At 38.4% G+C, this 72,089-nt stretch overlaps 2 protein-coding genes and 2 non-coding genes across 9 annotated transcripts; 3 read left to right on the top strand and 1 right to left on the bottom strand.

Annotated features, from left to right (window-relative positions):
* Window positions 1–15,797: 15,797 nt before the first annotated feature.
* Window positions 15,798–39,687, bottom strand: pabir3.S (PABIR family member 3 S homelog). 6 transcript variants are annotated; one of them, XM_018233127.2, is made up of 10 exons: window positions 39,302–39,685; window positions 33,515–33,593; window positions 30,103–30,159; window positions 27,381–27,427; window positions 27,249–27,303; window positions 26,535–26,627; window positions 25,381–25,469; window positions 20,906–20,967; window positions 18,154–18,250; window positions 15,798–16,456 (listed from the first exon to the last, which is right to left on the bottom strand). In XM_018233127.2, exons 1-10 carry the CDS (start codon window positions 39,400–39,402, stop codon window positions 16,321–16,323), a joined length of 816 nt encoding a protein of 271 aa, XP_018088616.1. In that variant the 5' UTR covers window positions 39,403–39,685; the 3' UTR covers window positions 15,798–16,320. The 6 variants fall into 6 exon arrangements, with proteins under 6 accessions (XP_018088616.1, XP_018088615.1, XP_041431061.1 ...); XM_018233126.2 differs by having other exon boundaries at window positions 20,906–20,970; window positions 39,302–39,684; XM_041575127.1 differs by lacking the exon at window positions 26,535–26,627 and having other exon boundaries at window positions 39,302–39,686.
* A 9,111-nt stretch (window positions 39,688–48,798) lies between these two features.
* Window positions 48,799–62,188, top strand: pabir2,L (PABIR family member 2 S homeolog). The gene is made up of 10 exons (XM_018233125.2): window positions 48,799–49,178; window positions 50,568–50,646; window positions 52,717–52,773; window positions 53,909–53,952; window positions 54,141–54,195; window positions 55,887–55,988; window positions 57,904–57,992; window positions 58,428–58,492; window positions 59,757–59,856; window positions 61,341–62,188. The coding sequence occupies exons 1-10, from the start codon at window positions 49,078–49,080 to the stop codon at window positions 61,483–61,485; spliced, it is 837 nt and encodes a 278-aa protein (XP_018088614.2). The 5' UTR covers window positions 48,799–49,077; the 3' UTR covers window positions 61,486–62,188.
* LOC121397817 lies at window positions 56,192–56,332 on the top strand. The gene has a single exon (XR_005963943.1). It is a non-coding gene; the product is annotated as a small nucleolar RNA U109 (small nucleolar RNA).
* LOC121397818 lies at window positions 61,142–61,272 on the top strand. The gene has a single exon (XR_005963944.1). It is a non-coding gene; the product is annotated as a small nucleolar RNA U109 (small nucleolar RNA).
* Window positions 62,189–72,089: the final 9,901 nt, after the last annotated feature.

Genomic DNA, 72,089 nt, shown 5'->3' with positions numbered 1-72,089 from the left:
TGTGGAAAACTTTATGTATATGGTATAAGGGATAAGAAAACTTTAGGTTTGGAAAATGCGGAGGGGATATGGAAATTTAAGAAATGGAAGTCATGGTTATAATGATTTATCATGTATTATTATGAAAGTTAAATGAAATGGTTTTGATTATGATTATTATATTGATGTAATTGTTATGTTTATTGATGTAATAAATTTTCCTTAATTAAAAAAAAAAAAAAAAAAAAAAAGTCTTGTGCTGTTTCCGCTGACCAGCGTTTTGGCTGCAGGTAGTGGTTTAGCCATGTGCTCTACTCCTGACTGGCAGTTAGCGACCATGCAGCCATCTCCTTTGCTTGCCGTTTGGTTGTTGGGAGTGATTTAACATTGCACTGTTACATAGCTTGGGAGCATTTTTTGTCCCAGGTCTTGCATGCCTGTATTGCCTTGCGATAGTGGCTTTGCGGGCACTGTATCAGGCTTGCGCTATTTCCACTGACTAGCTTTTATGGCTGTCAGAAGTGATTTTGCTTTGTGCTTTTTCCACGGACGGGCCCTTTAGCTGTCGGGAGTGATTGAGCCTTGCACTGCTTCGTAGTCTGGTAGCATCTTGTGCCCCAGGCCTAGCACGCCTGTTCTGCCTTAAAGGAAAACTAAAGTGTAAAATAGACGTTTAAAATAGAATATTCTAATATGCTGTATTTTGTATACTAAACATCATTTTGAAGCAATGTTTACCCTTGTTGTGTTTTCATTGGCTGATTCTCTTGGATCTGTCAATGAGCTTTTGGTCACTTGAATTCTCGTAGATTTCCATGTGTAATAACTGCTTTCTTTCTTTAAGAACTCTAGTGATGGAAGTGAATTAACAGATCTACCTTGATATTTTTAGTGATTCAAGGGGTTTGACAGATCTACATAGCAGCTCTAGTGAATGAAGAGATTTTCTCTCCCTATGTTGTATAATGGACATTTTAAATGCCCTCGTTTGGTCACTCATTTGGCATACATTGTGAAAGCTGTGCTCTCATTGGTCAATTATTTTGCATATATTATGTAAGCTGTGCTGTCATTGGTCAATTTTTTTTTTTTTGCATACTTCTCCTCTCCCTATGTTGTATAATGCAAATTTTAAAGCCCCAGCGATGGAAAGTGTGTGCATTGGGCCCTCGTTTGGTCAATCATTTTGCATGCATTGTGAAAGCTGTGCTCTCATTGGTCAGTTATTTTGCATACATTATGTAAGCTGTGCTGTCATTCTTTTCTTTGCATACTTCTTCTCTCCCTATGTTGTATAATGGAAATTTAAAAGCCCCAGCGATTGAAAGTATGTACATAGGCTTCCTTACGACCATGGCATTATGGGGCAATATAGCAGTGTTTGGCTGTTGCATAGCATGGGAGCTCATTGCATTGCCTTGCTATTGTGGCAGTGAGGGCACTGTATCCGTCTTGCTATGCTGCATAGCTTATGAATGCTAACTCATGATTGGTCCATTATTTTGCATAAATTATAAAAGCTGAGCTCTGATTGGTCCATTTTTTTGCATAAATTATAAAAGCTGAGCTCTGATTGGTCCATTATTTCACATAAATTATAAAAGCTGAGCTCTGATTGGTCCATTTTTTCGCATAAATTATAAAAGCTGAGCTCTGATTGGTCCATTATTTCGCATACATTATAAAAGCTGAGCTCTGATTGGTCCATTTTTTTGCATAAATTATAAAAGCTGAGCTCTGATTGGTCCATTATTTCGCACAAATTATAAAAGCTGAGCTCTGATTGGTCCATTATTTCGCACAAATTATAAAAGCTGAGCTCTGATTGGTCCATTTTTCGCATAAATTATAAAAGCTGAGCTCTGATTGGTCCATTATTTCACATAAATTATAAAAGCTGAGCTCTGATTGGTCCATTTTTTCGCATAAATTATAAAAGCTGAGCTCTGATTGGTCCATTATTTCGCATACATTATAAAAGCTGAGCTCTGATTGGTCCATTTTTTTGCATAAATTATAAAAGCTGAGCTCTGATTGGTCCATTATTTCGCACAAATTATAAAAGCTGAGCTCTGATTGGTCCATTATTTCGCACAAATTATAAAAGCTGAGCTCTGATTGGTCCATTTTTCGCATAAATTATAAAAGCTGAGCTCTGATTGGTCCATTTTTTCGCATAAATTATAAAAGCTGAGCTCTGATTGGTCCATTATTTCGCATAAATTATAAAAGATGAGCTCTGATTGGTCAATTTTTTCGCATAAATTATAAAAGCTGAGCTCTGATTGGTATATTTTTTCAAATAAATTATAAAAGCTGAGCTCTGATTGGTCCATTTTTTCGCATAAATTATAAAAGCTGAGCTCTGATTGGTCCATTATTTCGCATAAATTATAAAAGATGAGCTCTGATTGGTCAATTTTTTCGCATAAATTATAAAAGCTGAGCTCTGATTGGTATATTTTTTCAAATAAATTATAAAAGCTGAGCTCTGATTGGTCCATTTTTTCGCATAAATTATAAAAGCTGAGCTCTGATTGGTCCATTATTTCGCATAAATTATAAAAGCTGAGCTCTGATTGGTCCATTATTTTTTTTTTTTGCATACTTCTCCTCTCCCTATGTTGTATAATGCAAATTTTAAAGCCCCAGCGATGGAAAGTGTGTGCATTGGGCCCTCGTTTGGTCAATCATTTTGCATGCATTGTGAAAGCTGTGCTCTCATTGGTCAGTTATTTTGCATACATTATGTAAGCTGTGCTGTCATTCTTTTCTTTGCATACTTCTTCTCTCCCTATGTTGTATAATGGAAATTTAAAAGCCCCAGCGATTGAAAGTATGTACATAGGCTTCCTTACGACCATGGCATTATGGGGCAATATAGCAGTGTTTGGCTGTTGCATAGCATGGGAGCTCATTGCATTGCCTTGCTATTGTGGCAGTGAGGGCACTGTATCCGTCTTGCTATGCTGCATAGCTTATGAATGCTAACTCATGATTGGTCCATTATTTTGCATAAATTATAAAAGCTGAGCTCTGATTGGTCCATTATTTTGCATAAATTATAAAAGCTGAGCTCTGATTGGTCCATTTTTTCGCATAAATTATAAAAGCTGAGCTCTGATTGGTATATTTTTTTCAAATAAATTATAAAAGCTGAGCTCTGATTGGTCCATTTTTTCGCATAAATTATAAAAGCTGAGCTCTGATTGGTCCATTATTTTGCATAAATTATAAAAGCTGAGCTCTGATTGGTCCATTTTTCGCATAAATTATAAAAGTTGAGCTCTGATTGGTCCATTATTTCGCATAAATTATAAAAGCTGAGCTCTGATTGGTCCATTATTTTGCATAAATTATAAAAGCTGAGCTCTGATTGGTCCATTATTTTGCATAAATTATAAAAGCTGAGCTCTGATTGGTCCATTTTTTCGCATAAATTATAAAAGCTGAGCTCTGATTGGTCCATTTTTTCACATAAATTATAAAAGCTGAGCTCTGATTGGTCCATTATTTCGCATAAATTATAAAAGATGAGCTCTGATTGGTCAATTTTTTCGCATAAATTATAAAAGCTGAGCTCTGATTGGTATATTTTTTCAAATAAATTATAAAAGCTGAGCTCTGATTGGTCCATTTTTTCGCATAAATTATAAAAGCTGAGCTCTGATTGGTCCATTATTTCGCATAAATTATAAAAGATGAGCTCTGATTGGTCAATTTTTTCGCATAAATTATAAAAGCTGAGCTCTGATTGGTCCATTATTTTTATTTTTGCATACCCCCACCTGCCCTCTCCCTATGTTGTATAATGGAAATGTTAAAGCCGTATGGAAAGTGTGTGCATTGGTTCTCTTATGACTGTGGTGTTAAGGGCCTTATAGCAGTCTTGTGCTATTTCTGCTGACCAGCCTTTTGGCTGCCGTTAGTGATTGAGCCATGTGCTCTACTCCTGACTGGCAGTTAGGCTTGTTGTTGTCGTCCATGCGAACCGTGCATGCTGTTCCCAGATTGGTCATTTTTTTTTTTGCATGAATTATAAAAGCTGTGCTCTCATTGGTCAATTTTCTTGCATAAATTATGAAAGTGGTTCTCTCATTGGTCAATGTTTTTGCATACATTATTTAAGCTGTGTTGTCATTCGTCTTTTATTTTTGCATACCCCCCACCAGCCCTCTCCCTATTTTATATAATGGAAGTGTTTCTACCACAAGACAGGCTGCTGCCTCAGAGCAAGGCTTTGTATAATTTAAAACTAGTGCAATGCTGTGTTCCTTTGGTTTCCAGCATCCCAGGCACTAATTATATAGTTTCCTGTGTGCATATATGGTGTACCATATCAGGCCTTGAATGTTGTAAGATATTGGGCATGTATAAGGAGATTTGGAAAGGAGACATACTGTATATACACATCACCCTAGTGTTGCGCTGTTATATGAAGTTTTATGCACACTCCTCTAAATTAGTCTGCAAACTATGCTTGGTAAGCTGCCTGGTAGGCTGGGAATAAGATTGTGGATAGCAGCTCTTGGCTCTCTCTATTTAGCTATTTTATAAATGGTTTTGCGTCATGCTCAACAATACTGTACACTGGAAATAAAAGATTCTGGTAATAGGATATCGTATTGTTGTGTATAGCAGGAAAAAGGACACAGAAACAGATAGGTACCAATGACAAAGTTAGAGGAGAGGGGAAGTTCTCAATAATACCGCCAGGTAAATGATTACTTATTTTCCACTTGCCATTTTTGTCTTATGTTATATGGTATATACCAATGATGTCAGGGTGCACACATTATGTTCTTCCTTTCAGAATCAGTAATTGGTTAAATTAATGTTCCTTTAACAAACCAAGCTTTCTGCAATGACACCATCATTCCCAGGAGCCATCACTCTCACAACAAAACAGTTAAAATTGGGACTACTTTCTAGTCACAGGCTGAAATGTTAGAAATCCTTACCTGTTATAGCATAGTGCTTCATTCCATGATTCAGTAGGTAATATAACAAAAGAACATTTTCCTCTCCAGTGGGATGCTGTCTATCACCATTCCAAATTACGTAGTGAATCATGCTGAATACACCAGGAAGGGATTAAAAGTCCCCATAGACGCAATTATCGTGCAGTTAGTAGGATTCGAACGATTGTACATCTTACGTTTTTTTGTCCGACATCTGTCAAGAAATTGATCGACCAGGTTAAAAAATCTGCTTTGCAGGGCAAAGCAGGCAACTACCCTTCAGTTTTGCTGACAATATGGCCTGAAATTGTCTTTTTAGTTGATGGACACATCGTAGATTTAAACGATCATTTTGAGATAATCGTGGTCTCGCGATAACGATTGGATCTTTTAAAAATCTTTACATCTATGGCCAGCTTAAGACCCATGCGACTGCCAAACTGAACCATTGTAGGACTAAGGTATATAATCCGTGTTTATATTGATGTTATTTTTGGCTGAATTGTGAAATAGATGACTGTGCTGAAATAATCTCCATCCTAATTGCTCAATTACTGGGGTTATGGTTTTCAATTAATACTGCCCCCTTATGTTTCCCATAATGCAGTACAAAAATAGCTGCTAACTGAAGGTTTGGAACAACTGTTTTGTTGTCAGAGTGATGGCTCCTGGGAATGATGGTGTCAGTGCAGAAAGCTTGGTTTGTTACATTCATTTCACCAATTACTGATTCTGAAAGGAAGAACAAGTACAATATGTCAAGTAAACACAGGTGTTCCCTAATATGTGAGCTGTTTGGTTAGAAATGTATTGTCTGTAAATGCAGGTGAAGGAAACTGGGGGGAAGCAGAAAACAAGAGGTGTGGGACTAAAAGTCACATAATTTATACTGTAACTCCATAGTAGTATACAAGTCATGACAACAAGTTTTTAACTACTCATTATACAGCCAAATTCAGTGAACTGAGTTCTAATACTTATTCAAAGTATAACATTGTGTAGGCTCGAGCCTATAATACCAAGTTAAAGTCTACGGGGTTCTGCTAGTAGATAACCTTATTGTTTTACTGTTGCCTTTTGAGTATTTAAGCCAAGGTTCCCATATAATTCAATATTCTTTACTTCTGTTATATATTTGTGCAATAGTACCATAGGGCAGGCAGTAAGTACAGGGCCCCTACAGCCTGTGTCTTAGCCACTTCCTAACTTGTGCATCATTCAGACAGGAGGGGGCAAGAGTTGGGATGGAAATGGAGTGCTGAGACCTGAAATATTTCTGAAAGATCAGAAGGCAAAAAAAAAGTGCAAAAGGGCAATTTTTGTTATGCAAATGTCCCCTATTGTAAAGTCCTGCAGTGGTTCGGGGACCTGTGAGTTACCTGCAAAAAAAAGCAGGTACCCTGCTGGTTTTGAGTTTTCTAATGAGTCTGTGAGTGGATTCTTTCTGCTCCTGCCTACTTCTGGTGATGACGTTATTTGTAGTTTGCAACAACATCGCTTCCTGTTTAGTGATGGCCAGCTGGTTACGAATAAGGCAGTTGCAGGTTGAGTCATTTATCCAAGTGGGTGAAAATGCAGGTCTGAGTTGCGGGTAACAGGTCCAGGTCAGGTTTCAGAAATGATTTCCGTGCAGAACTCTCTGCTAATATCTCTCTGGTAGGTTGGCCACAAACTACCTGTCATTTCTATAGGTAGGCCTTGTGTTACTATAAGGAAAAAAAAAGTTCAGTGTGGTGGCAGTGGGTTTATATAACAGCCCTCAGTCTGGAGAGGAACACCTGGGAAAAGTAAGAAACATAGTGTCATGGTGCTTTGTTTCTTTTACTATGAATTACTTGGGAGGTTCCTAACATATTGGTACTCCCAGTAAATTAGGCTTTGCTTGTGCCTTTAACATATTTCAGTAATTAGTTTTTTTTTTTTTTTTTAGAATCAATATTACTTGAAAATGTCAGCTATATAAATACTACTTTAATTGCTGGTCTGGGCCTGCATGTACCCAGCCCACCACCTGTATTTTTAACTGCTTGAATCCATTCCAACACACAGCAGCTTTTTCAGCAACTTGACCTGCTATCTGGTGGCCACTTTAAACTAGATGTGACATGATCATAGACAAGAAGTGACCGCATCTAATGTGGATATCTCAACCTGCTGACACATCAGCAAATCACACCCACAAAAAAAAAAATACTATTTTTACATGTAATCTGTGGGTAATTGGAAACACCACAGGAGTAGCCATTCCCATGTATGCCTTTCAACTCAAAGGCAAAAGAAAAAAATCCTCCTCCGCTATTTCATTCTTCACAAGTACATATAATATATTGTTTTCTTTGTGAATCCGAATTTTTACAATTGCATGTAGAAAGGCTAATTGTCTAAAAGGCTGATAGCATAACAACTCAGGATCCTTTTTATTGATAAGACTACAGAATATGATGGTTTCTCCATGAAGGCAGAGTCAGTACCAAAAAAAATAATTTTTATAGGTGTTTTTGCACTAATGCAGTTATGCACAGTGATTCGGCCTCAGAATTATTTGAATCATATCCTTCATTTAGAGGGGTTAGAACTGTGACTTGTATAACCACATCTTTCTAGTAAGAAAAACATTTGTTTAGATTTTTTTTAACCTTGTGAATGAGGCAAAATAATTACACGAAAAGAACTTTCATTTGAAGCAACGTAGGGGGTTCTTCACAGTCAGGACAGTGAGGTTGTGGAATGCACTGCCGGGTGATGTTGTGATGCTGATTCAGTTAATGCCTTTAAGAATGGCTTGGATGATTTTTTGGACAGACATAATATCAAAGGCTATTGTGATACTAAGCACTATAGTTAGTATAGGTATGGGTATATAGAATTTATGTGAAAGTAGGGAGGGGTGTGTGTATTGATGCTGGGTTTTCATTTGGAGGGGTTGAACTTGTTTTTTTTTCAACCAAATTTAACTATGTAACTATGCAACGATACAAGAGGGAAGTAACATATAAACTGAAACAGTATGTCCTACGTGATTCAGTGCTTACTTTGACTATGCAGTGCTGCAGTTTTAGGTGCCAGGCTAGAATTCTCATGGCTTATTATACTTCTCATTATTACACCATGTCTTGGCTGCTGGATATTAGGGAGGTCTCCTAAATTGGGATCAGCCCAGAGATCATCTCAGGTCATGGATTGAAAGATTTTGGTACTGTTATTGGATTACTTCTCCCAGCATTCCCCAACTTCCTTAAGTGGCAGAGGGATCCTGGGAGTTTAAATATGACCATCTTGTTAGTATTCATTGTATAGCTGTGCACTAAAAGGTTTGGCTTCCCACACTTATAATGGCAGTACTCTTTACTCATTGCCAGATTTCCTCAACAATGTTCTTATCTCGTCGATGTTGCCTGGGGCTCAAGGGGATAGAGAGCGTGCTAATGCATGCAGACACGTGACCCAGCATTGTCAGTGTTTTGTACTTGTCCAACCATTGTAGTTGTAGGATTCCCTTTGTACAGAGAAGCATTCTCTTTCTCCTGCAGATCTGCCAAGATGCACTAGATGTCTTCCTAGTATCACAGAGAGCTGTTGTGAGAGTTCAACAGGCAAAAGGAGTTGCAGAGGGAGAAACACAGATTCTATGCCAATGCAGCAGCAAAAACGGCAGCCAGAGCTAGTGGAAGGAAACCTTCCAGTTTTTCGTCTTTCCAACAGAGCTTATATTTTATGCCGATGATCAGTCTACGCACAAGCAGGTGTTAACCTTGTACAACCCTTATGAGTTTGCCTTAAAATTTAAAGGTAAGTTTTCCTCCTGCTCACGGCTTAATGGCTGGAATGTGATTGGCTCTGTCTTGCCAGTCAAAGCTATTTTGGAAAGATTTTTAGCTCCTGCACATGAGCAGTACATGCTCTCAGTTGACTTGTCATCAGTGATTAATGCAGAATAATCTACAGTATATAATAATGGAAGCTAAAGCACAGCTTTTGCCACTGTACTCACTTTTCATAGGCATATTCAGTTTATTTTTTGCTTTATGCCGTTGACTAATTAGTAAAGCATTAGTTACCTTTCCTGTCTCTGTCTTTGTCCGTCCTGCTGTATCTATTTTAGAGAAAAACAGTTTAGCTGGAGACCAATTAGACTTGGGACAGGCTGATGCTAGCTGAGGCAGCTGAACAAACCAGATCATTTATCCATTTATAAGAAACTCGAAATTTTATGGATGACTTGACATTGTTAAAGTCTTGGCGCAAGAGGTAACGTTCAGTAAAATTCGCATCTTAGTGAATTAGCGTAGTTACGTCCATTCGCCAGAGCGAAAATTCGGCAGGTGTTAGGGAGCGAAGTACCGCTAGAGTCTATCTCCTTCGTTAGCGTAGTTACACCAACGTCCGTTAGAAAATCAGCCAAGTACCGAAATGACGGCACGCTGGCAAATTTTCACCAGCGTTAGTCACTTCGCCCTTTAGTAAATTTGCTCCTTAGACTCTATGGGGGGAATTCACAAAAGTTGTTATATTAAGACAAAATAAAAGATGGAGATAAACATGACGGATTTCCCACCAAATTCACAAACCTCTATCTCCACTTTTGTGAATTCCCCCCTATGGGTATGTCATTGACATTTACAGTATAAAACATGAATGTGCCACATACTTTTGCAGCAAAGACAGTCGTTTTTTGCAGCTAAATAACATAATATTGATATAGTAACCATACTTACTACACAATGGAAGTAAAACAATGACAGGTTGCTACCTGCTACCACAAACACAAAAAGTCACACTTTCTGGCTATCAGTTCTTTAAACTGAAAATAAACGGTCCCACAAGGCTGTTAGCTTGCTCGTGTAAACACCCATAAAAAATAATGAGATGTGTTACTTGCTATTTTTATCTGGGACTAAATCTCTCTGGTGCTGCTAACAGCCCTACAATGTCTGGGCACCTTGGCAACGTTAATGTTTAGAAGGGAAGTGTAATAAATTGAGAAAGAATTTTGTATATATTTTAAAAGGAAATAGCAGTAGACCTTGCAACAGACCTCTGAGCAAACAAATGCAATATTTCTTTGAAGTTGTGTGAACCAGTGACAATCTGCATTGGACATGCACATAACATACAAATATCCACAAATGCAGGACAGAAAGACGGCTTCATCAGTTAGGCCAGTAAGATGCATACTGGGTGGCATACAGGCAATAATGCTAGCTTTTTACTAAACTAGTGAGTTTGTTCTCTCTGCATGCAGCAGTTGGGTGTCAGATAATCATTGACAGTTAGATCCAATATATCTTATAGGGGGGCTCTTTTTGCCTAGAAGATGTATTAGAACTCACTCTATTAAAATCACCAGACATCATGTCTCTCTACATGCAGGATTTGTGCAAAAGGCAGTTATTTTGTTACATTTTGTTTGTACTGGAATCAGTTAATTGAGTGAGCTCTAATACATCTGCTAGGAAAGCAGTCCCCCCCCCATAAGATATATTGGATCTAACGGTGAATGAATATCTGACACCCAACTGCTGCATGAAGAGAGAATGAAGAGAAACAGATGCTGAGAGAGGAATTGTAAATATAACTTGATCATTTCAGAAACAATACAGAATTTTTAATTGATTGTATTTAGAAAGTATATTATTTCAGTATGATGACAAATATAAAAATTTCATTTTCGCAATAGTTCCACTTTAAAAGTATGCAACTGTTTCAAATACTGTACATTAGCATTAGCCAAGACACAAGCATAGACTTGCTCCATGTTCAGATGAACTCCAGTCACTTCCACTTTCTCCAGTTGTTACAAATCCCCCCCCCACCAAAACATTTGTCACTGCATGCACAGAAATGTGGGCCTCAGAGTAACAAACACAATTCCATAGACATACATCTGAGCCCACAACCGTTGATCATTTTTAGTTTGTCTCACTTTTGTGATAAGTTTGTATGTAGGTGCCCAAAAGACATGGTAAGACTGTTCAGCTAGCGTATACTGCTTCTCTTATAGGGACTGGAAATTCAATGAATAGTGGAAGGGATCCAGCAGGGGGATTACATTAGACACCATAAAGCAGATTTACTAAAGAACGAAGTGGCTGTCGCTAGCAAATATTTGGCAGAATTCCTCCTCAGGTACATCTCCAATTTACTAACAGGTGTAGACAACAATTGGCTAGAGAAAGAGACCTTCGCTAGCGCAGTTTCACGCCCTATCACCAGGCGAATTTTTGCTCAGGCAATCGTTACTATGCAAATTCACTTAAGTGCGAATTTTACAGAACATTACCTCATGCCAGAGTTTCCTTTGCCACTATAGACCAGGCGAACTGATAAAATAAAGGTACATCCTCCTCCTCAATCTTATGTCAGTGACATCATATCCTTATTGCCGGAAACTGGCGGGTTTTTTTTTTCATATTTTACAGTGGGATTGCCTTCAAAAGTTCTAACTATAAAAGATTTTTGTGTTAACATTGTTTTAACCAATTTGAGGGGCATGCCACATTTGTGTTAGGCTAGGCTCATGTCTAGGGCATTAGATCCTCTCTTCTGTCGTTATTATGCTTCCTTGGACATTTGTAATAATAAGTGACCACTTCAAGCATTTGCACCAACATCTCAAATAAAGCTATATGAACTATATGTACCCACACTATTCAAATTGACCTAAGCATAAGAGTACTAACGAAGTTTTGCTAGGCAGAATTGAAAACTTGCGAAAGTTTGCTATGAAATGCTCGTGCTGACGAATTAACACTAGCGAAACTTCGCCAGCGTTCGGCTATTTTGCATTTTAGTGAATTAGTGTAGTGGTAACAAATTTTCGCCGGTCAAAGTGGCGCAAAGTGTGGTGGAGCATTCACTGGGGAAAACTCGCCTTTAGTGAATTTGCCCCCATGCTGCAGAGCCTGAAAATCAGACAGTATGTGTTAAATTTGATTCACGATAAAGTACAGTTTACCATAAACTTGCTGGCACCCATTTAATTGTTGCATGATCTGGGGTGCAGAGGTGTGTTGGGTGTAGCTGACACACACACACACACCAACCCCCCCCCCCCCTCTGGTTGCTCTCTCTTGGAAATCAGAAGGAGACACAGGGCTGGCTGTTCCCTTTGTGTGAATTTTACGTTTGAACCCATGAGCAACATTCAGAAGTAGAATGAGTTGGGGAGCAACACAAGCATGAAAACTGTTCTTGGGGTGCCATATAAGTGCTTTGATTTGCCATTTGGTAGCCCCTATGTGGATTGTCAACCTACATTGAGGCTCTGTTCGGCAGCACACCTGGTTTTTAATACAACCAAAACTTGCCTCCAAGCCAGAAATTCAAAAATAAGCTCCTGCTTTGAGGCCACTGGGAGCAACATCCAAGGGGTTGGAGAGCAACATGTTGCTCACAAGCTACTGGTTTGGGATCACTGGTGTAGGGGCTTAGGCAATATCATCGTTCCATGGTAGAGAGGGGGAAAATACATATATAAGAGCCAGACAGGCTTATGTTTTTCAGTACAGAAAATCCTATATAAAAATGGCTGTGGGACAGCTTTTCTGCCAATCAAGTGGACTGAGCAACATTCTGTCGCCAAAAGACCACAATCTCACTACCTGAAATTGCTACACCATATAGTGGACCTCATGGCCTCTCTATTAGTTCCAGCTTGGATAGCTATGTAATGTGGTACCTGTGAACTATTTTAAAAAAGATTTCTTTCAGATGCTGAAGTGCTGCACCATTACGTGTTCTTGCTAAGGAAGGTTTTGAGTGTTTTAGGCGATCAACAGTCTCTGGGATGCAGGTGGGACCTTTCAGTTCAAACAGTGTTTTGTTTTAGTTGATTAAGGGCCTCTGTCTGTGATATGTTCGTGAGTGGGAGTGAAATATAATGGGATTCATTATTTTTATGGAAGTAGCTGCTTCCACCTGGAAGTTACTTCCTTCTGAAAGTGAGTTGTAGCTCAGCAAGAGCCAGAGGGGAGGCAAACAGTGTGTGTGTGTGTGTGTGTGTTCGAGGCCCTAATGTTATGCTGGGTGAGTACAGCTGAGTTGCAGGCAATGCATTAAGACCCAGCATCAAACTGGGGGTATGGGCCCACTGGGCCACCACATCAGGGGTCTGCACACAGACATCCAGGCCTCCCTGCTATTTTTCTGCATGCAGCACACTAGAGCAATACACTTCATCAGTGGAAAGCTCTTTAAGCATTAAATTGCAGTAAAATATAAGAAAATAAATAAAATAAAAAAGTGACTTGTCTGACGATTGATAACGATCCACTCTGGTCTGGACTGGCATTCTAAACAGGCCCAGGCATTTTAAGTACACAGAGGCCCAAACAGGCCCCACCAGTGCAATAAATAGTGACTGTCTATGGCACTTTACAGCAGCCTCTCTGGCATTTGCGAGAATGTACAAATTGCCAGTTTGGGCCTGGACCCACTGTTGGGTCTCATTCACTTACATGATAAATGCAAGACATCACAGATACAAACACTTTTCTGTCCTCAAGCATTTTCAGTCGGAAAAGCACATTATAAATAAGAACATTTATTTTATGGTCATTTGTATGGTTTCTCTGGCATTCACCAGACTTTGAAATATAGCCCTCACAATCCATGCAGCATGTATCATATATTAACACTATCACTCCTAATCAAGACTGCCTAACTGCTAGTTGATCCAGAGGAAGGCAAAAAAAAAAACCCATCTGAAGCCTCTCCAAAAAAAAAATGTCTTCCAGACTCCAAAATGGCAATGGGACTAGTCCCTGGATCAACATGTACTATGAGCTATCTTCCATAACCCTGTATTCCCTCACTTGCTAAAAAGCCATCCAACCCCTTCTTAAAGCTATCTAAGGTATCAGCCTGTACAACTGATTCAGGGAGAGAATTCCACATCTTCACAGCTCTCACTGTAGAAAAGCCTTCAGAATACTTCCAATATTCCAATAAGGATTAATTATATCTTAGTTGGGATTAAGTACAAGCCACTATTTTATTATTACAGAGAAAAAAGAAATTCATTTTTAGAAATTTGATTCAAATAATATGGAGTCTATGGAAGACAGCCTTTCCATAATTTGGAGCTTTCTGGATAATGGGTTTCCGGATAACGGATCCTATACCTGTATAAAGGTGGATAGGGGATAGACCCCCAGATATACATAATAACTAAATATGTTCTATCTAAAATAGAATGCAGCTGGTTTGAGAACCCTATCTCCCCCTACTAACAGTACATAATTGCATAGCGGGACTGCCCTGACAATATAAATCTTGTCCTTTCTACTATCCTTTAGTTTATATAGATGTATATAGATTTATTACATGTACAAGAGTAAAGAGATTTTTTTTTGGGAGGTGCTGCGTTTTTCAAACTTGTGTTTGACCCTTTTCACAGGAGGAAAAAAACGGTCACTAATACTGATATCCAAAAAATTGTCTGAAAAATTATTTGATTTTTAGAAGTTGTCCCTTCTGTTAGGCAATTAAAATATCACAAACCCCACTCCAGTTATAAAACCTTTTGCTTAGAATGTCACTGAATGCCTATGGTTACCCTTCTCCGAGGTGTTCTGCCAGATTTTCCTAGGGCTTTTAGTGAAAAGCCACGTTGTGCAACTTAAAGGAAAACTATACCCCCCAAACAATGTAGGTCTCTATAAAAAGATATTGTATAAAACAGTTCATATGTAAAATCCTGCTTCATGTAAATAAACCATTTTCATAATAATATACTTTTCTAGTAGTATGTGCCATTGGGTAATCATAAATAGAAAATTGTCATTTTAAAAAATAAGGGCAGCCCCCTGGGATCGTAGGATTCACTGTACTCACAAACATACCAACAAACCATACATGTTAGGTCACATGAGCCAATTAACAGACAGAGTTCTGTCTTTTGCTTCCACACTTCTTCCTGTTACAGTTAGAGCTGCAGTATTTCTGGTCAGGTGATCTCTGAGGCAGCACACAGACCATCACGAAATGGTGGTTCAAGGCAAGAGATGTAAAAGGGCAATATTTACTTAAATATATATTCCAGTTTGGTAAGATTCTTTAATATGCCACTTAATATGATATGAACTATCTGTTGCTTAAGTGTTCATTTTAGGGGTATAGTTTTCCTTTAACAGCCAGCCACAATGTCATTAGGGATGCACCAAATCCACTATTTTGGATTCGGCCGAACCCCCTGAATTCTTCGCAAAGGATTTGGCTGAATACCGAACTGAATCTGAATCCTAATTTGCATATGCAAATTAGGGGTGGGAAGGGGAAAACATTCTTTCCTTCCTTGTTTTGTGAGAAAAAGTCACGGGATTTCCCTCTCCGCCCCTAATTTGCATATGCAAATGAAAATTAGGATTCGGCCGAATCCAAATCCTGCTGAAAAAGGCCAAATCCTGGCAGAATCCTGAACCGAATCCTGGATTCGGTGCATCCCTAAATGTCATGTATGCAGAAGTCGCTCAAAAGCAGATATCGTTCTGATATCTTTTGGTTAAGTGCATTTTCAAAAGCACAAAAAAAAAACTTTCTGCGTGCAAAGAAGAATGACCTGGCTTAAATACTAATTTCAGATTTCACAAAATAAATTTCACAACACTAAATGTGCACACTCACGTAGTCATTTTTCACGTAAATGCTTCTGCCATGGAAGAGCCTAGAGAACCCAATCACCCTGCTTTACAATGGATCTGTTTCATTTTTCCAAACTGCCTTCTCTGTAATCCTGAAGAGACGTTCCAGACAATTGCACTGGATGTTTATGTTGAATGAAGACATTGACTTTATATTCACAGAAAAGCACAAGAGGATTTTAGATTACAAATTGACTTAACTGTATGAGAACTCGCGCAATTTAAAAAAAAAATCTTTATAGAGATCACAACATTGAGAGGTTTAAATGATACAAATAGTAAAATACAAGGTTCCATTAGAGGATCCAACAGTAGTAATATATTTTACAGTATTACAACGTTTCAGTCATTATCCCCTTAAATAAATAGGTCTTTGTTTTAGTGTCAGGGGACAAAAAGGTTGTCAGCAGCTTAAGAACAGCATGTCAGCTATTTTAACACAAAACACATTTGTAAAATCTCTTAAAAAAATAATAGTTCAGTTGAAGCATCTAACTTTACCACAGAAAATTTGAGCAATTCATGTCGTGCAGAGATTAAGTTCTCCCAAAGGCAGGCAAAGCCAATCGGTGGCTCTCTATAAACCGTTTAAGTTCATTTCCAAGGATCCATGTTGATCAAGCGCCAGAGAGTCACAGAATATATAATACACAAGACGTTAAAACCGAACAGAAATGTCCTTTTCTTTGCAATAGATGGGTTAAATAAGTGGGGCAAGTCCACAGCCTTAAGCCGAAATATCACTTAGGCGAGTGTCGATCCACTGGCATGAAGAATGAGTTGGAAGGAGGAGATTCAGGAACAATGTTTTTAGCAGGAGAGTCGCAGGAAGAATCTAGACTGCTGCTGCTTCCATCCAGATTTTCAGAGGAAAGACTTAAGAAACAAAATTAGTTTTAACATACTGTCATCGCATATATAAAAATATGGATGCAACTGCAATCCAGTCAGGCAGTCACCGTTACACCTATGGGTAAGGGATTGCTTTATAATTTTTTTGGTATAATTTTTTACTAAATTACACTGTGTACATTGCATGTAATTCATTCCACCATTTATAATTTTATTTTTGAACCAATAAATGTATTTTAGTTGTAATATTGGTGTCAGAGTTGACGTTTGAGTTGGCGGTACTGAAGAGTCAGAGTCGAAGGATTAAAAGGGAATGAGAAGGCAAAAAAATAAAATCCCATTTTTACTTTCTTTAATGAAAAATAAACCTATCTCCAATATACTTTAATTAAAAAACGTGTACAGTTTTTTATAAGAAACCTGACTGTATGCAGTGAAATTCCCCCTTTTGTTTTACTTGCTCTGACAGCTGCAGTTAGGAAACTTCAGACGGTCCCTAACTGCTGTGCAGGGAAACAATCATACTTTCAAACAACAGCCCCCCCCCCACCTTACTATCCAGAACTCGAGCAGCTTTTTTTGTTTCCCTGTAACAACGGCGTAGATTTGTATCCACTGTGTAGATTTGTCTGTATATTCTGATTATTAATCAGTCATCCTGTATCGTCTTCTGGCAGATACTATTTGACTTGTGCTGTTTTGATCATTTAAGACGATCCCTAAGCTTAGCCTCCCAACTGAAGCCCAGACCACACTGAGCATGTGCGTAGTCTTGGTATTGAAAAGATGTTAAAACTGCACTACCACTGAAACTAATGGAAAACGCACTGTCAATTCACACAGGGCGCTTGCAAGCTGAAATCCGCCACAGGACGTCAGTATTGGCGTTTTTTAGCAGAAACGCCAATACGTCAAGAGACTAACAAATCAATACTCTATGGGATCTGCATGTTTGAAACAACACTTTGCGTAAATATGCAGCGTATTTTAAATATGGCGTCCAAATTTTCAATGAGAACAATGAGAAGTGCATGTTGGGAAAAGAATCCTACGTGCTGAAAAACGCATGTTGACGGTCGCATGTGGTTTCAGTGGTGTATTTACACCTGGCTGTTCTTTTTTAAAAACGCAACATAAAAACGCTGCAAAAAAATCATTTGTTTAATTGGGCTTCTGGTGCAGTTAATGTTTATATTTAGTATACAAAATACAGCATTTCTAAAATTATTCTATTGTAGGTATGGTGCATTTCCCTTTAAAAGCTTTATAACCTATATTATTGACAATTCAATTCACACGACAATTGGGCGGATAACTGATGCATTAGCCTGTGGATGTTATTAGAAGGATAGAAGTCATATGTGCACTTTATACATCTTGCATATAAAAGATTCCAAGTAAAACATAACACAACGTCTAAGAATTCTGATAAATACAACTTAGGAAAGCTCATATTTCCTACATTTAGATTGATACTAACATTTCCAAACTGAATGCTGCATTGGATTTTTTAACATGAAATGTCCCCCAACGGATACATTTATAATGTATTCTTTGCTTCCACTTGATAGTAACGTTTACAAATGTTACTATCACATTCGGTCGCAATTCATCAGAAATAACCAAATTAGAAAACATATTATAAATCGAAAAAGCAGAAAGATTTTAATGTGACGTTAAACTGCAAACTTGCACACGGACAAAGAGAAATAAAAACTTACCAAGAGCTTAGATCTGATAAGTGTGAGACATCTGGAGACAGCATGTTTGTAGTTCCTTGGAAAAGGCGTTTTGGCTGACTTTCAATCTCCATTTCTCCTTAAAAAGGCAACCAAAGGAACACACAATTTGTATAATGGCAACAACCATTTTGCAGTATGTCTACCTATGTAAGAAAAAAACAAATCTAGCATATTTCACTCATTACAGTCTAACACAAGCTTCTGCTTTTAACCTGTCCGTTCTAAATTTTTTGAAATTTCACCTGCAAGAGCCTCTCACACTGTACACGGAAGGTCTCCCACCTGCGATTTGATGTATTTTGCAGATTTAGCTGGCCTGCCCGTGCCTCTGGTAGTTATTCCACTTAATTTTATATTCAAAATTGCTTAGTAAAAATATATAATAAACAGGTAATGGAAAGAAAGTAGCCTTCAGCATTTCTGGTGATCTTTTAAAACTTCCAGTCTCCACTGCAGACTTTATACAGCACTATGGGGCAGATTCACGAAGCTCCGAATTTGCGCTACCGTCCACTTCGCCAGGCCTAAATTCACCAGGACAACCCTTATTCACTAAAATCCGAAGTTGTGTCCAGGGCGCAGAATGCTAGTGAAGTAGGGCTAGCATTACTGTGGCAAGCGAAGCGAAGTTGCGCTAGCGTTGGCTAATTTGCATATGGCGGGAAGTTAAAGTTGAATGGACGTATATGTTGCAGCAAATACATTACACAAGCCTGGGAAAACTTAATAAAAGAAAATAAAGTTGTTATATTGCCCTACACATGAGCTCAGTGTATAGTTTACTGTATGTGCCATATGTTAGGAAATGTAGGGGGGAAGCCGGGTACCCCAGAAACAATTTACGATCTTTTGCAGTCTATCACCCTCAAAAATGAGTCGCCAGCGTTTTTTGGGACTTAGAAACATTTTCAACTATTTTTGGAGGAAGTCCTATCTACTCTATTCGCCTGGTCTGAGGTGGTGAAGGCAAGTCTGGCGCAAGAGGTAACGTTCAGTAAAATCCGCATCTTAGTGAATTTGCGTAGTTACGTCCCTTCGCCAGAGCGCAACTTTGCCAGGCATAAGGGAGCGAATTACCACTAGAGTCTCTCCTTCGCTAGCGAAGTTACACCTGCGCCCATAAGTAAATCAGCAAAGTAACGAAATGACATCACGCTGGCGAATTTTCGCTAACGTTAGTCACTTCGCCCTAAATCTGCCACTATGTGTATTCCCTCTGCGGAGATCTCCAGTAGCTTGCTACAACAGATTTGTTATCTATGGCTAAAACTAGGCTAGAAGGCTTGATATCTAAAGTATTTTGGGCATCCCTAGTTGTTAAACATGACAGACTTTTTGAACAACCCCAAAAACAACTATTTTATATGGTCAATTGTATTCTTTTTGCCAATGGCTTTTGTAGCATAAACATGAAGACAAAAACCCATAATCCCATATTTTTACATGTGATAAGAACTTACATGCTTATTGCATATATGAGCAACTATATCCAAAATGTGGAAGCCTGTATTATCGGGGGATAGTTTCGTATGTATCTTATATTATCTGTACCTGAAACAGATTAATGCAGACAATTTCTGGTGTTTTGTCACAAAGCAAACTCATAAGTGCCACTGGTCAAGGGTTTTCCAATCATTAAAGGGGTACTGTCATGGGAAAACATGTTTTTTTTTAAATGCATCAGTTAATATTGTTGCTCCAGCAGACTTCAACACTGAAATCCGTTTTACAAAAGAGCAAATGGATTTTTTATATTTAATTTTGAAATCTGCCTTGGGGCTAAACATATTGTCAGTAACCTGGTACCCCCAGTCCCGTGACTCAGTTACTCTTTACTGCTGCACTGCAAGATGGCGTGTTATCAGCACCCTCCCTTATTCCCCCCAAGGAGCCCATGGGAAGATAACCAGGTAACAGCTCATTGGTAGATCTAAGAAAAGTATTCAATATGTGTCTCCAGGTCCCACTGAGACACACAGTTACATTAAGAAGGAGAAACAACAGCCTGCCTGAAAGCAGTTACAGCCCAAAGTGCTGACTCTTTCTGAAAACACATGACCGGTCAAAATTACCTGAGATTACCAACTACATTAATAAATGCAAGAGGATAGCAACATTTTTTTACAGAAAAAAAAAATCTAATTATAATAGTGCTGTTCCTTTTTTTATAGTTGTTTAAATGTTTAACAATTTGTGAGATCCTCATGCTAACACTTTTTTTATGAATGCAAATAACTCCATGCTCCAGGTTGCTGACAGATTTCATTGCACTACTGACAAACATAAAGGTTGTCTACGGTACAGAAGATGTTAGGTTGAGAAAGCACAGCTGAAAAACGATAGGGAAAAAATAATAAACAGACTTGCTGGCAACCACTACAGTTTGGGTGCACACCGATATCCACAAGAGTTCATATTTATATAGGACACTATATTGTTTCTGCAGAACAAATTTTCATATAACAAAACAAATGACAAACACACTACTTTGAAATAACAGAGAAGCCTCTATAAGAAACCAAAGTGTTCGATAACTATATCCAGGCTATTAGTCCACACTTCTCAAGTGGGAATTTTTTTTTTTTCGCCGACAGGTCCCCTTTAATATTCCAAATTAACATAAATATTTATATTTCACAGTATGTCCACAGATGGAAACTCTTTTGCAAAAAACCCCACCATACCCCCCACCCGAGGTAGACCCCCCTCCAGGCACAAAAACACGGCTTACCTTTCCTTTTAAGAGGTCCAAGTGAGCTGGGTCGAATGCAATTTATTGGACTTTGACTTCTCCTGCTTAAATAAATGACAATATAAATAAGCTTTGGCATGAAATGCAAGCTCAGCTATGCAATCACTAATGACAATAGAGTGCTTTACAAAAATATAAAAAGAAAGCTTAGGAGCTGCTTTAGTAAAGCTTGCAGTGCTCTCCAAGGAAGTTTATGCTATAAGCCAGGGGTGTCCAAACTTTTGGCTTGCAGGGCCACACTGGAAAAAGAAAAATTGTCTGGGGCCACACATGAAATACACAAACACGTTTCATTTGTAAAAGTAAAGGAAATACACCGAAAAGAACTACAATGCCAGTTGGATAACCAGATGGAGCTATACACTGGAAAATGGGACACCTGGATATTAAATAGACTTATTATTATTACTAACTGGGCAATAGGCAGAGTCCCCACTCCTCCTATATCCTTTGCGACATGGCGTTTCCTCGGAAACCAAGCTTGGCCACATTCATATGCATCCTGGGCCGCATGTGGCCCTCGGGCCACAGTTTGGACACCCCTGCTATAGGCCAATGACATGCCTGGAAATCGCATTAAAAAAATTGTCTCTCGGTGGACAGTAGACTTCTAGCTGGACAGTTTGGCTAAGGTGATATTGATTCCTGCATTCAACTGACCCTAATCAAATTTCAGTTATAAACTAAAATTTTCTTATTTTTATATGAATGTGACCTATAAAATCATCTGATTTTTCAAGCAAGTCCTAAAAGTAGATGAAGAAAACCTAGTTAAAATAAATTGTAATGTTAATGGTCATGTATTTATTGGAAAAAATTATCCAATAACGTATGTGTGTGTGGCAAAAGTTTACAGTCAATGGGATGAAAATCAAGTGTGAGTAAGAGACCCTGTTTTATTTAAAGAACAGGGATCCAGCAAAGTCTGATCACACATACAACACATTTGAGGATGTGTATCATGGCTCGAACAAAGGAAATGTCGGAGAACCACAGAAAAATATTTGCTGATGGTCATAAAGCTGGAAAAGATTACAAGACTAAAGGGTTTGGACTTCACCATTCAACAGTCATGATGCCTACAGTAAAAGTTTGCCTCGGAGTCTGGGGTACGGTAAGATAACACTAACCCTGGCATTTCTATTTATCCAATTCTCCTAATTCTCTTTAAAAGTTTAAAACGATGTTCAAATGTTTATTCCATTATGAATAGTATGGAAGGTAAAGTTTAACATGTTTCTTCCGTGAAAAGGATAGGTAGACTCTGAGAGAGTAGGACCACCCCTTTATAGAAAATTTTTGAGACAAATCTTTGTCATGACAATTGCGTTTGTCTATCGTTATCTTAAAACAATTGTCTTTCCCTTTTAGAGCTATGAAAGAACGAAAGATGTATTAACGGACTTTATGGACTTTGCAACCTTTTTTATTGGTTTTTAAAGTTTGACACAATATATATTTATCAACACAATATTTATAGACAATGTACATCGTCTTAGAACATAATATGTTGACTGTATTTATTTAAAACATTAGAGGGCGATTTTCACTTAAAGCAGGAGATCACTGAATGAACTTGTAATGTGACGTTACCAATGTTTGATTGGACAATTGTTTAAGAAGGTGGAGCAAATGATGGTTTTAAATTTTGTACACATGATGGGTTAATCACACTTGAAAAAGGGTCCTTGTTGACTCGAAACGTTGTGTATTTTGGAATAAAAAGTTGCAGCACAGTACTGCGGATGTTTGTGGCCTCCTTCTTACTATGTGAACTATTGCTTTGGCTGTATGTTTTGGGTCAATGTCCATCTGTATTATAAAACGCCTCCCAATCAATTTGACTGCATTTAGCTGGATTTGAGCAGACAGTATGTCTCTTGTTAACACCTCAGAATTCATTCGGTTGCTTCTGTCCTGTGTCACATCATTGATAAACACTAGTGTCCCAGTGCCACTGGCAGCCATGCACGCCCAAGCCATCACACTGCCTCTGCCATGTTTTATAGAGATGTGGTATGCTTTGGATCATGAGCTGTTCCACACCTTCTCCATACTTTTTTCTTGCCATCTTTCTGGTAGAGGTTGATCTTGGTTTCATCTGTCCAAAGAACTTTTTTTCCAGAACTGTGCTGGCTTTTTTTTAGATTTTTTTTTAGCAAAGTACAATCTAGCCTTTCTATTCTTGATGCTTATGAGTGGCTTGCACCTTGCAGTGCACCCTCTGTATTTACTTTCATGCAATCTTCTCTTTATGGTAGACATGGATATTGATATGCCTACCTCCTGGAGAGTGTTGTTCACTTGTTGCGAAGGGGTTTCTCTACACGAGTGATCCCCAACCAGTAGCTCATGAGCAACATGTTACTCACCGACTTCTTGGATGTTGCTCCCAGTGGCCTCAAAGCAGGTGATTATTTATGAATTCCAGGCTTGGAGGCAAGTTTTGGTTGTATAAAAACCAGGTGTGTACTGCCATACAGAGCCACAATGTAGGTTGACAATCCACATAGGGGCTACTAAATGGCCAATCATAGCCCTTATTTGTCACCCCAAGAACATTTTTCATGCTAGTGTTGCTTCTCAACTCCTTTTACTTTTGAATGTTGCTCACGGGTTCAAAAGGTTGGGGATCCCTGCTCTACACCATGGAAATTATTCTATCATCCCCCACTGTTGTCTTCCATGGGCGTCCAGGTCTTGTTGCGTTGCCGAGTTCACCAGTGCTTTCTTTCTCAGGATGTACCAAACTGTAGATTTTGCCATTCCTAATATTGTAGCAATTTCTTAGATGTGTTTTTTCTGTTTTTGCAGCTTAAGGATGGCTTGTTTCACCTGCATGGAGAGCTCCTTTGACCGCAAAATCTTCCACATACAAGCACCCCCCTCAAATCAACTTCAGGGCTTTTATCTGCTTCATTGATAATGACATAAAGGAATTGCCCACACCTGCCCATGAAATAGCCTTTGAGTCAATTGTCCAATTACTTTTGAGCCCCTGAAATGAAGTGATTGTGTAAAAAAAAGGATTTAGTTTCTCACATTTTTATGCAATCTTTTTGTTCAACCCACTAAATTAAAGCTGAAAGTCTGCAGTTCAACTGCATCTGAGTTGTTTTACTTAAAATTCATTGTGGTAATGTACAGAACCAAAATTAGAAAAAAGTTGTCTCTGTGTAAAGATTTATGGACCTAACTGTATGCAAATTAATCTAATAAGATTAAGCAAATTGAACCAATTCCGCATACTAATGACAGCAGAAGCAAATGAATAAAATCATGTGTTAGCTGCAAGGCAATCTGAGGGCTCTTACACATGGGTGTTTTTGCCCTGCATTCTGTTCATGAGTAAGTGTCCATAAGGACGAATGGGATGCGTTTACTCCTGTGCTCCCCTGCGGCTGAACAGAACACAGGGCAAAAACGCTCATGTGTAAGAGCCCTAAGAATGGCTGTCTTGTCTTGCATATAGCAAGGTGTGTTGCTACTTAAAGGAACAGTAACATCAAAAAATAAGTGTTTTAAAGCAATAAAAATAGAACGCAGTCTTGCCCTGCACTGGTAAAACTTCTGTTTGCTTCAGAAACAATACTACTTATTTAAGCACTACTATTCATATAAATAAGCTGCTGTGTAGCAATGGGGGCAGCCATTCAAAGGAGAAAAGGCTCGGGTTACACAGCAGATAAGCTCTGTAGAACATAATGCTGTTATCTGTTATCCACTATTTAACCTGTGCTATATAGCCTTTTTTAACTTTCAGCCATTGCTACAAAGCAGCTTGTTTATATGAATTATAGTAGTGTTTCTGAAGCAAACAGATACTGTAGATCTACACCTCTGTGAATTGCTTCAGATGTCACCTCTTTGAAGAGTTACAACGTGGCATTGTGATTGGATTAGTGGAAAAGTTTATATGCCGAGAACTTCCCACACTAGTCAGTTGAACTGAAGAAGCTGCTCAGATGAGTAGTGAAACGTCTTCATTGATTACTCAGCAAGTCCAGTTGTTTTTAGATTTACCTATACTAGATATGCCATGACCTGGGTGAATGAAAATCTTCATAGTCACAAGCAAACAGATAGGTTTTACCAGTGCAGGGCAACACTATATTATCATTCCTTTAAAACACTTTGATTTTTTGCTGTTACTGTTCCTTTAAAGGAGGAGGGCTTTATAGGGTGAGGCTGAAATTTGGGTAGTGCTTTTCCAACATATGGGAGGAGCTCTCTCATGGTTAGTGCTGCCTTGGGGATGTGAGGGAAATACGTGTTATACTATAGAATGCCTTTTCTTGAGATGTGTCGCCTGCAGTAAAGCAGATTTAACTGTGGGTGATGAATCTTAGCCTGTGCCATGACTCTTCGTGCTAATGACTAAATAAAGACTACTGGTGAAAAGATATTATCTCTACATCATTTATGTAGTTAACGTTATAGTCTTTAATACTTACGTTGTAAACCGCCTTGTTGGGCTAGGGGTAGGGCTGGGTGGCAATCCCTTGCTGCTGACAAGTATTTGTAACGATGGCGAAAAGCATTGCTAGGGGCAAATACAAATAACAATTATGTTATTGAAGTACATTTCGCACTATATTTCAGCACATAAAAAAAAATATTGTAGTATAAAGCATTCTCTGCTAGTTTTCAGCCAGCGGGGACGTGACTGAATCTAAATGAAGAGCCTGCTTTTAGTTTAAATGGAAGCCCCACTAGTACTAGTAGGTGTAGTAGAGTAATAGAAAACCAAAAGACCCAACAGTCATGACATGCATGCTGCTGATTCTGTGTAATTCAATCATTAATCGAGGCTTGTTCTCAATAATAGCAGTGTTCAAAATATCAGCTTGTTCCAAATACTAGCAGTGTGGAGTTCAATTAGTAAGGTCATTCATTCTGTGAAAAAAACAGGTGTCAATTATGTCCCTTATTTAAGGAAGGAAGTCAGCAAATGTTGTGCATGCTGCTTATAGTGCATTTTTCTCTCTGAAAATCAGAGTAAAATTGGTTGTTCCAGACACCGTTCAGCGTACTTTGATTAAAAAATTGATTGGAGAGGGGAAAACAGAGTGAAGCAGCACAAAAAGTGCAGCAAATGATAGGTTGCTCAGCTAAAACAATCTCAAATGTTTTAAAATGGCAACCAAAACCTGAAAGACGTGGAAGAAAACTCCCATTCGAATGGATAGAAGAATAGCCAAAATGGCAAAGACTCTGCCAATGGTCAGCTCCAGGAAGATGAAACAAGGTCTAAAGTTACCTGTGATACTGTTACAATTTGAAGACACCTATGTGAAGTTAAGCTATCGGCAAGAAGCACCTGCAAAGTCCCATTGTTGAAAAAAAAAAGACATGCCGAAGAGTTTACAATTTTCCAAAGAACACATTAACTGGCCTAAAGAGAAATGGCACAAAATTATGTGGGCTGATAAAAACAAGATTTTCTTTTTGGGTCTAGGGGCCACAGACAGTTTGTCAGACGACACCCAAACACTGAATTCAAGTTACAGTACACTGTGAAGACAGTGAAGCATGGTGGTGCTGGATCACACTCTTGGGACTAGTATCTTATTTTGATAGATAAACCAGTGCTTTAGCTATGATTTACCTTTCCAATTCCTCTTGTGGGAGAAGGAGCTGGAGACACTGGAACAAAATCAATTCTCTTTGGAGAAGATGATTTGTCAAGATCATTGTCACTCTGTGAAAAGCATGAACAAACATTTCTACCTTTCTAATATATGCATGTTCATACTTATTAAGAACATTATTAAAAAGACAAGATAAAAAAACAGGGTTGCAAAATGGCAACATTTCAAACTAAAATTAAATATATGTTTTATTCCTGAAAAAATAATTATCTGCACGCTGTCTGGCACATGCAGCTGGGTTCCCTACAAATGGCTGCTGGTAATGGATACCTACAACGGAAATGCAGCTTTTAAAGTATTTCACATCTTTTCTTAGACTTGGAATTGCTATGTGCATGCTTTGTGCATGGGGCTCCATATTTTAATGGCCCTTCGCATTCCTGCACTTGCACCTAGTCCTTCAAAAATGACTTCTATTGCATTAAAAGTGAGTGTCTTTTATATATGCAATGCCTTGGGAATCCATTTCATCAACAGCTGCTCCATGTGTTTTGTTTTTAAATATATTTACATATGGGCAAGGCATCGCTAGATTCTTATTATATTGTATAATGCATTTTTACTTAGATGTCAGCTTAACTGTGGTTTAGCTTGTATTATATCAGTGGAAATACCCTAAAGTGGCTCAGTGAGTATAAACCTGAATGTATAAGATGATATGAAACTTTTACCAGACTTAGGCTTTCCTCCCAGGATTGGCTCATTTGCATTGCCACTTGCACTTCCCTGGAATTAAAAAAATACAAACAGTAAATTAATATGAAATAAAAAAAAGTTGATCAGCAAAAATGTAGATTATTTACCTTTCGTGAGCGGTCTCTCTGTTGATCATAAGGTCCACTCCCTCTTCCTAAAGAGAAGACAAACGGAGGCTCAGAAGTAGGAAAACTGCTAATTTGCAACTATGTCTCAGAAACTCTCTGCCAGTGCTGTTCCATAAATTAATTCAATGTGCATAATTTCTATATTGGGGTTCCATTAAACTCAACCTGTAAGCCTGAAAACAGAAGCACACTCAGCTGGTATAGAAACTCCAGCAGAGAGACTGCTCCTATATGTCATGTGACAAGACATGGTATTGGTTTGTCAGCATGCACACTGGGTGGATTTCAGCGCAGAAACGCTGAAGTATTAATGTTTGTGTTGAAATCCTTTCCATGACCCTTGATGGGCTGATGTCATGTCTGTCTTTTGCAAATACAACATGGGTGGGTTTCCTACAATCTGCGTAAAACGAAATACATTTAAAGGGATTTTTAATCATGTCATATTAATTATGTTGTTTTTATTTCTAAATTAGATTGTTTACACTGCAAATAGTTCACTATACAATATAAAATTTCATTCCTGAACCAGCAAGTGTATTTTTTTTTTTTTTAATTGTAATATTGGTGTGTAGGCAGCCATCTCAGGTCATTTTGCCTGGTCATGTGCTTTCAGAAAGCCAGCACTTTATGATGAAACTGCTTTCGGCAAGGCTGTTGTTTCTCCTACTCAATGTAACTGAATGTGTCGCAGTGGGACCTGGATTTTACTATTGAGTGCTGTTTTTATGTCTATCAGGGAGCAATTATCTTGTGTTAGGGAGCTGTTATCTGTTTACCTTCCCATTGTTCTGTTGTTAGTCTGCTGGGGGGGGTGATATCACTCCAATTTGCAGTGACTGAAGTTTATCAGAGCACAAGTCACATGACTGGGGGCAGCTGGGAAACTGGTCTAGCTCCATGTCAGATTTCAAAATGAAATATAAAAAAATCTGCTTGCTCTTGTGAGAAACAGATTTCAGTGCAGAATTCTGCTGGAGCAGCACTATTAACTGATGCATATTGGAAGAAAATTTTTTTTTTTTACCATGACAGTATCCCTTTAAGTATTTAATGCTAGAAGTTTAGATAAGCTTATGCAAAAAAGGTGTATAAACTCTTAACAAATCAGCTCATATCAAAAATGGGTGGGAGGGGGTATATTCTCCCTTCAATCGGGTAGCAGTGACAGGCTTGAAGGTTTCATTAGCTGTGCTTTTTGAACTATTTAAAAACATCCCAATACTGATGACTAAACAGAACAGAGCATAATAAAACACTACTACAGTTGTAAACACTCGGGTACAGAGTAGTAGTTGAAAAGTTCTGAGATTGAAATTTATATATGCACAGACACCACAGCTTAACAATGACAATAGGTGCTGCATGCCCAAAAACACACACATCATGATGAATGAAAATAGGAACTTTCAGTGAAGCAGACAGTGAAAACTTTATATAAAATAACCCTTGTACTAGTTGTTAAAGGGACAGAACACCCCCATGATCAACATGAGTTAAAGGAGTTGGGTTTGTGAGGAACATACTTTACTCATGAAAATCACCATTTTATTTTTCTTTACTAAACAGGGAAATTAAAGCTATTCCATGTTTGGAGTTTATGAGGTAGACATTTACAAGTGCACAGATAATTTTCCTGCATAATGGAATCCTGCTAACAAAACATCCATAACAAAGGGTGAAGGGAGGGGGCTGTTTACTGGTAATCTCTCTCGCAAGATCCAAACATTGAGTTGCTTCAGTATTGCGGTTTAGCTCGAGAATTTTTTTTAATGATTTCTTTGTGATTAAAATAAAGTATGTTTATCACAAGCCCAATTCATTAATCTTGAATTACACAGACTATTTATCTTTATTAATCTATTTACCCAGTTCCTTTAACAGTACACAAAAAGACAACAGCTCCAGCTCAACTATGCGCACTCTTGCATTTTTAGAGGAGAGATGCATGCTCCTGTCCAACTGCACAATGCAATTTGATAGTTCTTAAAATGAAGACTATATGGACATCATAATTATATTGAAAAATACACTCTATCCTTTTTTTCTTTCTTTAGAAAATACGAATTGCTTTGCCATGGTAATAAAAGATTTCTATCGCAAAATAAGGGGAGACTAGTGACACCCCAGGCCTATAAAAACGGCAGATTCGGTTCTTCCAGATTAAGCAGCCTGCTTATTGGCCTGTGTATGGGCCCTCTGACAGGCCTGCCCAACCAGTATTTCATTTTTTGGCATGGTATTGATCAAGTAGGTTTAAAAATGTTGTCGGAGCGAGGAGCTCATTGATGTTATTGATTGCCTGCATGTACCACTGTTGTGAGCTTATCAGGAAACTTTAAGATACTACATGTTTAATTCCTGTAAAGGAGATTACCAGTATACAAGTTTGCACTTTTTTGAAAGGACATGACCAGGCAAAATGACCTGAGATGGCTGCCTACACACCAATATTACAACTAAAAAAATACACTTGCTGGTTCAGGAATGAAATTTTACATGGTAGAGTGAATTAAATGCAATGTAAACAGTATAATTTAGAAATAAAAACCACATCATAAAAATTAAAACAGAATCCCTTTAAGGTTAATCTGAACAGATTAGAGGAAAAGCAAATAGAAGGAGCAATAATTTGAGCTACAGGCTTCATGGATTTCAGTATAAGGCAAAGATGAATCATTCTCTGAAGTAGTCGGTCTACCTGTTTAATCTGGTGAAGGCGGCTGCTTGAGATACGTATTGGCGACGATGGCACAACCTAAAAGGAAAAAAAATAAAACAAGTTGAAAATATAGACATGGAAATTCACTGGTTATTTTAGAGTTGTAAGTATGTGGAGGCAATAAATGTACCAACATATTCACTTGCAGTGTCATTAAAGGTATCCCATTCCAGTACATATACAAATATTTTCTTTCAAATCAAAGGTCTAATTTGTTTTGTTTCCTGGAACTATTTAATACACAAGCCCCACACTAAAGGGAACAGATCACAGAGTTATTATGAGCTTTTGTTGCAAAGCCTTTGGAAGGTCTGTGGGGTGGATACAAAATCCTGAAAACTGCCTCCCACTAGGAATAACCTGTGATGCATCATTCAGTGATACATACATGTCACTTGACAGCACTGGGTGTTTGCAGCCAATTTGAAACATATTCTTGTGTTGCTTAGATTTGACCTATGTGCCAATGTTATTTACATTTCAGAGAATAGTCCCAGGCAAAATATGTTTTTTTCTTAGTTGCATATTGAAGCCTACATAAAAGCAAATTTTTAGCCCTCTCTATCTCGAAGGTAAAGCCTGAAAGTCAGATTGCCGACTTGCTTGAGAACCAATGTGCAAAATTCTCAAAACCTGTTAAGACATTAGCAATGATGTCTGAAAGCTTCTTTGCAGGGTCACTTATGAAAGAACCGCAGCCACAAATTACTCATTGGATCAAGTCTTGCTCTGATGACATATTGGGCAAATAAAGTCATTCCATCACATTAAAAGATTTTGAAGTATTTTAAAGCAAAGGCACCATTGAATAAAGACAGATTAACTGTAAACTATTGTTAGAAATATAGTGTGTGCCTATGTTCGGCTCTATTTGCTCCTGTCCTTCTGTTTTATAAAATAGTCCTTCGTTGTGTCCAGATGCTGTTCGTCTTATTGAATGTTGGTTGGTAGGGTCCAGATAAAAGGCTGATTTATTACCTCTCAATTTTGTGTTACTGCTTCGCAAAACGTTTATTTTCTGAACTGTTCCAGAACAAAAACAATAGTTGTCTGAATTCTCTCTCTCTGCACTGCGGAGCAATAATTCAGACAGGTAAAAATGCTCAGCTCTACTGCTGAGAGCTAGTTGTGTGCGGGTCGAGAAATTCTCGACACGCACCCAACCCTAAAACGCCCCCTCCAAACCCGCACCCGGCCCGGAGTTGCCCCTCTATTTATAGACCTGCCCCGACATCACAAATGGGGCTGGACAGGTGCAAGTCTATAACTTTAGACACCAGCAGTGCTAGGTCACGGGCGGGGAGAGCGGGAGAAGAGCTCAACCCGGATCCGCAACCCGAAGATTTTGTGTAGGAGCCACCCTGAACCCGCCCAACCCGCCGGCCTGCACGTCGCTACTGAGAACTATCGATCCAAAAGGTAGAATGAAGTTCGACTGTTCAAAGCAAACAGACACATTCTACCAGACTGGCATATCAATTTTTTTGAATATCTTTCCTGACTGTTAAATTTGAGGTGCGCCAGTCTCTCCTGGAAACATTAGAAGTGAGGAAATGGGGGTTTAGATATTTTCAAGTCCCCATCACGTTCAAGTAACAGACAGCAGAAAAGAAGCTTCATGATTGCTACCTAAGAATTTTCATTAATTAGTGTCTTATTTTAGTGAGCCCTAGATTATTAATGTCATCATAATTGTACTTTGCTGGAATTGCTGGCAGCAGTTCTGACTGCATCATGGTGGTCAAAACACCACATTTTTCTTGGTCTAGTCAATACATCTTACCTTTTCTTATATTGCATTATCTCATATTTCACATCCTGTTAATGTATTTCTAGTATCTCTGCTTTAAAGCAAGGCTCCCAAACTCCCCTTTTTTGACAAACAGGAAGTAGCAGCAGATTTGCATACTAAAATATACTGTCCCACTAGAAAATAAAACCTTTTTCTTATTAGGATTCCTACCTGGCCTGTATATCGCTTTACAGCACTAAAATGTATTGAAATCAAAGACTCTTTGATATACTCTTTGCCTTCATGGAGATTTTATATAATGTTATACTTGCATGCTCAAAAGCAACTTTTCCGGTCACGTGTTGTTCTGCCTACAACTTTGTGTTGGCAGTTTATGAAAATCAGCTGTGACTGCACTTTTTTATTTTTAAACAAGGGTGTTTTAATTTCAGTCTTCAAACTGTATAACTTGCCTCTATACCTGTATTCTAATGCATTGTCAGTGCATTCTCCTCTCAATATGATTTATAATTATCTATATATAATGGTCAGGGCACACGCTCAGATTTGGGGAGATTAGTCAACGATGACAAATCTCCTCTTCTTTGGGGTGACTAATCTCCCCAAACTGCCTCCCACCGGCTAGAATGTAAATTGCCGGCGTGATCACACTCGGATCACTTCATTTTCCACAAGTTTCCTCGTGAGGCAACATCGGAAAACAAAGCTCTCCAAGTGCCATCCAAAACAGTCAAAACAGGGCCAGAACAGGGGGAGGCAGGAGAGGCATGTGTCTAGTGAATTTAACCAAGCCACCGGTGAAAATTTGCCAAAATACATTAAAGCCTATGGGCGACAAACTTTTTTTGCCGCACAACATTTTTTTTTTTTGGCGCGTGTCATTTTTTTCTCCCATTCTATGGGCGTCCAGCCCCTCGCGTTCCTCCAGTACCGCCTCCCCCACATTCCCTCATCTTTCCACCCCCAATCCCCCGCTCTCATGTACATTCATGCAGTCACGCTAATGGGGCATGTGTGAAGCAAGGTTGCAGGCCTGGTTGCCTACGGCTCCCAGCCATCTTGGCACGGCTCTTGGGGGAGATTTAGGGGGGTTATATACTATATATACTACCTCGCAAGGACCAAACATGGGGTAGCATTTCCCTATTTAGCTCAAATATAAATTATAAAAACCTACAGAACAAATAGGTAAATCATTTCTTCCAACACAGAATTTTCAGTTTTTTTGTGATAATGTTCTGTGTTTCAGTGCTGTGATATAAACATATGACAAGAAGTGAAGTGTAAGATTTGTTTGTAGGATTGGTGAAGAGTCTGAATACTTCTGCAAAGCACATATTGGGATATGATAAATAGGTCAAATGAGACAACAGACTAAAGAGCAGATTCTCTTCTCTCCCTTAATGTCAATGCCAGGTTTTAAATTTAAAAAAACTGAAAACTATTTAGAACTGACTGGCCAAGTTTAAGAATTTGCCAAAAGAACAAAACCCATAATATCCATATTTTGTTATGCTTGACAACGGAAGCAGGTTAAACAGTCACATTTATTACAAAAGTGGGTTTCTGGCAAGCTATGTGGAAATGCATTTTTTTAGGTAAACAGCAGCAGATGTTAGAAATTAGTGCAGCGCTTACCAGACTCTGTCGATTCACCACTGTGGCACTGTTCCGACGGGCTCTTATAACATCTGTCTGAAACACCTGTGAATTGTCACTGAAAGACACAATGTCAGAAGCAATAAGGATTTAGGGATTAAAAATAAACCATTAAAACATGTTTATATACACAAAACCACCTGAAAGCTTTAAATATAAGAAATAATCAAGTTCTCTTACTAAGCAAAATAACTGTGAGGGGAAATATACAATTTATTCTCTAATTCTACACATTTTGGCAAACACTTTCCTTGAAACTTACTAGGATATGATGGTTGTGCTGCTTCCCTATCTGTACAATAATGTATTAGAGAGTGTTTTAAAAAACGTGCATGAAAACTGGTTCATGCCCAACAAAATCAACAGCAGCCTACAATTTCCATCAAGTTAATCAAGTTGATGAAATAGAACGGTGAATCGATGTACTGGCTATTGGGACATAAGAAAGTACTGGGAGTGTTGAACTGTCAAAACAAACATGCAAATCTCTGTGGGTTCTGAGCTTTCAAAAGGGCCACAAGGACCATTGGAATATAATGAAACACATTTTAGAGGTTACTTTGCTTTATGTTCATTTTCAAGCCTAGAAAAAATGGTTAATTATCTGCTCAACACCATCATTAAGTCAATATTTAGAAATACAAAAATGTAATTTATAGACTGTTTCCTTATATCTAGGAGTATTGTGCACTTACTCTTTTATACAAGTCATAGAACTCAATGAGATTTCTAATCCATAAGTGGAGGTGCATTATATATTACCATCAGGTTTCAATGAGGTATGTCACGGAAATGACTTCACTAAACACAGATTATAACTGTTGCCATCCCCGAGCATATAAAATATAATTTTCAGGATAATCTTGTGTATTATATAGTGAATAAAGTACCCCCTCTTGTAAAATATAAGGATATTATAAGTAGTTTCATGACCATATAAAAACACGAGGCCGAAGGCCGAGTGTTTTTATACAGGTCATGGAACTCCGAGGTAACTTCTAATATCCTCATATTTTGCAACTGGGGGTACTTTATTTATTATAATACACACGTTTCAGTGAGTCATGTGACAGAAATGACATCAGAACTCACCGTTTATAACTGATGACATCAGAACTCACCGTTTATAAGGATATAATTTACAGGATATTCATGGCTTTTGTGTATTATAAAGATATAATTTTAACTTAAGGTCCCCATAGATGCAAAGATTTCTCTTGCCGAACGACTGATTTTAGCGAAGTCCGATCAATCCTTCGAAATTATCGTGCGGTTAGTGGGATTCGAACATCTTACGATTTTTCGGCCGACATCTGTCAGGAAATTGATCAGCCAAGTTAAAAAATCTTTGTCGGCCCCAGTACAATCTATCTATGTTTGCAGGGCCAAGCAGGCAGCTAATCTTTGTTTTCCTGGCAAATCGGTCTTTTTAGTTGATGGACAATTCGTACGATCGTTCCGAGATAATCGCGGTCTCACTAGGACGATCGGATCTTTTAAAAATCTCAACATCTATGGCCAGCTTTACAGGATATTTGTGGCTGTTCCTATACTCCTAAAAAACAAACACCTATAGCAACTTTCAACAACTTCTTTTCATGTCCCAACATCCTGCCCAAAGCAGCTCCCCAATCTCATTAGCCAACACATAAGTACTTCTTTCCTTCCTTTTCATCACCATGTTATACCAAAACAAATTTTCTAAACCCCTTAGGGCAGAGACACATGCTCAGATTCGGGGAGATTAGTTGGCCGGCGACAAATCCCCTCTTCTTCGGAGCGACTAATCTCCCCGAACTGCCTTCCCCTCTGCAAGAAAGTAAAAAAATTTTTTTCCCAAAGTCGCCAGAAGTTTCCTCGTGAGGCAACTTCGTAAAACGTAGTGTATTTTTCATGGTCCACATCACAAGCAAGGGAAAGTTGTGCTCACCACTAGTTTTTAAAATCATTAGGCGGGGGTGCAATGAGGGTGTGACCACAAAATACATATAGACAAATACAAGATTCCTCTGCACTCAACCCATTATCAATATATTTAAGACAGAGACATTTTGTGCATACTGCTACTGAAAAATGCCTTACCCTTTAAACAAAACAGGGATTGTTTGTCCATATATTGCAATATATTTAAGCTGGCCAACTACGTCAAAGTCATCCCATATCTGGCCAGTCCTACGCTGTCTATATGTATTTTGTGGTCACACCCTCATTGCACCCCCGCCTAATGATTTTAAAAACTAGGTGAGCACAACTTTCCCTTGCTTGTTATAGTTCTACAAGAGCAGTGACCAGCTCCATGTTGTAGCTCCCACCCCCTCCAACTATAGTCAGGTGATCCCACTGGTGTCTAATAAAAGGGCAGCCAAGTTTGGGAGTTTTACTTTGAAAGCAGCTAGTAAGTTGCAGGTAAAACGTATTCGTCCCTTTTATAAAATGTATAATGAAACCATAGAATTCTTAATGAATCAAATGAAAATTGAGCATAGGACTGGCCAGATATGGGATGACTTTGACGTAGTTGGCCAGCTTAAATATATTGCAATATATGGACAAACAATCCCTGTTTTGTTTAAAGGGTAAGGCATTTTTCAGTAGCAGTATGCACAAAATGTCTCTGTCTTAAATATATTGATAATGGGTTGAGTGCACAGGAATCTTGTATTTGTCTATATATATATATATATATATATATATATATATATATATATATATATATATATATATATATATATATATATATATATATATATATATATATATATATATATCTCTACCCTTCCTTTACTCTGCCCCTTCAATGCCTTGACTTTAAGGGTAAGGTCACACTGTTTCACTTCGGGCGACTTCGGAAAATGAATCGCCACGTGTGCTTAGCGCCGGCGATTTTTCATTTTAGCAAGGGCAAGAGTGAGGGAAGGCAAAGACGAGGCGATTAGTCGCCAGGTGACTAAATCTCCCCGAAACGCCCAGTGTGACCTTACCCTAAGGGAACAGTAACAGCAAACACCAGAAGCAACTGTGATCTGCTTATTTCTAAATCATATTAAGTTTGGGTGCAGAGATGGTTATAATTCTCAGATCACTTAGAGACATAAGGTGGCCATAGACTTAAAGGAGAAGGAAAGGTTAAAACTAAGTAAGCCTTATCAGAAAGGTCCATCTAAATATACCAGTAAACCCCCAAAGTAATGTTGCTCTGAGTCCCCTGTCAAAAGAAACACTGCATTTCTTTCCTTCTATTGTGTACACATGGGCTTCTGTATCAGACTTCCTGCCTTCAGCTTAAACCTCATTGCCCTGGGCAAGAGCATGCTCAGTTTTCTCCTCTCCCTCCCCCCTCCTCCCTTCTCTACTGTAATCTGAGCCCAGAGCAGGGAGAGACTCAGGCAGGAAGTGATGTCACACCACATTAATACTGCAGCTCCTATTCTAAACAAACAGAGAGTTTCTAGAGCTTTTTACTCAGGTATGGTAAAACATTCTACAAAATAAATATAGCATTCTAGCTTGCACTATTGCAGCTAATCTATTGGCAATAAAATGCCTCCGTAGCTTTCCTTCTCCTTTAAAGATCGCCAAACGAGCGGATCTTTTCCCGATATGCCACAAACGGCATGGCTATATCGGGGGTCCGGGGGGTTGTATGGTCGAACGTTTGGATTACGATACGCCAAGGGGCTCCGACGGGTCGGAATACCCGTCGGAAGCCAACCATACATGGGCAGATAAGCTGTCAAATTGGTCTAAACGACCGATATCGGCAGCTTTAACTGCCCATGTATGGCCACCCATACCCCTAAATAGCAGACACTAGAGCAGGTTGGCACATTCAGTGATGGGCTCAACTGGAGACCCCACATGCAGAAGGGAAACCTAAAGTGAAACCCAATACTAAAAAAACTACTCCTAAAAATATTCCTGGACATAAAAACTATCAACATGACCTAAAAGTCTGCTCTTGTAAGTAATTATTACTAAACCTGATTGTTTTGTCAACCTGACCTGTCCCTTCTCTACCTGTCTGAGTTTCTAAAGCTAATGAACTACTTCTGCACAAATAGGGCAGCCCCCTCATAGAGGAACAAGGGAGATCAGATAGGCAAAGTAAAAAAATCAAATAAATACTTTTATGGCAAAATTATAAACAGCATTCAAAGAGAATGTTGTGATAAATGTAAAAAAGTTTAGGTTAAATTTCTGGTGTCAGTATGTCTTTAACAAAATGTTTTTTCTTTTTAGTATTTATTAGTTTACATTTACTGTAGTATTATTAGTACAATCTCTTGCTTAGCAAAATCTTAAAGTGTATTCTTTTATTTAACTTCTTTTTAGCTTGCTCCTTTTCGTCTTCTCACTTGACTATTATAAAACAGTTTGCCTGTGACTAGGGATGGGCGAATTTTACCTGTTTCGTCAAAAATTCACGTAGCCGACGAAATGTTTGACGCGCGTCTTTTTTTTTTTGACGAACTGCGCCATACAAGTCTATGGGCGTCATTTCCGCTGTGAAACAAGGCAAAAAAATTTGCCCATCCCTACCCGTGACACTTTATTTTCTTTGTTTTATTCTCTTTTGGCCTCCTTATTTTTACTTTAATTCAACCTACTCACTTGACTCTGTCACTGTATCTGCTTATAGCCGTCTTTGCTCCTCCAGACCCTTCTTTAAATCTTTTTCCTTACCTGTGTCCCGCTGGTCCATTTTCTTAAAGGAACAGTAACACCAAAACATGAAAGTGCTTTAAAGTAATGAAAATATCATTTACTGTTGCCCTGCATTGGTAAAACTGATGTGTTTGCTCCAGAAACATTACTATAGTTCATATCAAGAAGCTTCTGTGTAGCAATGGTGGAAATTGAAAAAAAATCTATATGGCCCAGGTTAAATAGTGGAGAACAGATAACACCGTCATGTTCTACAGAGCTTATCTGCCCTTCAATCCTGTTCGAATACTTGATTTGCCCTGGGTCTCTCTCTTGACTTTTGAATAAAGCTGGCCACAGATGCAAAGATCCGATCGTACGAATCAACGTACGATCGGACTTTCCCATCTCCCGACCTGCCACTAACCATAAAGATCAAAGTCTTACCATTCAGAAGAAGTAAGAACAGATCAGCCGATGTTCTGCCCCTGACAGCAATCGTACGATAGTTATGTCTGACAAAGCTGGTGACAGTCTCCCACTGAAAATCGTACGATCGGCAATACATGCAGAGATATTACCCGCAGACGAAAAATGTCGGGACTCTCCACACACAGCTGAATATCCTACGAATCCTCGATTCGTACAATCGGATCTTTGCGTCTATGGCCAGCTTTAGTCTACTCTTTCTGCCTTTCATCTCAGATTCATTCTTCTCCCAAAAATCCTACCTTATCTTCCCATGAAGTCGATTACTTGTTACTCCCATCTCTCCTGACACACTCCCAAGCTCCTTTATTGTTTTACTCCATGTCATAGATTGTGAGCTGCAAAACTTATGGACGCACTTTGCCTAAATATTACCTGCTGGGATCCATTCTTCATTACAGTCATGGCATTAGCCACATACACACACATCGGCTATTGGAAAGAGATCAGCCGGACTAACCATAGCTGTATTAAATAGATAGGATCTCTTACTCCTCTCACATTGTGTCAATTCGCTGCTTATTGCTGACAGTGGATGTTTATGAAGAGGAGCTGCTCTCATGTGCTCCCCCTATGGTTCCATCAGTACAGTCTCTCTGCAGTGTCTCCCCCTGCTCAAACCCTCCTTCTTACCTGAGTCCATTGATTAGAGGGGCGCTATTGGACCTCCTCAGATTCCCATCACTCGGGGGCCCCGGCATTTCCAGCTCCAGCTCCATTTTCTCCTGAGCCATTGTAGCGTCGCTCCCCGGACTCTCCTGGGGGTCTGAAGCGCCGGCTTCTTCCCTCAATAGATCATATCCCTCCCACGGGCACACGCTTTAGGCCCCACCGACCGAACAGAGACTCCAGCCCGAATCCAACCAGGGCCCCATAACACGGGAACGTCCGACGGAACACGTAACCCCGCCGCCACTTCCTCCTCCCGCTTTATTTTGTTCCAAAGATAATGAGCTAAAATGCAGCTCAGGCCCAAGCCTCCAACACAACTTGCGCCCTCCTGCGCATGCGCAAAACCCCAAACTCTCAGCACTTTGCAGCATCTGCCTGTAACAAGTACAGCTCTGCTAAGGCCCATTAAATACATATTTTCATTTTTTCTTTATCAGTAACTTTTTAGTCAGTGTGAGTTTATTTTTATTTACAAAGCCCATCATATGTTTTTATTATTATAGTCACTTCAACCATCAAGAACAGCTGCTTCGACTCTAAGGGTTATTTACTAAACTCCGAATGCCAAAAACCCGAAAAATTTGTGGGGTTTTTTTTATGTGTGCTGGGTTTCATGCAATACCCCAAAGTTTTCCGGCAAAAAGCATAAGAAATCGGAGTTTTCGGGTGAAAAAATCGTGAAAATCGGATGGCAAGTCCGAAAAATTCGTATTTTTCACTATTTTTTCTGTTATTTTCTTCCCCGTAAATTTTTTTTCAGGAAAGTATATTAATAAATAAACCAAAAAAACAGTGCGGATTTGGTCTGTGTTTTTTTCAGAAAAAATTTTAGATAAATTCTGACTTTGATAAATAAACCTAAGGGGGTTATTTACTAAACTCGGAATGCAAAAATCATGAAAACTGTGTGTTTTTATTTTATTAAATTGGACTTTTAAAAAATCATGAATTTTTCATAATTTATTAAACCCTGAGGATGGAAGAATCCAGCATCTCAGACCTGTTGAGGTTGCATATAGGTCAATGGGAGAAGTCCCAATCATTTTCTGATATGCCCTGGGTTTCATGAAATACCCCGAAGTTTTCGGACAAAAATCTGAAAAAAATCATGAAAATCAGATGAAAAATCCGAAAAATCGTGAAAATAGGATTTTTTCCTGCAAAGCAAATTTTCGAGAAAATGTAATAAATAAGCATAATTAAGCGTATTTGATCGGAGTTTTTAGCAGAAAATATTGAGATAAATTTGGACTTTCAAATTGTTTCAAATCTGGCTGTGTATTATTTTTTACTTTAAAGTTGAGTTTATATAAATGTTTTGACGTTACTGGTCCTTTAACAAGTTTTCCCCTTTGTTTCTAATAATCACAATTTTCAGCTACTATTTGGTTTAGTGTTTCAATGGAAAATTAAAAATAAGATATCATTAGATTTAAAGGAGACATATAGGATAAATGAATAAACCCTAATTTTGTAGGCAATTATGAGTAATATATGGTGCTGCTTTTAAATGGTGCTAAAAATTATTATTACCTTTATAAATAGCCCATTTTAGAGGTCCCTGTAGATGTTCACTGGTCCCTGTCTGTGTTTTAATGAGGGGTGGGCGTGTCCTAACAGTCCCTGGCAGAAGCACAGAAGGAAGGGACAGACATCCAATCACAGCCCTGTACTCGCACAAGCACAGACAGGCTTCAGTTCCCTATCAGGTCCTGCTAGCTGCTGATTGGTTTCTATCCTACAGTGCAGGAAGGTGAGTGCCGCCGGCTCCCCTGCACAGCCTGGGAATTCAGGGAGCAGGAAGGGGAAGTGAAGGGAGGAATTATTAGGGTTTTCGCTGAAATATTCAATAAATCAGCCTAAAACACTACCTTTTTAAAGTGGACCTGTCACCCAGACACAAAAATCTGTATAATAAAAGTCCTTTTCAAATTAAACATGAAATCCAATTTCTATTTTTTATTAAAGCATTCATAGCTGTTGTAAGCTCATTTAGAAATCTCAGCTGTCAATCAAATATTGTCTGCCACTCCTCTATGCCAGTGGCATAGAGGCGGGGCAGACAATTACTTTCACTTTCCATTCAGCACTTCCTAAATGTCACTGCTCTCCCCACATTCCCCCGTTCTCTTCACCATTTAATTGTGTAGCCAGGGCATTGGGATGGACATCAGGTCCCCCATTCTGGTGCACAAACAAGATTCTGAGATGATACAAGGCTTGTCTTAATAACAGTGTCCACAAAATGGCTCCTGCCTGCTTGCTATAATTATGAATTCCCAGACTGAAGGAAGCAAGATTCAAATAATTTATATAGTGTAATTAAAGTTCATTTTGCTTGACTAATGTGATAAAATAGGATTTTGAATAATTTTTTTGGGTGACGGGTCCCCTTTAAGCAATTCTTTTATATCTAAAGGAGTATTACGCACTGGTAGATTCTTGTTTTTTACACAAAATGTCTCATTTAAAAGGTTTGTGCAATCACAGGGCAGATGAACTATTTAATGTATAAAAGAAATGCAGTTAATAGTGTGAAAGGTTAAAATTAATACAGTATATCCATTTTATATCTTGAAAGAAGAAAAACAGAATATAAAATAGTTTTCTAGGGGCTTCAATTAAAATTTTTTATACAGTTTATTAATACCATCCAGGGCCAGGACTAGGGCACGTACCTAGGGTGCAAAGTTGGAAGGGCGTCCGGCATATGCCTCTTCTGCAAGCTTCCCAGTTCAGAAACCTTGTGTCCCCCACCTTGGTAGCCCTTAAGAATCCTTTAAAATTGTTTGCACATACATGAGCTCTTCTGTAAATGCACACGCTTGTTCACGCACTTGTGGGTGGGGAGACGAAATAGCTGGCTAAGTTCCTCAGGGCACCTGGCTGGTTTGGGCCGGTACTGATAGCATCTTGTATAAAATTTTGTGAAACAATACCAATGCTTTGTATTTTTATATTTTCAATAAAAGAAATATATATATATATATATATATATATATATATATATATATATATATACAGTATATATATATATATATATATATATATATTTAGAAAAAAACCTTGGTGTGTCGCACTCCACTGGAATAGGCAAATGACCCAGGTGCTACTCGAAAAGGTTATCAATAACAGTCCGCAAGTAGTGAGTGCACACTGGGAACCATTCAATAGGTTTGTTTAAAACTTCATTTTATTTAAGTTAATTAAAAAACAGGACGACGTTTCGGTCCACTTCTAGGACCTTTATCAAGACCATGATTGTTTAAAATATAGACAGACATACAGACACTCACCCAATCGTGTAAACCTGTGAAGGTCATGTGAACGCAAGGGAAAGCCCACTCACCAGCATGTAAAATATTAACCGTATAGGTGTTGGAACACTGTGAAAAGACAGTATAAAACATTTTAAAAGCTTATAGCATGTTAGTACAAAAGTTACAAAAAGTTACCAGACTGCAGAGCGACCTAGAAACTTAATTAAAGAGAACAGTTTGGAAAGACAGAGCACAGATTATACCACGTACTAAGTGTCACTATTTGGAGAAAAGAAAAAGGCATCTTACTACATAGCAGAATTGATTACATACTGTTGCAAACAATTACACAGGAATTATTACAAAAAAATGTTACAAAGAAAAAAAGAAAAAATGTTGCAAAGAAAAATGTTACAAGAAAAATGTTACAAAAAAAGAAAGAAAGAAGGGGATTATTCACATTATAGTGCTAAACTTACTCTCTCACCTCTGTTGCAAAAAACATGTTAAAGGACAGTTTTCATTAAGACCTAAAGAGGCCAAAGTATTTAGCTTTTTTATCCAAAAGACTTCACGTTGAAGAAGAATATTCGAGCGATCACCACCCATCCGGAGTGGTGGGATATGGTCAATGGCAAAATATTTAAAAGTTGGAAGCCTATGGCCATGTTCCAAAAAATGTTTCGCAACAGGTTTTGTGGTCTTACCATCCCTGAAAGCTGTACTTATTGCAGACCGATGTCCATCTATTCTTAATCTAAGGGTCAAATCTGTTTTCCCCACGTAAAACAAACCGCACGGGCAAGTTATCGAATATATGACATGTGTGGTACTGCAAGTTATATGATGTCGAATAGCAAACCGCCTGCCGGTTTGTGGATGTAAGAACGATTGACCAGGAGACATAAAACGGCAGGAGGTGCAGGTAGGGCATTTAAAGCACCCTGGTTTATCACCTGTCAACCAGGTATGTTTTTTAGTAGGGTGGTGATCGCCCGAATATTCTTCTTCAACGTGAAGTCTTTTGGATAAAAAAGCTAAATACTTTGGCCCCTTTAGGTCTTAATGAAAACTGTCCTTTAACATGTTTTTTGCAACAGAGGTGAGAGAGTAAGTTTAGCACTATAATGTGAATAATCCCCTTCTTTCTTTCTTTTTTGTAACATTTTTCTTGTAACATTTTTCTTTGCAACATTTTTTCTTTTTTTCTTTGTAACATTTTTTTGTAATAATTCCTGTGTATTTTTTTGCAACAGTATGTAATCAATTCTGCTATGTAGTAAGATGCTTTTTTCTTTTCTCCAAATAGTGACACTTAGTACGTGGTATAATCTGTGCTCTGTCTTTCCAAACTGTTCTCTTTAATTAAGTTTCTAGGTCGCTCTGCAGTCTGGTAACTTTTTGTAACTTTTGTACTAACATGCTATAAGCTTTTAAAATGTTTTATACTGTCTTTTCACAGTGTTTCAACACCTATACGTTTAATATTTTACATGCTGGTGAGTGGGCTTTCCCTTGCGTTCACATGACCTTCACGGGTTTACACGATTGGGTGAGTGTCTGTATGTCTGTCTATTTAAGATGTTAATTATAAACAATCATGGTCTTGATAAAGGTCCTAGAAGTGGACCGAAACGTCGTCCTGTTTTTTAATTAACTTAAATAAAATGAAGTTTTAAACAAACCTATTGAATGGTTCCCAGTGTGCACTCACTACTTGCGGACTGTTATATATATATTTATTTATAGAGTATATTTGGAAGCAGGAATAGAGACATAATGGGGCACATTTACTTTGCTCAAGTGAAGGAATAGAATAAAGAAAAACTTCGAATTTCAAATGTTTTTTTGGCTACTTCAACTATCGAATCGGCTACTTTGACCTTCAACTACAACTTCGAATCGAACGATTCGAACTAAAAATCGTTCGAATATTCAACCATTCGATAGTCGAAGTACTGTCTCTTTAAAAAAAAAACTTTGACCCCCTACTTCGCCACCTAAAACCTACCGAACCTCAATGTTAGCCTATGGCGAAGGTCCCCATAGGCTTTCTATGGTTTTTTTGGTCGTAGAAAAATCGTTCAATCGATTGATTAAAATCCTTCGAATCGTTCGATTTTTCATTCGATCGAACTAATTGCGGTAAATCCTTCGACTTCGATATTCGAAATCGAAGGATTAACCTTCGGCAGTCGAATATCGAGGGTTAATTAACCCTCGATATTCTACCATATGTAAATCTGCCCCTTGATGTCTGAAAACCTCCAAAAATTCCTATATCCAAAGATAACTGTCCCAAGGCTTTTTTCTTCAGTTAAAAAAATATTTTATTTAAATTAGCATTAAAATCAGATACACACTGACCCCACAAGGCCCACCTTACGCGTTTTGCACCCTCCGGCGCTCAGTCATAGGTGTCTCTGTAAACAGCATGTCCTATGCGGCATTTAAACCCTCCCATTTTCTTTAAAACCAATCAAAAGTTAAGAGGGATTAACCCTACTTTGTTAGTATGATCCCAAAATTGCCTCTGTGGGGTGTTCGTATCCTATTCCATGTATCACAGTTTGTAAATTCAAGTAGTATTTCAAGTTTAACAATATCCATAAAGTCAATATATATCTTATCACATTAAAACAGTAGAATTCAAAAATAATTTGCACTCACTTCTTTGCACATTATTATTTATAAAAGCCGTGACTAGCTCTCTCTATTAAAGATTCCCCTGCGGAGAAACTTTAAATACTTAAAGCCGGTATTCTATTAACTTCTTCAGATATAACAGGTGACAACCTCTTAAGCCATGAATGAAAGGCTGATCTTTGTAAGAGAAGAAAGGGAATTTCCATTGACTTCTACATGACCTCGAAAGCTTTTACTTGCCATAATTTTGTATTTGTAGATTTTATTACTTTTTACCCTTGATAAATAATGAAAAAATTGTGTAAGTAACTAAACAAAAATTTCTAGCATTATTCTATTTTAGACTTTAGTTTCCCTTTAAGTTCTAATGGAAATATATCAATGCAGCTTTCCCAAATAGAGAAAAAAAAGAGTATCAGTGTGTTTTTCCTCTTAGATGCCTCTATCCATTCACTTTGAAATCCATGAAACGGCTTTTTTTTTTTTTAAGTGTGAAAGGAGGTGGGCTATTTTGTATCCACCACTGCAGGACTGTTTTCTTAGCAACCACAAATATAGTCATCAAACGTGTCATACTGCCTTTGGTATGTTGTTATTGGCAATGGGTAAGTTAAATTGCCCACTTGGGTAACAGCATGTCACAGGAACACTCATAGCCCAATCACTAACCTGTATTCAGAAAGTTTTTATACATAGACAGTCCCACAAACAGTGGAATAAAGTCTGCCTGTGTCGCAAATTAAAGGGGACCTTTATCATATCCTTTATCATAATCCTATTTTATCACATTAGTCAAGCAAAATGAACTTTAATTACACTATATAAATTATTTGAATCTTGTTTCCTCCAGTCTGGGAATTCATAATTATAGCAACCAGGCAGGAGCCATTTTGTCGACACTGTTATTAAGGCAAGCCTTGCATCATCTCTGAATCTTGTTTGTGCACCAGAATGGGGGACCTGATGTCCATCCCCATGCCCTGGCTACTCAATTAAACTGTAAAGAGAATGGGGGAATGTGGGGAAGCAGCAATTTCTAGGAAGTGCTGAATGGAAAGTGAAAGAAATTGTCTGCCCCGCCTCTATGCCCAGGGCATAGAGGAGGGGCAGACAATATTTGATTGACAGCTGAGATGTTTAAATGAGTTTACAACAGCTATGAATGCTTTAATAAAATTGGATTTCATGTTTAATTTGAAAAGGACTTTTATTATACAGATTTGTGTGTCTGGGTGACAGGTCCACTTGACTAGTACTACATCACTGTTTGACCCCAAGCAAACATCTAGTGTTTGAAACACCAGACTGCTGTTGACTTGGAACGGTTATGACATAAACTGCAATTTGTATTCAGCTGCAAATAACACTAGAATATTTAACCTCATACCTCAATATATATTGTGTTCTGGATTAACGGTCCCATTCTAACGCTATCAAGACAAACTTTCTGAAATATATCAATGTAATTAAAATATTCTAATATCCACACAAATCCTAAATAGGCCTTTCAAAAATTGTCACAAATCATTCTTAATCATTTCCCTTTCAATGTATCCCACTAATCCACAGTGTAAACCATTTAATCATCTCCAATTGTTAGCACATGACTTTTTTATTTTTGAAATATGGCATGGGGCTAGACATATTGTCAGTTTCCCAGGGACCCTCATGTCTTGTGACATAGCAATGGCGGAAATTGAAAAAAAGGCTATATGGCACAGGATAAATAGTGGACAACAGATAACATTATGTTCTACAGAGATTATTTGCTATCTGCTGTGTCATTTGAGCCTTTTCTCCATTGAAAAGCTGCCCCATTGCTACACAGGAGCTTATTTATAAAAACAATAGTAGTGATACTGAAGCAAACACAACAGTTTTACCAGTGCAGGGCAACACTGCATTATATTTGTATTACTTTAAAACAATTTCATTTTTTGATGTTACTGTTCATTTAATGCCTTTGCCTCTTTGAGAACATTAAGATGGTGTAGTTCCACACCATCTTGGGGCTGCAGGATTAATCCTGGAAGTAGCTGAAGTTCAGGATTTGGGTAGAATCTAGTACAGGATTTTTGGTGGTTGAGAAAACCATTCCACACGTATGGAGTAAAATCAAATGTCCAGCTTTATTGGGGTGATTAAAACAACAAACAGGCATCCATTACGGATGTACTCCTACCCTATGACATGTTAGGTCACCTGACGCGTTTCATGCCTCTTTCTGGCACTTCATCCTCCCTCATTCCCTTTCATAAGAGCTTGTACACATGAGCATGTTGCATTTCGCCTGCTTTTAGCTCTTACACACATCTGTGTCCGTAAAGGCCCCTATAAAAGAATAACATTCGTTCCTTTCTGCGCTCCCGTGGCTGCACACAGCGCAGGTTAAAGTACTCGTGTACAAGTGCTAAGAAATGTGGCATTCCTATTTCTTTTTTTTACAATATTTCACATAAATTTCAAACAATTTTTACATTTAACGGTTCATCTGCCCTGAGATCTCATGATGTCGTTTTTATGTGTGCTCTTTAAAGGAAAACTATACCCCTCAAACAATGTAGGTCTCTATTAAAAGATACTGAGTAAAACAGCTCATGTGTAAAACCCTGCTTCATGTAAATGAACCATTATCATAATAATATACTTTTTTAGTAGTATGTGCCATTGGGTAATCATAAATAGAAAATTGCCATTTTAAAAAATAAGGGCCGCCCCCTGAGATCGTACGATTCACTGTGCACACATACAAACCACATGTTAGGTCACATGAGCCAATTAACAGACAGAGTTCTGCCTTTTGCTTCCTCACTTCTTCCTGTTACAGTTAGAGTTGTAGTATTTCTGGTCAGGTGATCTCTGAGGCAGCACAGATAGAGTCACGAAATGGTGGTTCAAGGCAAGAGATGTAAAAGGGCAATATTTATGTAAATATATATTCCAGTTTGGTAAGATTCTTTAATATGTCATTCAATTTGATATAAACTATCTGTTGCTTAAGTATTCATTTTGGGGGTATAGTTTTCCTTTAAAAACTGAATCAGAGCGTAACTGAAAATGTTGAGCTGTGTGAATTGTGATTAGAATAAACAGGTGGGTAACTTTGATATGATTTTCTCAAAATGTAGGTAAACAAAAACAGGTATTGGGAATTAGTGAGTGACAGAAAATACATCATTTCTAGTCAACTTTTAAATGTATCAAATCAACTCAAGCGTTAGTAGAAAGGCCCCAAGGTGTATATTGTTCTCTAACCTGAATGTCCCTTATGTATCTACACTTGGCATGAGTGAACACCTTGTGTAAATGTGACACATATAAACTTTATTGTCATATCATTTAGCTGCAATTGTGAGTAGGAAACAGCTGTTTTTGATGGTCGCAGTAACTATAACAAAACGTATGGCTGTCACTAAAAACAATATATACTCGCGGGGAATAGGAAATATAACTAATAAAGCTACAGCTAAACAAAATCTTTCCCAGTGTCTTTTAGAGGCCACAGTACAGATCTGTGACCGTTTCAGGGACTTCGCTTTTGTGCGCATGCGCCGCTCTTACGGCGCAAGTTGTGTTGGAGGCTTGGGCCTGAGCTGCTATTTAGCTGTTTAGCTTTGGAAAGAAATAAGGCGGGAGGAGGAAGTGGAGCGGGGTTACGTGTTCCGTCGGACGTTCCCGTGTTATGGGGCCCTGGTTGGATTCGGGCTGGAGTCTCTGTTCGGTCGGTGGGGCCTAAAGCGGGTGCCCGAGGGAGGGATATGATCTATTGAGGGAAGGAGGGGAGAAGCCGGCGCTTCACACCCTCAGGAGAGTCCGGGGAGCGACGCTACAATGGCTCAGGAGAAAATGGAGCTGGAGCTGGAAATGCCGGGGCCCCCGAGTGATGGGAATCTGAGGAGGTCCAATAGCGCCCCTCTAATCAATGGACTCAGGTAAGAAGGAGGGTTTGAGCAGGGGGAGACACTGCAGAGAGACTGTACTGATGGAACCATAGGGGAAGCACATGAGAGCAGCTCCTCTTCATAAACATCCACTGTCAGCAATAAGCAGCGAATTGACACAATGTGAGAGGAGTAAGAGGGGCTGAGCAGTGGCCCATTACTAAATCAGTAAATATTACAAGTTCAACTGGCACATTTTAAGCGTGACATAGTAAGTTAGCTTGAAAAAAGACACACAGGTACAACCTTTTAACTCTATTTTAAAGGAGAAGTCAACCTGTACGGAGCCCCCCCGGGCAAATGCCCCTAACTTGTTACTCACCCCTCGGTGCAGGTCCTCTGCTGCGGAGTTCACGGGCACCATCTTCTCCCGAGCGCTCTTCTTCTGCTTTGCCCGGCGTTTTTTGGCACATGCGCAGTACGACGCATTTAACGGTAAGGATCTTCTGCGCATGCGCCGAAAGTCACTACATTTTCCGAAAAAAAGATTGAAAACTTTGTGACTTTCGGGCACATGCACAGTAGCTCCGTACCGGCAAATGCCTCCAACTGTGCATGCGCCCGAAGTCACAAAGTTTCCAATCTTTTTTCCTGAAACTTTGTGACTGTGCGCCAAAAAACGCTGGGCAAAGCAGGACGAAGAGCACTCGGGAGAAGATGGCACCGAGGGGTGAGTAACAAGTTAGGGGCATTTGCATGAGGGGGGGCTACACAGGGGAGGGTTTTTTCCCTGTTCAGGTTGACTTCTCCTTTAGCCTGCCTAACTGAGGAAGGCTAAAAAACCCATCTAAAGCCTCTCCAATTTGCCTCAGAGGGGGAAAAAATTCCTTCCTGACTCCAAAATGGCAATGGGACTAGTCCCTGGATCAACATGTACTATGAGCTATCTCCCATAACCCTGTATTCCCTCACTTGCTAAAAAGCCATCCAACCCCTTCTTAAATCTAGCTAATGTATCAGCCTGTACAACTGATTCAGGGAGAGAATTCCACATCTTCACAGCTCTCACTGTAAAAAATGGGTGACTTTGGGCGGAATGGGTGACCTTGTGTCAGCTGGAAAGACCTACTGGTAAATAAGGCATTAGAGAGATTATTATATGATCCCCTTATATATTTATACATAGTTTTCATATCACCCCTTAAGCACCTCTTCTCCAGCTTGAACATCCCTAACTTGGCCAGTCTTTCCTGATAGCTAAGATTTTCCATACCTTTTACCAGCTTAGTTGCCCTTCTCTGTACCCTCTCTAATTCAATAATGTCCTGTTTGAGCACTGGAGACCAAAACTTCACGGCATATTCTAGGTGGGGCCTTACCAGTGCTCTATAAAGTAGAAGAATGACCCTTATTGCTTCTGACAGTGTTTGTGTCTTTCAGTGACAATTCACCGGTGTTTCAGGCTGATTTTGTAAGAGCACGTCGGAACAGTACCACAGTAGTGAATCAACAGAGTCTGGTAAGCGCTGAACTAATTTCTAACATCTGCTGTCCTTTTCCGTAAAACGATGCATTTCCACATAGCTAGCCAGAAACATGCTTTTGTAATAATGTGCCAGTTTAACCTGCTTTCTTTGTCAAGCATAACAAAATACGGATATTATGGGTTTTGTTCTTTTGGCAATACCTTATTCTTAGCTTGTCATTTCTAATTTGTTTTTAATTTAACTAAAACAGGGTGTTGCAGTTATGAGTGGTGGCATAAGGGGAGATTAGTCGCCCATCAACAAATCTCCTCTACTGCGGGCAACTAATTTTCCCGCCGGCAAGAATATGAATCGCTGGCGAGATCACTTCGGATTTCCGAAGTTGCCTAGTGAGGCCACCACCCTTAAGAAAGAGAAGAATCTGATCCTTAGTTTGGTGTCTCCTTTGAAATTGTCTTCATATCCGATTAGGCCACAGACACACACGTGGTTTTACCGCACAGAAACTCGGTCTTACTGCATGGAAGTACAGTGCAGTTTTTAAAAAAGCCGACCGCTGCGTAAATACGTTAACCGGTTTCAAGCTTCGGTAATCGCACGCTATGCTAGCGTATTTACACTGCGGTCACCACGCCAAAAATGCGCATGTGTGTCCGGGGCCTTAGTGTTTTGCAACAGTATTCAGACCCTTCACCAATCGTAAAAACAAATCTTACACTGAAATGTTTACTGTGATATGTTAATATCACAGCACTGAAACACAGCATTGTTTTTATTTGTTCCGTAGCCACTTGTGTTAATTGGCCTTAAGTTTCAACTACGGTTTTTATTCCTTGAGCATGTTTGGCTTGTGAGTTAAATAATTAGCTTACTGTCACATCTGCTATCCAGAACAAACACCAAGGTTCTGGTCATGGCTTTTTCACCTGGCTCCATCCGCTCCTCGGATGGAGCCAGGTCTTAAAGTGAGACAATCAAGGCGAGAGTTCTGGGCAGGCAATGGAACCATAACATGTGACAGGAAGGACGGGGAAAGAGTAAGCGTAGTCGCGGGGACAGACTGGGGTCAATACTATTCAGACTGTGCAGTATGGAATCAGGAACCAGAAGTGTAGTCGAGGACACAGGATGGGGTTAAAACCAATCTGTAATGTAGTACAAAGTCAGGATCAGGAAGAAAGGTAACAGGGAAAGGTTGGAACAGGCATCAAATTAGCAGATGTCAGGAAAGGGTCAAGAACAGGAAACCAGACAATAATCTCACTGAGGAACTATCTAACAATAGACCTATGTTGGGCAACGAGAATAGCTTGTGGTGCCTTTAAATATTTGAATTTTGCGCCAGCACAATGATGTCATGTGGCATGCCCAAAATAAAGGGCACGTGTGAGTTTTGAGACAAGAAGAAGAAGATGACTGGAGCGGGTGTCCCCGCAGTGAGTGTGGTGGGAGTATTTTGCGCCCCACTAGACCATCAGGTATTTTTACAATTACCATTTCATAAACCTCCTTCCTATACCCACGGTTGTAACTTATTTGTTAGCAGGAGTCCATTATGCTGGTGGATTGGTAACGTAATAATTTACCTTGCAAGGTACCAAACATGAAGTAGTTTCATTTTCACTGTTTGCTCTCTTAATCTCAAGAAATAACTGATTTCCTTGAATAAAACAATAGGCAAAAAGTATATTCAGTGTACTGTAGCTCGAAATTCACCATACCAGATTCTTTTATACTGGAGCATGTCCCACTGTGTTTACGCCACACATCATACGATACTGGGTTACTGGACAGCACACGAACATCTTCAGATAGCTCAAATACCTTGGTCAGTTTGGCACAAACTAGTCAAGCATGTTTTAGGTTTGCTTTGAGCTTATCAAAAGGAACAATGTGGAAATTTTCACAGAATATCACCATTTACATCAGTAAACATACAGCCCTTTACTAACTTTGTTAGCTCTTCCCCAGTTTTAATTCTTGGTTTCCTATGGTAAGCCTGCTCAGTGGTCAAGGCTTGGTTGTTGCTGTCACACGAAAAAAAAATTTGGCTAGTGGTTTTATTTATTATGATTCTCCTAATAGTTAATATTGTTTTACAGATGCCAGCATCTTCCCCAATTTGCATTCCCAGCAGCAGACTTTATCAGCTCAAAAGGGTGAGTTTTACTGAGACAAGCAACATAATCCATGTATTTAGTTGATAGATAACTTGAGCTTATGCTACCAAAAATCCCAATTCTTTTATCTGAATTTGCATTTGTGGTTCTGTAGTGTCTTGTTCTTACAATTAGATTGTAAAGCTACAACATGCACAGCTATTACATGGTAAGTTGCACCAAAATGCTAGCATGGAACCTAGTTCTGTGCATCATCCTTCAACTGTACCTAGATTATGAAGAATTCATCTACATAAAGACTTTTCCTTATGGCAGACCAGGAGGCTTGTTGGCATTTAATAACTGATACTTTTCTTTTGACAAGTGCTAACAATAAGAATTCCATACGTATGCTTTCAAATAAAAATGGTTGTATTCAAACCTTTTCCTCACTGTAAGAGCAGAGACACACACTCAGATTTGGGAAGATTAGCCCAGCGACAAATCTCCTCTTCTTTGAGGCGACTCCTCGAACTGCCTCCTGCTGGCTAGAATGTAAATCGCCGGCGGGATGGCAATCAGTGCGATTCGTTTTCCGAAGTTGCCTCTCAAGGAAATGTTGGGCGACTTCGGAAAACGAAGCGTTCCGAGTGTCGTCCCGCCGGCGATTTAGAGTCTAGCAACCTATTAACAGACCAAAGAGAAGGGTAAGGGATAACGGCTCCCTGGTAGAAAACAGAATAGCACTTAATAGTAAAAATCCAAGTCTCCCTGTAACTCCCCGGGTTACATTGAGTAGAAGAAACAATAGCATATGTTCAAACAGTTCCATTGTGCAGCGCTGGCTCTTACTGAAAGCACAGGATCAGGCACAGTGACTTGAGATGGCTGCCTACACACCTATATTACCATTAAAACAATACACTTATTGGTTCAGGAATAAAATTGTAAATGGTGGAGTGAATGGAATGCTGTAGTGCATTTAGAAATAAAAAAAAAAAACTACATAAAAAGTATGACAGAATCCCAATAAGGATGTTCTAAATCACCACGGGGTTCCATGTCCATCGAAAGACGCAAAGCTAAAGTCAATCACCAAGCACTGTTTATAATGATGTCATTTACAGAATATTCATGGTTCTTGTTATTATAAAACCTATTTATCATTATACACTGTTATTCTCTCTCTTTTCAGGAAGAAACTTTGGATGTCATGGACCGAGAAACGGCTAGGGAAAGGTAGCTTATTTTCTGTCATCAACGTTCATGGAAATGCTAGCATAATATTAGTGTCTTGGAAAGTTGGTGTTAGACCAAGTCTCATTTATTTTTTTAAAATAACAGTTCAGCGAAATGCTAAATGTTCTGATAAAATCTTTAAATAATGTACTGTAACATGAGCCTTTTATTTTATATCTTCTTTAAAGGGAAGTGCAAACATCGATGCAGATGATTGTGTCCTGGGAAGAAAGCTTTAACTTGGTTAGTGTCCTAAACTGTGACTTTTTTTTTTTATTTTTTTTTTCTTCCCCTGATGTAAAAGGGAAACTAATGTCTTGGTCAACCTTAAGTATGGCAGTTTGTGCCAGGCTTTAAAGCCAAATTAAAGCTTAACTAAGCTAGCCTAGAAACATACATTATGTTTTGGGCTTCTCTACCAGCCCAAGGCAACCACAGTCCTTTAGCAGGAAAGATCTGTGCCTCAAAAAAAAAATGGCAACATTTCTGCTGATTCACACATGGTCTATGCTGCTGTTAGTTACTGAGCTTGGGGACCTACTCAAAATATACGGTACCCATAGAATATAAATGTCACAATATAAGGCTGATTAGTAATTAATACATATAATTACTTCATGGCAGCAGAGAAACCAGTGCAATTAGCATCAGTGTTTAATAATCAGCCCTGTAGCATCAGTGTAATACAGACATAACTCATTTTCTGCTTAATTTATGACAATCCCTAAGTTTAGCTTCTCCACAGCTGCTCATTTATTTAGCATACATCTCTTGACAGATGTTTGTGATTATGAGGCATACCCTCTAAGCCAGTGGTTAACAAATTGTGGGGCAGGTGTCCTTAGGAGGGCTGTGTGCAGCAGTCAGTAGCCAGAAGTCTATGTAGGGTGACATTTGAGGGGAAGCCTATTTGTTCTACAAGATAAAGGTTACTAGATCACAGCCAAAGCTGGCGACACTATACAATCCATCTAGAAGATCTGTTATGAGGTAAGGGGGCTCCAACTTGAAACAAAATCTGCATAATTCAAGTCCAATTTCTGTGTATAGATAAGTGAATGCTTTTAAATTGCAAAGGCAGTTGGGTGCAGCCCATGTGAGTGGAGTAGAGAGTCACCGTTCATATAAACCAGATTTTAAGGGTTCTTTTAAAGTAAAAGTAGCTCCCACCAATTAAAGTGATTCATTCATTTTTCTTAAAGGATCAGTAACATACATTTTAAAAAAAAAAAAAAAAATTATTTCTTTGTAAGATAAAAAAAAAAAACAAGACCGTTTTAACTTTTAATTCGCAAAGCTTTTATTAAGAAATTACTTACCGATTCTCTGCATGCGCTCCTCTTCAGAAACCGCGACAGGGCGACGATCCATTGTGCGGCTCTCGATTTCTCCTCCCTGCCTTATATAAGAGTAGACAGGGAGGAGAAATCGAGCGCCGCACGATGGATCGTCGCCCTGTCGCTTTTTCTGAAGAGAAGCGCATGCAGAGAATCGGTAAGTAATTGCTTAATAAAAGCTTTGCGATTTAAAAGTTAAAACTGTCTTGTTTTTTTTCGTTACAAAGAAACACATTTTTTATGTTACTGGTCCTTTAAAATACTGTGCATTGTGTCTGATTTTGTGTTAATATATCTGTTACCTGTTGTCTAAACAAAGCCCTACCCTGATATGTTTAGTATGCAGTTGAACTTTAGATAAAACCTATACATGACCTGCCCCCAAAAGCCACGTCTGTTCTCATATGTAAATCTAGTACTTTCTAGAAATTATACTGAAGTTTCAAAAGTACTTACTAAGTGAACAAAGTGCCTTCAGGGCATTTTCTCTTTTTTTTGGGGGGGGGGGGTTACTGGCACTGTAGTGAAGGAGGGACTCTTAATTATGCATCTGACCATATTTACATAATTCATGTTTATGAATCTTTATTATGACAGAGTGATACTGATCTCGAGATAATAGAAAAAACATCATCTCCAAAGCGCATTGACTTTATCCCAGTGTCTCCAGCTCCTTCACCTCCAAGAGGTATTGGAAAGGTAAGAAACATATACAAATATCAACCATTACTGTTGTTCCCAAAACCAGCGCCTTAGCAAAAGAAAAAACATAATAGAAAATCTTGTAAAGAACAGTGCAGGTCGTGTCGTATCTGCTGTTTTCTTTTTTGTCTTTATCTACCTTTATCTTTGTGATAGTGATGTAATGCAGATATTATGGTGAAATATATTTGTATGTTGTTATGCATGTTGGGGAATGCACAGTATTCCTGCCTTTGTGGAATACTCTTTACCCTTTGCATGCAATATTATATAGCTATGGAGTTATCAGGGCTGCCAGCTGTTGAGTACAGGCTGAGTGGTAGTATATTACTCCCACAATTCATATCATTGTTATAATGTTTAGACAGTGGAAATTTAAAGACGATGTAATATGGAAATATCTTAAGGCTCTTTTAACTAATTTGTATGATACCTGCCATTTCAAGCAGAAGCTTTATTCAACCGTAAGCTTTATTCAACCGTTATTTAAAGGAACAGTAACAAAAAAACTTCGTTAGTATACAATGAAAAAAAACCACCAAGACAAATTTAACTTTAAAATAGCAAAGCCTTTATTAAGAAATAACTTACAGAAACGAGTCCACTGCCCCTGCGCACCGGCGTCGTGCCCTCCTGGCCCAGTCTCCTCCTGTTGGCGGCCCCGAAAATGCTGCTGTTTGATGCCGAGCTACCCCGGGGGTCCCCTGTGCTGCCACCCCCGTCCAATAAACACCTTGCTGCTTCTGGGCAGTCTTCACGTACTTGGCTTTATCGTTGGCCAGTCTTTTCACTGGGGATGACACCTCTGGGGGGCTTTTCCTTTAGAAAAATCCCCCCGGGCCGGCTCTGCCTACTGCTGCTGCCCCTCGCCCTGGGTCTTGAGCTGGTAAATAAGTCCGTAGATCTCTTACTGCTGCCTCTAGGGAGAAGAAGCACCCGCAGCCCGGTACTGTGCACATATGGGTTGGTTTTTTTTTCTTCAAAATCGGTTAATAGTGCTGCTCAAGCAGAATTCTGTACTGAAATCCATTTCTTAAAAGAAACAGATTTTTTTTTATATTTAATTTTGAAATATGACATGGCAGTTTCCCAGCTGCCACCAGTCATGTGACTTGTGCTCTGATAAACTCCAGTCACATTTTACTGCTGTACTGCAGTGATATCATCCCCTCCCCCCCAGCAGCCTAACAGAACAATGGGTAGGTAACCAGATATCAGCTCCCTTACACAAGATAACAGCTGCCTGGTATATATAAGAACAGCACTCAATAGTAAAATCCAGGTCCCACTGCGACACATTGTTACATTGAGTAGGAGAAACAACAGGCTGCCAGAAAGCAGTTCTATCCTAAAGTGTTGGCTCTTTCTGAAAGCACATGACCAGGCAAAATGACGTGAGATGGCTGCCTACACACCAATATTATAAATAAAAAAATACACTTGCTGGTTCAGGAATTAAATTTTATTTTGTAAAGTGAGTTATTTGCAGTGTCATTTAGAAATAAAAACATCGTAAAAATCATGACAGAATCCCTTTAAGTAGCTTGTAGTTCCTCAGAAGGAAACTTCGAATTGAGTGTTTCCCCAGTGGCAATTTTCATTTTGGCCACTGGAGAAATTGGTTACCCCGGGCCAGAGGAGATTAATTGCAGGGCGACTAATCGCTATTCCAAAGCATCTCTGAAAATGGCAAGGTCATTGTTTAGTCAGCGAATAGATCTCCACAATCTAGCAATTTTCCCTTCATTACCAGGGGATTCAAAACACGTTATCGTGTAATATTGTGTGTGTGTTGCACCCAGTTATTTTTGCTGGCTCCTCTTAAAAGTGATCTAACATGACTGCTGAAAAGTAATACACTGTGGTGCTTTAGCAGGGCTTTTTTTAGTAGCAGTCTGTTTTTCTTCCATAGCAATGTTTCTCTCCATCTTTACAAATGTTTGTGAGCAGTAATGGCCTGCCCCCGAGTCCTATCCCCAGCCCTACAAGGCGTTCCTCAACGTAAGTCCTAGCTTGTTTTGTTTAGTAAGCCATTTTACTGCAGTCTGTGATATAATGCTAATTCCTTCAAATATAGGTTGGGATATAAAGGTGAAATAATGATTTTTTTTTTTGATTTTTTTTTTATTGATTGATACAATAGAAGTACATGAAAGGGAATTTTGTAATGACATTCAGAGTTGAGGCCTTGTTCTTTTTTTCAATCTGATTAGTTAGAAGTGGTGTCCATATTTAGAAATCACAGGCCCTTGGGGGTTATATGAAAAAGCTGCATCTATAGTATTGAAGTGTGGCAATGAATTGTAGCATTAAGTAAGAGTATTCATTATAATTGGTCATTTGTATAAAATGATATATTTTGGAGTCCAGTTTAGAATAGGTGGGAAATGGAAATCATAAATGCTTTCTATAGTTTTGTTTTTATTCTTTTCTCAGCAAAAGAAGCCGGAGTCCTGTCAACTATATACGCCCAAGTGCATTTGGTCCTATTAAAAGGAAAGGTAAAATAAGTAACTATTTTAGAAAGTAGAGCATAGGCAAAACATATTTAAAGTGAGTGTCTTGGTTAAATCACCTGTAATAACTTGTAATTTTATTTCTTGGGGTTTTTAATATTTTTTTTATAACATACAGCAAGATTTTTCTCCATGTTCACAGAATAATAGAATAATACAATGGAATATAAGCTTGATACATGTATGTGAATTATTACAGTAGCCTTGGTAAATTCTGGGAAAAAGGGACAGGAATATGCTCTTGGCTTGAAGGGCTACTTACAGTATCTAGGAACACCACCAGCAAAGGTTTGAATAATAAATTCAAAATTTTATAGGAGGCAAATTAATCATCAATATATTACATTTCATCATTTTGTAGGTGAGTTATGAAGCCAAAAGAAACTCTATTCTATTTAGCATTTGTTTGTTTCTCTGTTCATTAGGGCGATGACACATGAGGAGATTAGTCACCCTACGATTAATCTCTTCCAGTGCAGGGGACTAATCTTCTCCAAATGCTTAGGGCAGAGACACATGGGAAGAATAGTCGCCCGGCAAAAAATGTCCTCTTCGGGCGACTAATCTCCCCGAAAAGCCTTCCCGTCGGCTAGAATCTAAATCGGCGGCAGGATGGCACTCTGAGCACTTTGTTTTCTGAAGTTTGCCTGACGAGGAAACTTCGGGCGAATTCGGAAAACGAATCACTCGAGTGCCATCCCGTCTGCAATTTAGATTGTAGCCAACGGAAAGTTTTTTCAGGGAGATTAGTCGTCCGAAGAAGAGGCGATTGGTCACCGGCGACTAAATCGCCCCGAATCTTCCTATGTGTCTCTTACACAGCGGTTAACATGCAAATTGCCTCTGGCGAAATTTACATGGCACGGCTCCTTACCATAGGGGAAAACTTTGTGCCTTGTATGTTTTCTCACCAGTGATTTCCATGTTAGCTGCTGGAGAAGGAGATAAGTCGCCTGCACTAGAGGAGATTAATCGCGGGACAACTAATCTCTTGTATCATTACCCTTATGCTTCCTGGGACTCATCTGATTCGTTCCATACTATATTCCTTGGGCTTAGAGCAAATCAAAGACAGGATTAGCTGAAGCACGATTGCAGAGTATGAGAACTGATTGCCTCTTTGACACATTAAACTTGGCCGTTACATATATTACATTAAATAATAACAAACATTATAAACATGGAGTTTAGAGTCTTGCTAATTGAATATAATTATTTTCATTTAAGTTAAGCAATGCTTTCGTTTTAGGCGAGATGGAGATGGAAGTGGAAAATCAACCCAAGAGACTTTTTCAGGGGACCACAAACATGCTTTCTTCTGATGTCTCCCACATGTCCTACTTCAGCTGGTATGAGACTAAGTTTGCTTATTCAGTGCCTGCATAACAAAACATTATACTAGACTTTGAAGATTTTCATTCATCCAGGTCATGGTATATCCAGTATAAGTAATTCTAAAACAACTGGACTCTTCGAGTTGAACTGAAGAACCTGTTTGGATCGTCTTCAATGATTACTCAGCAAGTCCGGTTGTTTTAGTATTACTTATACTAGATATTATACTAGACTGTTCTCTTGACACATAATTAAGTTGCGCAAAAGGGAAAGGCAATGCATTTATTTACAATACTGCTAATAACTTTCCATCAGGGGGAGTCCTAATAATGGTTACTGATTTTCTGTGTTCGCTGAGCTGTTACATATGTAATCCAGTGTACATTCAAAGTAACTATTATAAGTTGAACATTTATATATTATATATTAATTTATTCTTTCCAAGAGCCCTTCAGAGCAAAAAGAAGTGTATTTTAAGTTTTTCTTGGAACCATATTGGAGATGTAGATTAAATTGTTCATATGGTATGCCAAGCATTTTTAATTTCTTGGCTCTTACACACTTCTATCGTTAACGGCTTTATCTTGGTGAAAAATGTGTGTCTACCTCTTGGATAACTTTTCAGCATATACAGATCAGGAGGTTAAAAGGCGGAATATACTTTATTCATAGCTGGGGCAAGTTAACTGAGGGATCGGGGGCACAAAGCCATATTATTTTTCAGCATTTTTCCTCATTGCAAAAGCAGGTGCTTTTATATAGGTCATAGAGCTCTGAGGTAACTTGTAACAGTCTCATATTTTACAACAGGGAGTAAATTATTATAACCTGATTTATAACTGCTGACATCAGTAAGCACCATTTATAAATTTTATGGGATATTCATGGTTCTTGTGTATTTTAATGGATTCTAGCAAGGCAATCCCTCAAATGTGATATGTAGCTAAATTACTGCTTGCTCCTTTGGCCCATGTGATATCTGTGCAGCTTATGGCTTTAATTTTCAGTGTAAGCTATTTTTATTAAAGCTTCATAGACTCATGTACACCTTTAGTAGGAAGCTGCACCTAGACGGTGTCCCACCCACAACACTGAAGGGTTAGCAGTCAAAAAGTTGCAATTGCGGGTTGGATGTGCTTTTTGTGTGATCGTGTAAGTGTAGGATGAATGCTGAAAATATTGCATTAAATAAATGGTAACATATGAGTAAGATTTACAGAGATTGTTTATTATACAAATCTTTGGATGGCCACAGAATCACAATTGCTTAGGTAAAGCATATAGCATATTTTATGAGTGAAGCATGATGGATTATGCTATTGCTCCTTCTTTAGCGGGACAGCAGTATTTCCAAACATGCAAGAAAAACCTAAGGAGTTGTCAGGGTTACCAGTTGTAAAGTAGTAGCTGAGTATATTACTCCTACAGTAAAACATTCTGCATCATAATATTGACTTACATTGACCAACATTCATTTTAACCTTCTCTATTTTCCAAGCCTGTCTTCAGATCTTGAAAGCAGCAGCAGTATCAGCTCATCATGGGATTCTGTGGCAAAGGAAAGCAATCTGACCAATTCTCCGGCAGCCCACTCAAGCTCCTTCTCTTCATTCATGTCACTGGAAGATCTTTCCCCAAAGTAACGCTCTGTAGTGGTTACCATACTTAATTTTTTTTCCCTTGAAGCAACCACCTTGGACACTTGGACACTGGAGTGGCAACACATGGCTTGTATATCAATGAAATTATGCACTGATGTGCCCAAAATTTGCCATTGTGATCCAATTATTTATTGATGGCTTTGCAATTTTATTTCTTTTCCTATTTATTTAACAGGATTATATATATATATATATATATTATATATATATATGATATACAATCATGAATTATAAATGTTTTTATTTTGCCCAGTATGATGTTAGGTTAAATATTACTATAAATTTGTAGCAGAACCATGGTGGCAGTTTATATAAGTAATAGAATAAAGGAAAACCAGTGTGTAAGGTGCTGGGTAGAACCTATGTATGGTGGGCCTGGGTGCACCCCCCCATACCTTCAGCAGAGGGAGTAAACACCAGAAAAAATTAACTGCCCAAACCACACGAGTAGAGAAGCAGGAGCTGGATTGTAGAAGAAGTAAAATATCACATTTTGTTTTCCATAGTTAAAAGCAAAGGACTGCAGCGTTTCGTTTCTCCAGCCTGAGTCTGGGGACACGAAACATGTCAGGCCTTTGCTAATGTATAGAACAGATACTAGCTGTTAATTATTATGGTAGCATAAATAGTTGCTGATTTTATTTCAGACTGTTGTCAATGGTGTGGAACTGACTTTTGCCAATGTTGACCACAATATTTTAGTACTGTACCTTGGGCTGGGAACACCTGTGGCATGCTGCAATATGATCTACTGCACAAAAAATCTCCCATGTAATTTGCAAGGTTTTACTGTAATGTGATGCTACATTTATCAAGGGTCAAATTGAAAATTAAAATTTTCGTGGGGTTTTCATGGTCAAAACTGTCAAATTCGACTGGGTAGTTATAAAAATGGATTCAAGTTTTTCTAAAAATTAATTTTATTTTTGAGATCTATCATACTCTGGCCCTTTAAGAACTCAAATTCAACTATTTGCAACCTAAAATCTGCCGAATTGCTGCTTTAGTCGATTGGAGACGTCCAGGGATCAATTTGGAGTTTGTTTTGTTTTTTTGGAGCAGTTTGCAGCCTTCCCAACATTTGAGTTTTTAAAAATTGAATCTAATTCGATATGAGTTTTCAGGTCAATTCTATTCACCCGAGTTTAAAAAAAATAAAAATCTTTTTTTATAATAAATTTCGATTGGTCTAATTTCGAGCTTATGGGATTTTTAAAAAGAACTCCCATGAATTCAAAATTCGACCCTTCATAAGTGTGCCTCTTAGTGTTATATGAAAAAGTAACTTGTGCAATTGTCAAGGATAACTGCATATTAAAATAATAATGTAACATTCCTGTCAACAGTAAGAATTGCCAGTATCGACAAACTGTTCTGTTTTTATTTATATATTTTTTTTTACATTAACACTATCAGTAATGCTGGTTATATACCATACTATAGCCTGTTAGAGAATTGTGCCTTTTTCCAACCTGCGTTGCTGACTTACCCGACACTTTTGTAATGTGGAAATAAGAATGGTGAAATGGCTCAATGAAAAAAGGTCTGTGGAAAGGAAAAATTGTTTATGAAAATAAATACTCCCTGAACATCATTAAAGGAGAAGGAAAGCTACGGAGGCATTTTATTGCCAATAGATTAGCTGCAATAGTGCAGGCTAGAATGCTATATTTATTCTGTAGAATGTTTTACCATACCTGAGTAAAAAGCTCTAGAAACCCTCTGTTTGTTTAGGATAGGAGCTGCAGTATTAACATGGTGTGACATCACTTCCTGCCTGAGTCTCTCCCTGCTCTTGGCTCAGATTACAGTAGAGAAGGGAGGGGTGGGGGAGAGGAGCAAACTGAGCATGCTCTTGCCCAGGGCAATGAGGTTTAAGCTGAAGGCAGGAAGTCTGATACAGAAGCCCATGTGTACACAATAGAAGGAAAGAAATGCAGTGTTTCTTTTGACAGGGGACTCAGAGAAACATTACTTTGGGGGTTTACTGGTATATTTAGATGGACCTTTCTGATAAGGCTTACTTAGTTTTAACCTTTCCTTCTCCTTTAAGTGGGTTCTTCAGTTTAACTTAAAGGAGAAGGAAAGCTACGGAGGCCAATAAATTAGCTGCAATAGTGCAAGCTAGAATGTTATATTTATTCTGTAGTATGTTTTACCATACCTGAGTAAAAAGCTTTAGAAGCTCTCTGTTTGTTTAGGATAGCAGCTGCGGTATTAGCTTGGTTTGACATTACTTCCTGCCTGAGTCTCTCCCTGCTCACTCATAGCTCTGGGCTCAGATTACAGCAGAGAAGGGAGGGGGAAGAGGAGCAAACTGAGCATGCTCACGCCCGGGGCAAGGAGGTTTAAGCTGAAACAGGAAGTCTGATACAGAAGCCCATGTGTACACCATAGAAGGAAAGAAATGCAGTGTTTCTTTTGACCTTTACTTTCAGGGTTTGCTGGTATATTTAGGTGGACCTTTCTGATAAGGCTAACTTAATTTTAACCTTTCCTTCTCCTTTAAGTATGGAGTCCTAATAATAGATGAATAGGGTTACATTGTAAATGCGTTTGAACTACATTGTGAACTGTTTTGATTGCTTGGATCATCCATACAAAAATCGTAAGTATTCAGCATCATTTCTCAGTCCTTTGAATAATTCCCGCTATTAATGTATTCATTGATGAATAACGTTCTAGACCTTCCAGTCACACTTCACATTCTCCATTATTAATTTGTCTAGTTTTACTTCAAACTGTTACATAAAGTTTAAACCTTTCATGTTCCGCCTGGTTATAAAGCACACATCGAATCTTCAGGCATCAGAAAAAGTTTCCTTTCTGGAGATCTATAAAATGGTCTTTTTAACTTACAGTTGTACATCGAAGTACGTGAATTTATTTTGATTGTTGCCTTACTGTAAAGATAGTATTTTGAAAAGCACTTTGTAAAAATGATCTTGTTTTGTTCAATTATGTGAGGACCATACAAAGACCCTGTATAATATTGGCATTGATTTGCTTTCCAAGAAAGCTGCAATATTGTCAGGAGCAAACCATGCAGAGATTCATTTGTGGCGCTGTAGAAAATATTAATGGCCAAAGTGTTATCGACCAGGCAGGGTGTTTTTTAATTTATATTTGATGAAGAAAAAGTGCCTATATTGTTATGGCTTTTTGAATACAAATTGATTTTACATGGGAGTTGTCATTCTTATCTGGGGGTATAAGAAGCTATAAAGGAATCATTGATGGCAGGGAGCATAGGAAAGACACCATTCCAGGTTTGCTCTTTTATCATACAGAACATAATCCCTTTAGATTGTATGATTATATCACTTTTTCTGTTTAGTTGCACCCTCTGTAAAAGGCTGTTCTAGATCAGTGATCCCCAACCAGTAGCTCGCTAGCAACATGTTGCTCACTAACCCCTTGGATGTTGCTCCCAGTGGCCTCAAAGCAGGAGCTTATTTTTGAATTCCTGGCTTGGAGTCAAGTTTTGGTTGTACAAAAAACAAAACAGATGTACTGCCAAACAACCTCCTGTAGGCTGCCAATCCATATAGAGGCCACCAAACAGCCAATCACAGCTCTTTTTTGGCACTCCCATGGACTTTTTCATGCTTGTGTTGCTGTCCAAGTCTTTTTACATTTAAATGTGGCTCACGAGTAAAAAAGGTTGGGGACCCCTGTTCTAGATAGTTCTGTCCTATATTTTATACTCGTGGAATGCTTTATATGCTTACAGAAAACAAACGGTGTCGGAAGCAACATTAAAGGGGATATAAAGGCAAAAAAGAAATACCATTTTTACTTTCTTTAATGAAAAAGAAACCTATCTCCAATATACTTTTATTAAAAAATGTCTACCATTTTTATAAGAAACCTGACTGTACACAGTGAAATTCCCCCTTCGTTTTACTTGCTCTGACAGCTGCAGAAAGGAAACTTCAGATGGTCCCTAACTGCTCTGCAGGGAAACTATCATACTTACGAACAGCAGGGGGAGCCCCTCCCACCTTACTTCCAAGAACTCAAGCAGCTTTGTTTGTTTCCCTGTAGAGCAGTCGGCGACTGTGTAGAGATCCATATTGGATTTTATGTTTGCCTTTACATTCCCTTTAATGTTTCCAACTCCTTTGGCAGGGACAAAGATCATGGAGCCAGATTTAAACAGATAAACTGGGATTCTATTTGGAGGATTATTTTGCTGCAGCCACTGGTTCTGCAGAGTTGGAGAAACTTTGTATTAAACAATAGAAAAACTATAAAATTCACATTAGATTACATGACAACACAGGGCCCAGTGCAGTCTCTATATTCTGATTATTAATCAGTCTTGCTATATCTGCTTCTGTGGTAGATATTATTTGACTTGTGCTGTTTTGATAATTTATGATGATCCCTCCCAACAGCAGCTCAGACCATACTGAGCATGTGCATGGTCTTGGTCTTGCAAAGATGTTTAACAAAGTTACTAGATGGTGACCCCCTGTGGCCAACTTTGAAAACATAAATCATTTGTTTAATTAGGCTTGTGGTACAGTAAGTTCTTTGTTTAGTATACAAAATACAACATTTCTAGCATTATTCTATTTTAGACTTTAGTTCCCCTTTAAGGTAAGCTGCAGGCTTGTTCTTTTTGTGAAGCACTTAATTGCTTGTGCCAAAATAGGTGGTTTTGGGTGACTTGTTTTTTTTTTTTTTTTTGCTTGCTTTAGTAACGTTGCCTTAGCTTATGCAATAAAAGTAATATATGGCTACTGGTGATTTGTTATTGTAAATATATTGCCCCGAGAACATTGTTGCCTATTCATAAAGGAACATGTTACAAGGCATTGTGATGAACATGAAGGAATGATTTTGAAACCCTTTCACAAAATAGACCATTTTTCCAGGTCAAAACAGCTGTAGATACTTTTTGCTTTCTTTAGGTTGTTGTGGGGAGCAGTTGGGCCCTACTTATTTACAGAGAAGGAATTGCCTGAATTGCTGTTAAAGTCAATGGCAATTGGGAGTTGTTTTAAATTCGATTTGAGTTCTTGGGTCGATTCAATTCATCAGAGTTTTAAAAAATTGATTTTATTAATGAATTTTTCATTTAGGGGAGTTTTTAAAAACTTGAATTTGAAATTTGACCTTTGATAAATGTGCCTCTAAATATTGTGTATTCTAATAGATAATGTGCACTTGGAGTTCCATAACATGTATAAAAGCCTTTGGCCTCGTGCATTTATATGGTCATGGAACTCCTTGATGTCTTACAATTAGGGATGCACCAAATCCAGGATTCGGTTCGGGTTTCGGCCTTTTTAAGCAGGATTCGGCCGAATCCTTGTGCATGGCCGAACCAAATCCTAATTTGTATATGTAAATTAGGTGTGGGAATGGAAATGACGCAACTTTTCCTTTCCCACCCCTAATTTACATATGCAAATTAGGATTTGGTTTGGTATCCGGCCGAATCTTTCACAAAGGATTCAGGGGTTCGACCGAATCCAAAAAAAGTGGATTTGGTGCATCCCTACTTACAATATCCTTATATTTCACAATAGGGGGCACATAATTCACTATTTAGGTTTTCTTCTCCAATAACAGATTGCTTTCTCACTATGAGCCTGTATGTCAAGTAGTTATTGGAGTCTGGGGCTTCTCTTATGACCTGCTCACCCTTCCCACTGTATGTATTAAACTGTCATTGATCATTCTATCCGCTGTACAGAGAGACATTTACATAATCAAACACTATTTAAGGGTCTTTGCACCTGCTGATAACTATTCTCTTGGTAGAAAATGGCAAGTTAAACATATATATATATATATATATATATATATATATATATATATATATATATATATATATATATATATATATATATATATATATATATATATATATATATATATCATGGGATAGTAGTGCAGATAGTATAGTCTGGTTTTGGCTCAGTTTAATAGGATGACTGCTGTATATTTAGAACAGTAATGCTGGGAGCCAATGAAGCACCTGCAACAGCTTTTTTGATTCTTAGGGCAATGGCACACGCTGCTACTCGGGGAGATTAGTCGCCCAGCAACAAATCAACTCTTCTACGGGTGACTAATCCCCCCCCTAAATGGCTTCCCGCTGGCTCGAATCTAAATCGCCGGCCGGATGGCACTTGGATCGCAAGTCGTCCGAAGTTTCCTTGTGAGGCAACTTTGGAAAACGAAACGCTCCCACCTGCGGGAAGGCATGTAGGGGAGATTAGTCGCTCAAAGAAGAGGCGATTTGTTGCTGGGCTTGTCAAAACCTTCCCAGTAGCCATGTTGTTGTCTCGGGGAAACTCAGAGAAAGGAATAAAAGTGCAGCACTGCTGTGAGCGAATAAGACTGCTTATGTGATGGATATATATCATTGTGCTATTTCGTATCTGCATGTTGGTCGAGCTAAGCCTATGGAAACTGGTTTCTGGGGGGACATCGACCCTAGCAACAAGGAATGCTTTTATTAATACTGCCCTAGCTACTTTGTTTGTGTTCAAAATAGTAGATTCGGTGCATTCCTAGTTCATCTAGAATCACATTTTTTGCATCTACTAAGGGGCCTTGTTTTTCACAAATTTTGAAGCGGCCAAGATCCATTCAATCGAATGAGCACATCAACATTTGTTTGAATGGAGACCTTTCTATAATGCTACAATTCTACATTAAAGCTTTAATCTTCCAGAAGGGGGGGGTGTGTGAAATGCAGAATATATATATATATATATATATATATATATAAAACAAATATGTTTAAATTGCCATATTTTGTTGTTTTTTTTTTATTCTAAACTACAATTCATGTCTAAGCTTGTGTTTTAATGCAACAATATGATATAAATTCACACAGGGTAATCAGATTTATTCCCAACTCCTCCTTTTTCTCTTCCAAATCTTCCAATCACTTCCTTCACTTTACTTAAAGGACTAGTAACATCAATTTTTTTTAAAAAAAAATTAAAAAATGTGTTCGTATAGAACGAAAAAAAACCACAAAAACAAATTAAACTGTTAAATTGCTAAGTCTTTATTAAGAAATAACTTACCGAAACTCCGTTTGCGTTCCTCTTCAGAATAGGCGACACAGCGATGATCCATCATGTCCTCCCTGGCTATCTCCTATAAGGAGAAATTGAGCGCTGCACGATGGATCGCCTTTCCTGTTATTTTTTATTGAATCTTTAGTACATAGAAGCGATGTTTTAAATATCATGAATGCTAAACAAAATTCAGAATTATCATTAAATGGCCTTATTTTTTGGCAAGAAGTGCTCATCTTGTGTATATATTTACATTTATGTGCAATGTTCAGAAATTGTGTGTATATTGTAAAGTATCAGTCGATAGTATTGTGATTAAAATGCTCTGTATAGTGATTTTGTAACTGAAAATGTACAGACGTGTCCCAGCAGGTTCACTGCTTCAAAAATAAATTGATTTCATATTTGTTCTTATTTTTTTTTTCTTTTCTGCGCCACTGCCATCATGTTACATATGTTCATATATATTTTTTTTTTTTTAAACCTACCATTAACCCAGGAACAAAAAAGTGCCAGTGAACATCTTAACATTTTATGGTAGCTATTATTCATAACATGCAGGGTATATCACTACTATAGTGCAACCCGAGCTTCTCTTATGCAAATGTGAATCTTGTATTGCCTACCATTCTGCTTTTGATGAGAAAACATTTTTACATAGAGATTTTTTTCACATTACACTGTACTTAAATTAACTACAACAGTTTTTTCTTTAAACGACTAATAATAATAAGGTTTTTTTTGACTTTCACAATTCCATCAAGGTGAAAGGTGATTTTTTTTTTTTTACTTAAAAGGAGAAGGAAAGCTTCCGAAGCAGTTTATTGCCAATAGATTAGCAACAATAGAGCAAGTTCTAACACTATATTTATTCTGCAGAATGCTTTACCATATGTGAGTAAACCACTCTAGAAGCTCTGTTTGTTTAGGATAGCAGCTGCCATATAAGCTTGATGTGACATCACTTCCTGCCTGAGTCTCCCTGCTCAATAATAGCTCTGGGCTCAGATTACAGCAGGGAGGGGGAGAGGAGCAAACTGAGCATGCTCAAGCCCAAGTCCTGGAGGTTTATGCTGAAAACAGGAAGTCTGATACAGAAGCCCATGTGTACACAATAGAAGGAAAGAAATGCTGTGTTTCTTTTAACAGAGGACTCCGATTTAATTTGACAGTTTACTGGTGTATTAATGTAGACCTTTCTGATTGAAGCTTAGCCTTTCCTTCTCCTTTAAGGCATTCTTTATAAGGGTTAGATTCCAAACTATAATATCATTTGTTCTTGCTTCTAAAAGAAATCAAAAGTACCATTTATGAATTAAACATAATAATATACAATTAGGCGTTATGAACAGGGTCATAATGGAACACCTCATAGCAGGATCATAATTTTTTTTTTTTATCCTATTCAGTGCATAAATAAACATTTCCTAGCCATATTCCAAAGACGTGCATAGTCCCAGAAAAATAAAGTCAATTTATGACTATGAAGATTTTCATTCATCCAGGTCATGGGATATCTAATATAAGTAATTCAAAAAACAACTGGACTTGTTGAGTAATGCTTGAAGACGTTTCACTACTCATCCAAGCAGCTTCTACTGAAGAAGCTGCTCGGATAAGTATTGAAACGTCTTCAATCATTTATTTTTTTTTAAATTACTTATATTCGATAGTCAATTTATATTTACTATCATTTTTTTCCCTTGGATATCTATGGCGACCTTCATTTGAGCTTATTCTGCCCTCTTGAAAGCTGAAACAGACTAAACCTAAATATAAAGTTACCCCCTTACACCTGGAGTGTCTTGTTAATAAGCTTATTAAACAAAAGGAAGGGAAAGGTAATCAATGACAAGTCTTTTGCTTCATTTCCCACCATACATGCGCCACATATCATACAAAACCTTGTTTTGTATCATAATATTGGTGCGTGTAGGGCCTTCAATAGCATTACACTCCAAAAAGAGCTATGTTATAACCACAACATACTTCAATAGCACTTTCACAGGGACTACAGTTGCGGCAACAGGAATACATGGCTAGGGCCCTACTGCATCAGCAGTACTATGCAACTGTAGGTATAGCTACATTTAAATAGCACTACACCACAGTGATTTAATAGCTGCACTGCAACAGAAGTTGCTAGCATTTGTGTTCAGAATAATAGCAGTCCGACATCAAACCTGATTAATCACTTTTTTGGTCGATATTACATTTCTACTGGGCAAATAAGCAACTAGTAGGTGTAGTAGAGTAATAGAAAACCAACAGACCCAATAGCCATGACATGCATGCTGCTAATTCTGTGTAATTTGAATCATTTATTGAGGCTTGTTCCAAATAATAGCAGTGTGCAGTTCAATTTGGTCATTCATTACGTGACAAAACCGATTTTAAAAGAAAAGAAAAAACAGGGAAAGAAGTAGGAAAGGAAGTATTTAGGGTTAGTTGGAGGGATAAGCATTTTTTCTGCTTCAAAGATCTTTGCTACCATTGTCCTGCTGTCTTGGCTGCTTGCTATCATAGTTTGAGGGTAACTGTGCATTTGGAGTGTTGGATGGTGGTTGTTTCCAGGTTTTCCATGCTTGGTGGGTGAGTCTCTGAAAGTTGGAGCGTGGTGAGTGTAGGAGCACTGAGTTCTCGTAGGATACACTTAAATCTGTTCGATTAATCAATTCCTCTATGTTTGGGACATGGTTGGATTTCCACCTTCTGGCAATTAGGAGCCTGGCCAAGGTAAGTATATGGAAGACTACCTTTCAAAAGTGGTAAAGGTAGTTCTGAAGTCCAAGGTTGAGTAGAGCTGGGGGTGGGGGGTGGGAGTTAGTCTAGTGGTTGTTCCAGTGACTTGTTGTAGAAGTTGTGAGACCTCATTCCAGAAGGGAGCTAATATTGGGCATGCACACCATAAAAAGGAACAATCTTCCTTCTGCCTGAATACATCTTCAGCTGGTTGTGGGCACTGATGGGAATATGCACTTAAGTACTGTAGGTTTGTTATACCATCTATAGCAGGGGTGCCCAAAAGGTAGATTGGGATTTACCAGTAGACCTTTAGTGGGTGATCAGTAGATCTCAAGACACCGTCAACAAATGGCTTGTCTAAATCACTCTCCTGTTTCATGCTTTTCATTCAGATGTTTATTAAGGTTACATAAGAAATAGTTATTTGTTAAATATAGCAATTTACATTTTCTCATATATGAATATTTAAGTAATATTTTCTATGGAACACAATGCTAACTATGCTTTTATGGATGTTGATCATATTGGCACAACATTACTAAAAGTAGACCTCGCATTAGTATAGGCACTCCTTATCTATAGAGTATTTTCCTTTGATTTTCCACATGCCTTTGGAATATTTGAAGGATGAATTAGCTGCCTGGATACAGTCATTCATAGGGTATGATAAGCATAAATTTAGTTCCCATCTCAAGATGTGGTTTGGTTTATCCGGCGTGAAGCAATCTGATAGGATCCTGTATATTTTTGAGAAGCCCTTCTGCTGCTCAACTGCTTTAAAGCACCGAGTTC

Source organism: Xenopus laevis, chromosome 8S, assembly GCF_017654675.1.
Source record: "Xenopus laevis strain J_2021 chromosome 8S, Xenopus_laevis_v10.1, whole genome shotgun sequence".
NCBI lineage: Eukaryota > Metazoa > Chordata > Amphibia > Anura > Pipidae > Xenopus > Xenopus laevis.
Note: the sequence above shows the minus strand (reverse complement) of the source record. Positions and strands in the feature narration are given on the sequence as shown.

What these genes read in the sequence shown, in the direction of transcription:
- pabir3.S (XM_018233126.2), bottom strand. Translation starts at nt 39,402, where the DNA reads ATGGCTCAGGAGAAAATGGAGCTGGAGCTGGAAATGCCGGGGCCCCCG. An exon ending in AGAGAGACCGCTCACGAAAG is followed by an intron (nt 27,304 to 27,380) that starts GTAAATAATCTA and finishes TTTTAATTCCAG; the next exon opens with GGAAGTGCAAGTGGCAATGC. An exon ending in GGGAGGAAAGCCTAAGTCTG is followed by an intron (nt 26,628 to 27,248) that starts GTAAAAGTTTCA and finishes TGCTTTTCACAG; the next exon opens with AGTGACAATGATCTTGACAA.